Source organism: Eptesicus fuscus, chromosome 8 (assembly GCF_027574615.1).
Source record: "Eptesicus fuscus isolate TK198812 chromosome 8, DD_ASM_mEF_20220401, whole genome shotgun sequence".
Lineage (NCBI taxonomy): Eukaryota > Metazoa > Chordata > Mammalia > Chiroptera > Vespertilionidae > Eptesicus > Eptesicus fuscus.
In genome coordinates, this window is record NC_072480.1 from 27,640,518 (window position 1) to 27,712,606 (window position 72,089).

The window sequence follows — 72,089 nt, forward strand, 5'->3', positions numbered from 1 at the left end:
CTCTCTCTCTCTCTCCTCTTCCTCTCTGAAATAAATAAAAATATATTTTAAAAAATCTTAGACACATTTTATAGCTGTTTTAGTCACTTTACATATAATAGGGTGTGGTTTTTTGCACTTTTAAAAATTCCAAACCAATATTATATCAGTTCCAAAATGTCATATAGTTTATATATTTATTTATTTTAACCTCTTTATTGGATTTATTGGGGTAACACTGGTTAGCAGGATTATACAATACCACAACATGTCATCTGTACACTATATTGTGTACTCACCACCCCAAGTCAGGTCTCCTTAAGGGAATCCTCATGCACTGCTGATGGGAATGCAGACTGGTGTAGCCACTGTGGAAAGAAGTATGGAATTTCCTAAATAAATTAAAAATGGAACTGCCATATGATTCACTGATTCCACTTCTGGGGATATATCTGAAGAAACCTGAAACATTAATTTGAAAGAATACATTCACACCTATATTCATTGCAACTTTATTTACAATAACCAAAATCTGGCAACAGCCCAAGTGCCCCTCAGTAGATGAGTGGATAAAAAACAACAGTGGTACATTTATACAATGGAATACTACTCAGCTGTAAAAAAGAAGAAACTCTTACCACTTACAACAGCATGGATGGACCTAGAGAGCATTATGCCAAGTGAAATAAGCCAGTCAGAGAAATAAAAGTACCATAAGATTTCACTTATATGTGGAATCCAATGAACAAAATGAACTAACAAGCAATATAGAAACAGACTTATATAGTTTCCTTTTGTAATTTTTCAGATTAGGCTGTGAAACCTGCACCTGAGAAGTAGCATATGGTTGATTTATTCTTTCATTCTCACTTCATTACCTTCTAAATGCTGTTTTAGGCAATCATACATTTTCTAGATACTTTTTTAGGACCCATGAGTTTGGAACAAGGATAATCTGAAGAGGTAAATGAGAGTTTACATCATTCATATGAATGTAATATAACCATAGTGTCCATTGTGGAGAAATTCACAACTGATTCTTCCACTCCTGGTGTTTCTTTTGGTTCTTAGATCCTTATTCATTGAGATCTCCCAAGAACAAGTGAACATTTCTGAGATTTAAGATTTCTCTCTTAATTCTAGTTTCTGATGTATGTATCTCTGTTGAGATCATCCAACCTCTCCAGAAAGCCTCTCAGGTTTTGTTCCTCGCAAGGCAGTCATCAATGGCTAAGAGAACATTCCACATCCTTTATCCAACAAACCCTGGGCTTCACAACTATTTCAAAAGCAGCCACCTCCCATTTTGCCATCCAGAGCAACTAGTCATAACTTCTCACATGTAGACTTTTCAGGTAAAAATCAGATGACTCCTTGTGTTCTTCGGGAGTGTAAAGCTAAGTTCTTTGAGTATTTATTATCAAGTCCCCCTCATGTGCTTGAAGTTGAACTTGTGTGTGGTGAGAGATGCAGAATGTACAATACATCACCAACTTTCTCTTAAGAGAGGGGTAAGGGAAGGGACTATACCAACAGGACACATTTTGGTTTACCTCTGTGCAAATTCTTCATAAATATTTTGGCACATGGCTTTGGTAAATGAGAATAAGTATTACCTAAGTTTCAGTCATATAAACATCCTGTTCTTACACAACTAGAAAATCATATATATTGCTATTTTATATATTTGCTGTATATTTAAGTATATAAAATTAGACCACAAATAAAATATCAGTTGCCTACTCATCCCAGTAATATCCACAAAGACTGGTTGTCAATGATTAATTGATGTTAATCTTCCTAAATGGTCCTATCTAATAAAAGAGTAATATGCAGATTGACCATCACTCCAACACACAAGATGGCTGCCCACATGTGGTCAAAGATCCTGCCTCTATGTGGACACAAGATGGCCACCACAAGATGGCCAGCAGGGGAGGGCAGTTGGGAGGCACCAGGCCTGCAGGGGAGAGCAGCTGGGGGGACCAGGCCTGCAGGGGAGGGCAGTTATGGGTGACCAGGCCTGCAGGGGAGGGCAGTTGGGAGGGACCAAGCCTGAAGGGGATGGCAGTTAGGAGTGACCAGGCCTGAAGGGGAGGGCAGTTGGGGGCAAACATGCTGGCAGTGGAGCAGTTAGGCATCAATAAAGCTGACAGGGGAGTGGTTAGGGGGTGATCAGGCTGACAGGTGGAAGTGGTTAGGGGCAATCAGGAAGGCAGGCAGGGGAGCAGTTGGGAGCCAGCAGTCCTGGATTGTGAGAGCAATGTCCGACTGCCCGTTTAGATCGGGCCTAAATGGGCAGTCGGACATCCCTCAAGGGGTCCCAGATTGGAGAGGGTGCAGGCTGGGCTGAGGGACACCACCCCCCCCCATGCACAAATTTCTTGCACCGGGCCTCTAGTTTATTATATATTGGTATTATACATGTTTTAATTTAAAATGTCATTTTTATTGCTGAGAAAACTATTATATAATAACTTGTCATATTATAAAATATTATAATGCATTATTTTTGAAGTTCTACAAGATTTCACATTTATTTTATATCATAAGCATATGCATATGCAATAGTAGTATTAAATAAGAAAATGTTCCAGCAGCAACTGATGTAATTTTTTTAAGCAAACTTAACTTCACAAACTGATTATTAAGTCTGGGGATCAAAGCAGTAGGCTTCCCTATGGGCAACTCTATGTTGTAAGTAAGTAAAACAATAGTGTCCTTGATGCTTTTATTTTGGTCATGTTTAAGGTTAATGTGAATTGCTACATCATCCTGATCACTTATCTTGCTAACTGATAATATCTTGAATATATCAGCTATGTTTCTCTGAGTGGGAGTGTGTGTGTAGGAAAATATTAATAGGATTGTTCACAAAATCTCTTCCTCTGCCTGTTATAGAAAACCCAGTTTAGGCTAGTTAAATTCCTAGGTCTTTGTAGTGCACCACCAGGGTAACTGAAACTAGTGGGAGGATTTAGGGGCACCAGGCCACCTTGGTCTTCAATGAAGTGTAAGAGTTTTGGGTGGAAAATATTTTAAAAGTCAGAGAGAAAGAGGGAAAATCAAGAAAGTACTAGTATACACAATGAGCACCAACATAAAATTTGGAGAGTTTGAGTGGACATCAAAAACCTTGGCACATCTTGCCCTGGTTGATGTGGTTCAGTTGGAGCACCATCTCATACACCAGAAGGTGGCAGTTCAATTCCCAGTCAGGGCACATGCCCAGGTTTTGGGTTTGATCCCCAATCAGGGCAGGCTGGAGAGGCAACTGATCCATGTCTCTCTGTCTCTCTCTTCTCTTTCTCTCTCTCTCTCTCCTCCCTTCCTTCCTCTCTCAATTCAATTAAAAAAGAGAAAGTGAGAGAAACAACCCTGAAATATCTTTTGTGGATTGTGATAAAGAAACAAGAAAAAAAAAAAAGAATTATAATTCTGTGTTTGATGTAAAAAAAAAATCATATTATGCACTTCTAGGAGTCTTAAATAAAACAAAATTAAATTACATAAGTATTTTATATTACATAAATATTTCTCTATTGCTTTAGAGATGTCAGAATTTTTTAATGTGCTCTCTGTGCCCAGGTTAACCACATAGAAGCTACAGTTCAGATAGACTTGACTTTATATCTACCTCTTTGCTTCCCATTTCTCTATTTCTATAATTTTTCTATTTTGATGATAATTATATGCATGGGTCAGTATGGGATACACAGGTAGGTAGGTTGATGGAATTACTCTTTGTTTCCTTTCCTATAAATACTTTGTATTTTCTTCTGTGAAATCATATTTATCAGTATATGACCACTTTTTCTAAAATTAAATACTAATCTTTTTTTTTCCCCTTGTCAATAGGTGATAATTTTTAAAAGAAAATTTTGTGACTTCAACTGTCACTTAATGTTAGTCTTAGTTGATGAAGAGCATCTACAAATCACATTTTAAATTGCTTTAACTATTTCCCAGTGGAATCAATCGAACAGGGGACTGCTTCAATCTGCTTTTTGAAGAAAAGAAAAAAAAATATCTAAGGCTCTCACAATCTAGATTTTGAAAAGTAAATGCTGAAATAGAGTTTTAAAAGTTGTCAATTTTTTTCTTTGCCTAAAAGTGCAGAATCAGACCCCTCTTCAATTGATTGTACATCATCTCTGAAAATCTGTTCCAATTGTAAAGGCTTTTTTTCCCTTAAAGATACTCTACAAGCCAGTATATGCCTTATCTTCAAACCATAATCAAGAGTTAAGTAAAACATTACCTCAACCTGATTTCTGTTACATTATATCTTACTTAATTGCACCTTTTAGGCTTTAGTGTTTGGATCCAGACTAGAAAGATCACTCTGTTTATAGTAAACATAGGAATATGTTATAATAAATAGTGTAATTTCTTGTACATATCTAAATATAAATAAATGTATTTGCTCAATATCAACCCAGGTAATTAAATGATATATTTAAATTCATATAATATTTAAATTCATATAATATTTAAATAGCATATATTATTCAGTTGCATATTTTCCCATGTTTCTGGATGCATACTGCTTTTAATCATTTGCATTTTATGGTAAGATTTACATTCCATTTTAAAAGATTAAATCTAGTTTATTTTAATTCTTGATAAGTATAATATGAAATATTATGATTATATTAAGGAAAAGGTAATAAAAGCTAAGTTTTTCACTACCTTCTTCATATAAAATGATCTTTCCCTTTGTATGAATTATATTCCCATTGTCTTACATTACATGTACTCTATAAAACACCACTTTCTTAAAAACTGCTTTGTCTACAAAACCCCAAGATACCCAAGAACTTACAAAATTTCTGATAGAAGTTGTTGCAATTTTGAATTTGCTTATTTTAATCTGTTCTGCATTATCATTTCTATTTTTTTTATGTTTGTTTTATTGTCTATTAGTTTGAGCAGTAAGAGCCTGTGTTTATCCCTTCCATTGTATCTCACCACTGAAGCTTAGACATTTTTTATGGGTCCAGCTAAAAATTATTTTTTAGTCATCTCATTCTGAAAGGTAAAATTAAGCATTTATATTTCAATATTTTTATTATTTAGTATTGAAGAATAAAGTAAATGGGAATAAGAAAATAAATCACTTATGGTTATTATAGGATCAGGCATATAGTTTACACAGATGTTGATACAACTTTACTATTTATTATGAAATGACAAGCATAATATTGCTATGTAATTACTAAAAACAAAATCATTAGAACACATCCAAGACTTAGCACTATATAATACTAAGTGACCATCAACATGATAACTCTTGCAAACATTTTTGTTAATTTGAGGACCTAATTATTAGAAACAAACATATTTGAGACTTTTAAAATTCTGTTTTTGTGTCATAAAACCAGGCTTCCAATAATACGATATATGGGTTAATAATGAATATAGACTCAACAAGTACATGTTAAGTTATGCTTCTATTTTAGTAAATTACTAAATATTACTAGTTAATATTATCCTTCCATTTGTTGATATTTATGTCTATGTTTAGCTCTAATTCTATTTGACTTCTATCTGACCACCATTGCTACAGTATAAACAATATTAAAATATAGTAACAGCCATCCAGAAAATACAAGAAATCATATCCCCAAATTTTGAAGAAGAGCTGGTTTTAGAAGATCATAGGATGTTCTCAGACTCTAAAAATACACCATTGAGTTGACTGGTGGAAATAATCTACGGATCAATAATGAAATGCAAGTAAAGCTAGATATGTATTAAAATGTAAGTGTCTCCTTTGGATTTCTAAATTTGGTTAGCATAAGGTGATTTAAATAGTTTGAATGAAAAGGGGCCATTTGTTAAGTCTAGATTTACAAAACTATTTTCAATGTAAGATTATTTTAAATGTTTAAAGACATCTATAAATGGAAGGCCACGTTTGTAAAAAAACAACAACACAAAAACAAAATAGGCACATCATTTGAATATGCATTTCAAATGATTTATCTAAACTGATGGTTCAGAAGAATAGATTTGATTCAAGAGAGTTTCTTGTCAAACTTGGGATGCAGTGAAAGATTGATTCTGTAAGTAGTATTCAATTTAGTTAGTTGCAATCAGTGCTCGTAATGTTTTGTATGTTGCTGCCTTGTAGCTTTCCAATAGATAAAGATAAATGAGAGTGAATACATTTTCATTACATATATTTACCTCTACTTGCAAGGTATAAAAAGTTTGCTGTACTTTACATATAGCAATAATTTCTGGTGTTGACAGTGTTTTACTGATTTAATATTTATGCTCTTCCTACTTTAATTTAATTTTATACTCTGAGAGTCATTGTAAATTAATTCATATTCTCACCTTCTGAACTATGGCATATTAGAATAAGCCTTTACTAGTTCTATTTGCATATAGAGAAGTGATTAAGATACCTTTGGCCCAATAGAAGGATGCTGACATGCCAGGTGTAAGACTCTAAAACAAAATGATGACTTACAAAGTGTTCCTCCTCATCCATTTGTGGACTACTTCAGGTGGACTATGAGGTTAGTTTATTAAATTGTTGAAGAAAGTTGAGTTGCCTCTAAGACATTCAGAATTGATGCTGGGGAAAGGAGAGGGATTTCAATATAACAATTTGATGGCTACTCATATTTCTGTCTTGTCCTTGGGAGACTTGTCTCAAGGTCCTCAAAAGAAAAATCTTTAAGAAAACTTCATTAGTGAAGAACATTTCTTGGACACACAGATATTTTAACTTTCTTAGGGGTCAGCCATTTCCTCACCTCAGTTGCTACAAGGATTCGAAGTGCGCACTGGTGAAAGAAGGTACTGCTGACTAAAGTTTGGAATTCAGAGCACAGCACTGATGACAGAAACAAGAAATCACAACTGACTACCAAGCACATGTCACCCACATAAGAAGGGAAAGGTTGACAGACCTTAGGAGTAAACTGATTCCTCTGGATAGAAACTCAGTTAAAACAAGCAAACATGCCCTAACCGGTTTGGCTCAGTGGATAGAGCATCGGACTGCGGACTGAAAGGTCCCAGGTTCGATTCGTTCAAGGGCATGTACTATGGTTGCGGGCACATCTCCAGTAGGAGATGAGCAGGAGGCGGCTGATCCATGTTTCTCTCTCATTGATGTTTCTACCTCTCTATTCCTCTCCCTTCTTCTCTGTAAAAAAGCGAAACCGGCTAGGGCAGGATATGACACTTCTTAGCCCTCTAGCAGGGGACCTTTGTTTTTTTTCTCCAGGAGTGTGGTGGAAAAACCCTAAATTACCTTCTTGGATTCTTATTACCCAAGTTACCAAGAACACTGCAAGTGGCGGCGTACAGGGAGCTTAGCCAATGAGCGGTCAGAAAAACTCAAACTGGTTTGGCTCAGTGGATAGAGCGACGGCCTGCAGACTGAAGGGTCCCAGGTTTGATTCCTGTTAAGGACATGTACCTTGGTTGGGGGCACATCCCCAGTGGGGAGTGTGCAGGAGGCAGCTGATCAATGTTATTTTCTCATTGATGTTTCTGACAGTCTATCTCTCTCCCCTCTTCTCTGTAAAAAATTAATAAAATATATTTAAAAAAAAAAAGAAAAGGAAAGGTGTTTCCTCTGTAGCTCATGCACAGAAGATGCCCTGCGTTGTTTCCACTGGACTAGGTGTGTGTCCCCGGCCTCTGGGGCATGCCCCCAAACCCGGCAGCCATGCATTCGTTGTATCTGTGGGCTGAGGGATGTGGATCCCGCGGACATGGTGCACAGAGGCCACCGGGGGCATGTCTCCAAGCCCGGCGGCCCCACATTCACTGTGTCCACTGAGCTGGGGGGCATGAACCTGGGCTGCTTGGAGCAGGCGCACACACAAGTGGCCATGGGGTGGGAACTTTCACCAGGTCGCCATGGCAATGCGGCGGAAGTTCCCACCCCACCCCACAGCCACTTACGCTTGGCACCCCCTGCCGCTTGTCCCAGGACCCAGCCCTCTTGGAGCTGGCACCCATAGGCCACTCCTGGCCAGGGGCATTCTGGGACTCCAGCAACTCAAGGCCTATGCATGGGCCTACAGGCTCGGAGCAGCCTGGGTCCCGAGGACATATGCAAATTAAATCACCATCTTTGTTGGGTTAATTTGTATGCTCACTCCTGATTGGCTGGTGAGCATCGTGGAGGTACAGTCAATTTGCATTTTTCTCTTTTATTAGTGTAGATATCCTTGATGAGTATACTAATAGATGCAAAACTTTATATAATGGTATACTACTCAGCCATATAAAAGAAGGAATAATATATTCCTAGAAGTGGGATAACTGGGTCAAACGGGACTTCCATTTTTAGTTTTTTGAGGAAACTCTATACTGTCTTCCACAGTGGCTACACCAGTCTGAATTCCCACCAGCAGTGCAAGAGGGTTCATTTTTCTCCCCATCTTCGCCAGCACTTGTTGTTTGTTGATTTGTTGATGATAGCCATTCTGACAGGTGTGAGATAGTACCGCATTGTTGTTTAAAATTGCATCTCTCAGATAATTAGTGACTTTGAGCATGTTTTCATATGTCTCTTGGCCTTCCTTTTGTTTTCTTTCAAAAAGTATCTATTTAGGTCCATTGCCCATTTTTTTACTGGGTTGTTTATCTTCCTTTTGTTAAGTTGTATGAGTTCCCTGTAAATGTTGGAGATTAAACCCTTATCAGAGATAACATTGGCAAATATGTTCTCCCATGCAGTGGGCTTTCTTGTTGTTTTATTGATGGTTTCTTTTGCTGCGCAAAAGCTTTTTATTTTGATGTAGTCCCATTTGTTTATTTTCTCTTAAGTTTCTATTGCCCTAGGAGCTGTATTAGTAAAGATACTGCTACAACATATGTCTGCTAGTTTGCTGCCCATGGCTTCTTCTAGGATTTTTATGGTTTCCCATCTTATATTTAAGTCCTTTATCCATTTTGAGTTTATTTTTGTGTATGGTGTAATTTGGTTTTCTAGTTTCATTTTTTTTTGCATGTATCTATCCCTAGAAACTAGAAAAACCAATCAGAAAGGATATATGCACCCCTATGTTCATAGCAGCACAATTTACCATAGCTAAGATTTGGAAACATCCTAAGCGCCCATCAGCAGATGAGTGGATTAGAAAACAGTGGTACATCTACACAATGGAATACTACACTGTTTTAAAAAAGAAGGAATTCTTACCATTTGCAGCAGCATGGATGGTCCTGGAGTGCATTATGCTAAGTGAAATAAGCCAATCAGAGAAAGATAATATCACATGATCTCACTCATTTGTGGAATATAATGAACAACATAAACTGATGAACAAAAACAGATCCAGAAACAGAAGCATTAATCAGATGCTCAAACCTCAGAGGGAAGGTATGGGAGGGTGGGGGTAAAGGGGAGAGATCAACCAAAGGACTTGTATGCATGTAAGCATAGCCAATGGACACAGACACCAGAGGGGTGAAGGCATGAGCGGGGTTGAGGTAATGGGGGGATAAGGACACATATGTAATACCTAAATCAATAAAGAAAGAAAAAAAAATTTACCTTTTGTGACAGCATGGATGGGCCTGAAAAGTATCATGCTAAGTAAAATAAGTCAGTCAGAGAATGACAAGTACCATATTATTTCATTTATATATGGACTATAATGAACCAAATAAAAGAAAAAAAAATAGAACAGACTCAGATACAGAGAACATACTGACAGTTGTCAAAGGGGAGGTGGATTAGTGACTGGGTATAAAGGTGAAGGATTAAGCAAAGAAAAAAAATCTCATAGATACAGAAAACAGTGTGATGATTACAAGAGGAAAAGCGTTGTGGGGGAGGGTGGAGGAAAGTAAAGAGAGAATAAATGGTGACAGAAGAAAACTTGACTTGGAGTGGTAAACACATAATACAATATATACAGATGATGTGTTATTGAATGCTATACCTAAATCCTACATAATGTTATTAACCAATGTTACCCCAATAAATTCAATTTTAAAAACTCTTTTAAAAATGCTGCAATTTGTATTTTAATAAATAACCTTATTTTAGTACATTTTTAGATTTATAGAACTATTGTGAAGGAAGTTCAGAGTTGCCAAATATCTCACACCCAGTTTCTCCTATTATTAACATTTCACTTTATTATGGTACTAGTGGCCTGGTGCAAAGATTCATGCACATTGAAAGGAAATTAATTAGAAGAAAGACTAGTGCAGTAATTATGTTACTGCAAAAAATTACATATCAAAATAGTATCTATAGTATGGTATTATAAAATTAAAACACGTGTGCAATTGGCACCAGCTAGAGTTTTATATGTATCGCACATGCATGAGTCAACATTTATTTTTAAATTGCTAGTGCACGTCATATGTACCAGCCGGTAGGTCTGTCAGATAATCTATGAATAAATCACAATGTGGTTCATGTTGAATGTCAACAAAAACAACCAAATTCACAATCAAAAATGTCAGATCGAAACACACGCATGAGATTGGCGCCAGCAAAAGCTTTATATGTTTTGTGCATGAGCAAGTCAACGTTTATTTTTAAATTGCCAGTGTGCGTCATATATACTGACTGGTCAGACAGAGGGACAGTCGGTCACTTAGCCTTTTATATATATAAACTAGTGGCCCGGTGCATGAAATTCGTGCACTGAGGGGGATTGTCCCTCAGCCCAACCTGTACCATCTCCAATCTGGGAGCCCTCGGGGGATGTCCAACTGCCGGTTTAGGACCGATCTATGTGGGATCTGGCCTAAATAGGCAGTCGGACATCCCTTTCACAATCCAGGACTGCTGGCTCCCAACTACTCGCCTGCCTGCCTGATTGCCTCTAACCGCTTCTGCCTGCCAGTCTGATCACCCCCTAACCACTCCCCTGCCAGCCTGTTTGACACCTAACTGCTCCCCTGCTGCCCCAATCGTCCCCAACTGCTCTCCCCTGACAGCCTGGTCACCCCCAAATGTCCTCCCCTGCATATTCCCTCTTTATTAGATAGGGTTTTTTTCTTTAACATATTGGAGAGCTCTAACTGGTTTGGCTCAGTGGATGGAGCGTCAGCCTGCAGACTCAAGGGTCCCAGGTTCGATTCTGGTCAAGGGCATGTACCTTGGTTGGGGGTACATAGCCAGTGGGGAGTGTGCAGGAGGCAGCTGATCGATGTTTCTCTCTCACAGATGTTTCTAACTCTCTATCCTTCTCCCTTCCTCTCTGTAAAAATTAAATAAAATATATTTTTTTTAAAAACATATTGGACAGTGTATCTGCCGTGCTCTTGACAAATCAGTAAAAATGTAAATCCAAACTAAAAGTGTCATAAAATAATCTCCTTAAACAGGAATTTCATGAGACTTGGAAAGATGATATCATGTGGTTGTTTCTTCCTTTTTTTCCTTCTCTTTCTTTTTCTTGGATGTTTCATCTTTTGTCCTTTCTTTTCTCCTTTTATTCCTTTTCTGTCCTCTCTTTCTCTTAACTTTTCCAATGGTAGAATAGTCAGTACTTGAATCACTTTGTGGGGGCATGGGAGCCTCCCAGCCAGACAACCAGGGCTGCCACTACGAGGGGATGGAGGCATGGGGGCACCTCCCAGCCGGACACTTGGTGCTGCCCGGCTCTCAGTGGCAGCCCTCCCTAGGACTGGGGGACTCCGGCTAAGCTGAGAGGACTGGGTGTTGCCATCTTGTGGCTATGTGCACCGCCATTTTGTCATGAAGTGATGGTTAATTTGCATATTACTCTTTTATTAGATAGGATATTTGTCACAACTAATGATCCATAATTGATACATTGTTATTAATGAAAGTCTATACTTCATTCTTATTTCTTTAGTTTTCCCCTAATGTCCCTTGTCTGTTCCATGATCCCATCTAAGATACTTTATTACATTTATTTATCATGCCTCCTTAACCTCCTCTTGGTGGTGCAAGTTTCTCATACTTTCCTTGTTTTCAATGACATTACCAATTTTGAGGATTGCTGGTCAGGCATTTTGGAGAATGTCCCTCAATTGGAATTTAGTGTTTTTTCCTCATGATTAGACATTTCTGGTATGCTATGGTCAGTGACATAGAGCAGGAAATCTCAGACAGGACAACCTGAGTTGGAGTCCTGTGTCTGCCACTAAATAATTATTTGATCATGAACAAGTTACTATTATTTACTACTAACATGCGACTGTTTTGTAACCTGAAAAAAATATGTATATATGCATATGTTTATAATTAAAGTAACTATGGCATTTCATTTTATTTACTGTGAACTCTTCAGAATTGAGACAACTTTTTATTTCATTTCTGAATCACTGATCATTTACCAACTTGGTTTGTGAACTATCAAAAATTCTAAATTCTTATTGTGGAAAATTATTTTCATTTCATATATTCTTGAACCTAAAGGAATAAACTTAAGACCATACAGCAGAAGCTTCTGATAAACAGGTAAATATTACAAATAATTTCTCATAATATTATTTTTAACTAATGTAGAACGGATAACCTAAAAAGATTGTGTAAATTAATTAATGTAGTTGTCAAAAATAAGCTGCGTCAATGATTTGGTGATGACTTATGGCAGGCAAACTAAATGGAGGTCATACTCAATGACCTAAGATATCTTCTAACAGAGTTATTCTAATGAAAAAAAAGTGCATTGTACTAGATCAAACACATTATTTTCAAAGCTATATTCCTCATAAATTATGAGCTAGGAAGAACTATTATAAATCAGTTTCAATTGAATTTAGCTAATATATATTCAATACCTGTGATGTGCTTAGCAATTCCCTAAGCACCATAGAGAGTTAAAATGAGCAAAGATAAAAGATCTTTTTCAACTTTATTTAAAAAATAAAGAGCCCTGGCTGGGTTTCTCAGTGGGTTGGAGCATCATCTTATACACCAAAAAGGTTGCGGTTTCATTCCGGGTCAGGGCTCATACCTAGATGACTGGTTTGATCTCTCTCTAGTCAGGGCTCACACAGGAGGCAACCAAACAATATTTCTCTCTCACCTTAATGTTTCTCCCTCTCTATTTCCCTTCCTCTTCTCTAAAATCAATAAACATATCCTCAAGTGAGTATAAAAAATAAAGAGAGCCATATCAAACAGATAATCTTATCTAATAAAACAGTAATATGCAAATTGACCGCACCTCCGCTACACCCATAAGCCACGCCCACCAGCCACGCCCACCAGCCAATCAGAAGCAAATATACGTTAAACCAGCAAAGATGGCGGGGGGAGAGGGGAGCACCCATGCCAGTGAGATCCAAGCCATGATGGTGGACTGGGGCAGGTGGTTAGCGCTGGCAGCCGGCTGACCAGGTCCGCCATCACCAATCGCAGACCGGGGAAGGCGGCGTGGGTTGAAGCCCGCAGCCGGCTGCCCCAGTCCGCCATCACCGATCTCGGAAGGGGCAGTCGCCTGCACAGGTCCACCATCACCGATGGCAGCCCGCAGCCGCCTGCCCAGGTCCGCCATCACCAATCGCAGACGGGGCAGGCAGCAGGGGTTGAAGCCCGCAGCCGGCTGCCCCGGTCCGCCATGACCGATCGCAGACGGGGCAGGCGGCATGGGTTGAAGCCCGCAGCCGGCTGCCCCGGTCCGCCATGACCGATCGCGGACCCGGGCAGGCGGCGTGGGTTGAAGCCCGCAGCCGCCTGCCCAGGTCCGCCATGACCGATCGCAGACCGGGGCAGGCGGCGTGGGTTGAAGCCCGCAGCCGGCTGCCCCGGTCCGCCATGACCGATCGCAGACCGGGGCAGGCGGCGTGGGTTGAAGCCCGCAGCCGGCTGCCCCTGTCCGCCATCACCGATCGCGGACCCGGGCAGGCGGCGTGGGTTGAATCCCGCAGCCGCCTGCACAGGTCCGCCATGACCGATCGCAGACCGGGGCAGGCGGCGTGGGTTGAAGCCCGCAGCCGGCTGCCCAGGTCCGCCATGACCGATCGCAGACCGGGGCAGGCGGCGTGGGTTGAAGCCCGCAGCCGGCTGCCCAGGTCCGCCACCACCGATCGCGGACCCGGGCAGGCGGCGTGGGTTGAAGCCCGCAGCCGCCTGCCCAGGTCCGCCATGACCGATCGCAGACCGAGGCAGGCGGCGTGGGTTGAAGCCCGCAGCCGCCTGCACAGGTCCGCCATGACCAATCGCAGACCGGGGCAGGTGGCGTGGGTTGAAGCCCGCAGCCGGCTGCCCCAGTCCGCCATGACCGATCGCAGACCGGGGCAGCCGCCTGCACAGGTCCGCCATCACCGATCGCAGACCAGGGCAGCCGCCTGCACAGGTCCGCCATCACCGATCGCAGACCGGGGCAGGCGGCGTGGGTTGAAGCCCGCAGCCGCCTGCCCAGGTCCGCCATGACCGATCGCAACCGGGGCAGCCGCCTGCACAGGTCCGCCATGACCGATCGCAACCGGGGCAGCCGCCTGCACAGGTCCGCCATGACTGATCGCAGACCCGGGCAGGCGGCGTGGGTTGAAGCCCGCAGGTGGCTGCCCCAGTCCGCCATGACCGATCGCAGACCGGGGCAGCCGCCTGCACAGGTCCGCCATGACCAATCGCAGACCGGGGCAGGCGGCGTGGGTTGAAGCCCGCAGCCGGCTGCCCCTGTCCGCCATCACCGATCGCGGACCCGGGCAGGCGGCGTGGGTTGAAGCCCGCAGCCGCCTGCCCAGGTCCGCCATGACCGATCGCAGACCGGGGCAGGCGGCGTGGGTTGAAGCCCGCAGCCGGCTGCCCCGGTCCGCCATCACCAATCGCGGACCAGGGCAGGTGGTGTGGGTTAAGGCCTGCAGCGGCCTGCCCAGGTCCACGATCAGGGATCACGGACCAGGGCAGCTGCCTGCCCAGGTCCATCACCGATCATGGACCAGGGCAGGCAGCGTGGGTTAATGCTCGCAGCCGGCTGGCCAGGTCCGCCATCACCGATCTCGGACCAGGGCAGGCGGTGTGGGGTAGCGCCCGCAGCCGCCTGACCAGGTCCGGGATAAGGGCTTCAAGTCAGCCATCGCCAGTGGCAGCTGACTCAAAGCCCCTATCAGGGATCATGGACCAGGGCAGGCAGCGTGGGTTAATGCCTGCAGCAGGCTGCCCAGGTCCACGATCACGGATCCAGGTGGCGTGGGTTAGCACCCACAGCCATCTGACCAGGTCCCCGATAGGGACTTGGAGTCTAGCATAACGAAAAGAATGTTCAGCAAAAGCAGGAGACAAGGTTTCATAAGTTCTCCCCCAGGTCACCACTGTTCTCTTATACATTTTAATTATCCCAGACTTTGCATGATGGGATTTGAATTATGCCTGATAGAGATTACATGGCATGAATTGTAGGCTCATTCTTTCTTTTTGTGGTTGCCTGACTGAGAAAGGCCTTGGAATGAGAGAAGGCACTTTTATTCTCCTTTTTCATTCTTTAGAGGCTGAGGAATTACAGTTATATGAAGAACTTAGTGAGAGAATGAAAGTCTCATGCTGTATTTTTCTGTAAGTTTTATCATGTGGACTATCAAAAACTTGGTGGGATCCTTTTCAAGAGGTGTTACAAAAATTATGTTGGAATTAACATTCAAGAGTAAAAGGAGAGAAGTGAGTGGTGGGTAAAGGAAAGAACTTTGTCCTAGAAACCAAATAGAAGCCACATAAACCTTCAGATTCTTACTCATTGTGCTTTGGAGATATTAAAGGATAATTTTTTAAAAAGTTAAAATCATGACTTATAATCTGTATAGATAAAAGGCTAAGTGACCGACATTTGTCCATCCGTCCGACCAACTGGTACATATGACGCACTGGAAATATAAAAATAAACTTTGACTCGCACAGGTGCCATACATATAAAGCTCTCGCTGGCGCTAATTTGAATGTTGCATTTGGTGGGAAAGTTCTTTTCAGAGGGGATTTTTGTGTTGCCATGCTATACGATTGGCCATAGTACAAATAAGTTTTAAAGTACTGTAGTGTTTGGGGATATTTCAGACAGTTGTCTCTTAAAACAAATATGAGATCAGAGGATTCTGCTTATAGTGAATGGTTAGTAAAACTTGGAGATGGCAAACTTGATAGCAATTTTCATTTAGGAATGGATATTATTGAAATTCCCCATGAAATGATTTTTAATGGATCTATTATTTAAGCCATCTTTGGAAATAGTATATCTATAGATAATATTAAAAATATATCTAAACATGCAATTCTTTGTTCAAAAAATGAGCACGTTCAAAAATTAAATGAAGAAATTTTGGATATACTTGATGGAGATTTTCACGCCTATTTGAGTGATGATTCCATTGACTCAACAGATGATGCTGAAAAGGAAAATTTTCCTATTGAATTTCTTAATAGTATTACTCCTTCTGGAATGCCGTGTCATAAATTAAAATTGAAAGTGGGTGCAATCATCATGCTATTGAGAAATCTTAACAGTAAATGGGGTCTTTGTAATGGTACCAGATTTATTATCAAAAGATTGCAACCTAACATTATCAAAGCTGAAATATTAACAGGATCTGCAGAGGGAGAGATTGTTCTGATTCCAAGAATTGATTTGTCCCCATCTGACACTGGCCACCCATTTAAATTAATTCGAAGATATTTTCCTGTTATGCCAGCATTTGTGATGACTATTAATAAATCACAAGGACAAACTCTAGACAGAGTAGGGATATTCCTACCTGAACCCATTTTTGGACATGGTCAGTTATATGTTGCTTTCTCTCTCGCTTTTTTTTAAAGCATTTTTAAAAAATATTTTATTGATTTTTTTTACAGAGAAGAAGGGAGAGGGATAGATAGTTAGGAACATCGATGAGAGAGAAATATCGATCAGCTGCCTCCTGCACACCTCCTACGGGGGATGTGCCCGCAACCAAGGTACATGCCCTTGACCAAAATCGAATCTGGAATCTTTCAGTCCACAGGGCGATGCTCTATCCACTGAGCCAAACCAGTTATGGCTGTTGCTTTCTCTTGAGTTCAAAGAGCATGTTACGTTAAAGTTAAAGCTGTAAATACTTTATCTCAAGGGAAATTAGTCAAGCACTCTGAAAGTGTTTTTACTCTTAATGTGGTATACAGGAAGATATTAGAATAAGTTTAATCACTTTATCAATCATTATTTGCATCAATGTTGTTTTTATATTATGAGTTTGTTATTGTTATATCAGTTTGTTATTGTTTACTTATTAATAAATTTATGTATTATTTTCATATACATTGTACTCATTTCCTTTTATCTCTCACACTTTTATTATAGAGAAAGGGCAAATAGCAATATTAAAATATTTCATCTAATTAATTCCCTTTCAATGTGCACGAATTTCGTGCACCGGGCTACTAGTACTATATAATAAAAGCCTAATATGCAAATAGACTGAACAGCAGAATGACCAGTCAGCAGGTGGGGTGGAGCTGGTGAGTGGGTGGTGCTAGGCCAGCCAAGACAGTGCCAGCAGGCAGAGGGAGGGGACGGTGATTGGGGGCGGCAGTGATCAGAGGTGGTGGAGGGGCAATGGGGGGCAGGGCCAGCCGCTCACCGGCTGGTGCCATCCCCTGATTGGCCCAGCAGTCGCCTCCCAGGAAGCGGGCCTAAGCCATCAGTTGGACATCCCCTGAGGGCTCCCAGACTGCGAGGGGGCACAGGCTGGGCTGAGGAACACCTCCCGACTAAGTGCATGAATTTTTGTGCACCGGGCCTCTAATTTTACAATAAAATATTGTAAAATTACAATTCCAATGAGTAGTATACAAAAATGGAGCTACTCCTCCAGTGTGTTACCTTGAAGCCATTACTGTTCTAAATCCTAGTCAGCTGAAGATCAGCATTCCTAATTACTCATAATGAATACTCACTCAAATGAAATTCAAGGTGTTGAATGCTAGCCATTAGAAAAATTTATAGATAATTCAATAAATTATGGGTAGTTATATATTTTCTATTCTACTTACATATTCTTTTTTATTTATATAATATAAAACTAAAATGAGATATATGTTTTAGTTTTAGGATTTATTTTTTAAAAGAGGCACACACTAATTTATTTTAATTAATTATAAAACTTGCTATTATTTTTATAAAATCTGTAATATAATTAAAATATGATTTTAGATATAAATTTAAATAGTTAGAAGAAATTTTAATTTCTATCTATGAAGTGATAAAGTAATGATGGTTGGACAATGTTTCTGATTTCTCATACAGTGGAACTGCCATTTATAAAAAGGATGTTTCAATTATGTTTTTAAATTGAGAAGTTTTTGTGTTTTTTATTTATTTTTCTGAATTCTGATTAAAACTAAGAAGTGATACACCATCCATTCAAGATAATTACTAAGTAGAATTTTAAAGTTCAAATGTGTACATTTAATCATCTCTTCTGAATTTTTAATGAAGTAGTGAAAGTTGGACTACACATAAGTTTGAAACATATTTTCACAGAAGTAATTTGACATACTTCAATTGCATTTTCAAAGTGTGATTTATTTTGTTGCTTATTTCAAAATTTACACTAATCTCCCAACTATGGTATTTATAAGAAATGTGTCATTCTCTCACCAGCGGTGTCACTAAGTCAGTGCTTTTGTTGTTATGGCAGTGACGGATCATCAGTGATCATTGGAAGACCTGTAATTTGCCAAGTGAATGACAGGCAGCATTAAAAATGCACCACAGTATCCTTTCTTAGGTGAGTTGGAAGCTTGTGGTATGAGAGTTTTCTCTCTTTAAGTTGTGTTTTATTTTAGTCTTCACACCAGGTTTGACATTTAAATTCAGAGTGTATAAAGGAGATGTTCGGGTTTTGAACTAAAAAAATTCTTCAAGTAAAAGAGCAGTAAATATTTTACTTTTCAAAGGATGCTAAGACATTTAATCAGAATACAGTATTGTCCTCATCCATCTAGTGCAAGCCTTGGTCTCTCTCAGTAGAAATCTGTATCATTATCTCTTCTATTTGATGTATCTGGAAGATTGAACAAAAGAAGAAGAAAACCTCAGCATCTCATAAGAAGAAACATTTATTTTTGTCACTTCCCCCTATAGGCAATGTCAATTATTCTCTAACCTGGAATCGAGCTTTCCTCCCTTTTGTGACTATTCAATTTCCAAAATGCAGCAGAGGTTCAATGTCCTTACAGATCATCTACTGACCAAACAACCCTACCAATCTCTCCTCTTTAACGTTTCTACTGTTAAGTTATAACTTGATAAGCTGTTTTTGCTCAGTGTGGTGATTTCATAACAAGTACATGGCAGCCATTCATTAAACACATGTTGGATTATTAGAAAATTAAAAATAGCATTATGGTAACATTACAAAACTACTGGTTAAACTTAATCATGGACGTACTTGGCTATTTAATTTTCCCATGCATGTCTTTCCTAGATAGATGGTGAGCTCCCAAGAGTGAGGAGAGATGTTCACTACATCTCTGTACTACAAATAGCAAATTAAATATTTTATCCTTAATGCCTCTTGTAGAGCCTATACAGCACTATGCATACGTAGCAGAATACCTAGTAGTAGCTGATAAATGGTAAATATTTAATGAGAAAAACAGTCTCACACACTATTATTACAAAAAATAGCAAACAACTGAATGCATGTAACACAAAACATTAATTCTAAATCGCTACATTAATTTGCATTGGCAAAGCAGGATATACCCCCAAGCAGCTTCCCTGACTTGACAGATGTGTCCCTGATTTGAGTGGAACATTTCTATAATGTAGGACATGTGAGTACTATTTTAAATTGCTTTGCCATAGACCCTGGAGCAGTCATAATTTTTAGTTACTGTGGTTTTTCTGGCTCTAAACGTAAGTAGCAATTCCTGTCATCTGTACAACTTATAGTCATGTGATGAACTTAATATACTAAATCATTTTTGCGAAGATTTTAAATGTTGCCAAAAGTCATTCAGTATACAGAACAACATTCCTGTGTCATTTTCTGTTAGGGTCCTTGACTAAGATATTAAACTAGCTTACCTCTCATTCATTGATTCAGCTACTAAATAGTGAGCAGCACTGCATGACCTGCTATGCAAACAAATTACTCTAAGATAATTTGCATAGGTATTATATTATAGGCAAAAAACAGTGCAATAAGTGCACAGAGCAAGAAGCTATACAATTATTGTAGGGGAAATTAGTGGACAGACTTTTACTATTATCTATAGTTACAGAAAAGCATTCTAAATGCATTCATGACTGCTTGATTATAAACATGTGGAATATAAGTTGGGTAATGGCAGAAAAAGGGAAAATCACACCTGGTTTAATGTCCTCATGCAAACAGTTAGGCAATGGAAATCTCCAGTAAAATGCCACAAGGATTTATGTTTTTCTAGGGTTTATCATTTTTATCTTTGAAGTTAATGGCAAGAGATAAAGACTGATTATTAAATTTGTAGGTGACAGAAAACTGGAAAATATTACATATATTGTTGGGACAGAGTCACCTTAAAAGACTAAAAAATAGGCTGGAATTAATTAGATGAAATTTAATAGGGATAAAAGCCTCAACTAAAAAATAAATAAATATAAGATTAAAAGTACCTGACTGTCCTACATTTGTAACTAAACCACTGAGGATAAGTTAAAGAAAATTCATAATTTGGCCCTAAGCAGTAATGTTTCTGAAAAACAAAACAAAACAAAAACAAACAAACAAACAAAAAAACACAAAATGACTGTGAACACAAATTTTGGTTATACTGGTAGATTATAATGTCTTGGACAAGGAATATAAAATATTTACTCTCTATTGTATGTATGTATATTGTACACCTATCAAGTTTACTTTTGAGAAATGATTAAGTGTGTAAGAAGAAATACATTTTTGGTTTTTAAAGAACTTATTTGTTTCTTTATAAATTTACTTTTATTGACTTTTTGGGTGACATTGGTTAATAAAATTATATAGGTTTTAGGAATACAATTCTAATATACATCATGTGTATATTGTGTCATGTGTCCACCACCCCAAGTCAAGTCTCCTTCCATCATTCTTTTCTACTTTGCCCCTTTTGCCTCTGGTTATCACTATACTGTTATCTGTGACTCTGATTTTTTTTTTTCTTAATTCCTTCACCTTTACCATCCAGCCCATATACCTGCCTTTCCTTTGACAGCTGTTAAATTATTTTGTTCATTAGATTCCACATATGGGTGAAATTATATGGTACTTGTCTTTCTCTAACTGGCTTATTTCACTTAGGAGAATGCTCTCCAGGTCCATCCATGCTGTTGCAAAAACTAAGATTTCCTTTTTTTCCCCCAGCTAAATAGTATTCCAATGTGTAAATATTCTGCAGCTTTTTTATCCACTCATCTACTGATGGGCTCTTGGGCTGCTTCCAAATCTTGGCTATTGTAAATAACACTGCAATTAACATGGGCATGAATATATTCTTTCAAATTAGTGTTTCAGGGTTTTTAGGATATATTTCCACAAATGGGATTGCTGGGTTATAAGGCAGTTCTATTTATAATTTTTTGAGGTAACTCCAAACTGCTTCCCACAGTGGCTGCACCAATCTGCATTCCCACCAACAGTGCATGTGTGAGGTGATATCACATTATGGTATTAAATGAATTTCTCTGATGACTAGTGACATTGAACATCTTTTCATATGTCTCTTGGCTATCTTTATGTCCTCTTTGCAGAAGTGTTTATTAAAGTCCTTTGCCCATTTTTAAATTGGATTGCTTGTGTTTTTTTGAGTTTTATATGTTCTTTATAAATTTTGGATATTTAGCCCATGTTAGATGTATCATTGGTGTTTCTGTTCTCCCATTCAGTGGGTTGGGCTTACATTTTGTTGACGATTTCTTTTGCTGTGCCAAAGTTTTTTTAGTTTGATGTAGTCCCATTTGTTTACGTTTTTTTTGCTGGAGGCAATATATCAGAAAAAAAATATTGCTATGAGAAATGTCTGAGATTTTACTGCCTAGCTTTTCTTCTAGGATTTTTATAGTTTTGAGTCTAAGAATTAAGCCTTTAACTCATTTTGAGTTTATTTTTGTGTCCGGTGTTAGAAGGTGATTTAGTTCCCCCCCCCTTTTTTTTTTAACACATATCTGTCCAATTGTATGAACTCAATTTATTGAATAGACTTTCTCTAGTCCATTGCAGGTTTTTGCCTCCTTTGTTAAATGTTAATTGATCATAAAGGCATTGATTTACTATGGGCTCTGTCTTCTGTTTCATCGATCTACTAGTATATATCTTTTTTTAAAAAATTATCTTTATTGTTGAAAGTATTACAGTTGTACCCTTTGATTTTTTTTTTCCCCATTGACGACCTCCAACCTGACCTGCCCCTCCCAGGTCTTCACCATACTATTGTCTGTGTCCATGGCTATTCATATAAGTTCCTGTGGGGGAGAGGGGAATCTATGTATCTTTTTATTTTATTTTATACCAGTACCTTGCTGTTTTGATTACTATGACCTTGTATTATAGTTTTGTATGAGGTAGCATGATTCTTCCAACTTTGCTCTTCTTTTCAAAGATTGCTGTTGCTATTCAACATTTAGTTGTTTCATATAAAGTTTTGGAATATTTTTTTCTAGTTCTATAAAATATGCCATTGGTATCTTGGTAGAATTTGTGTTGAATCTATAGATTGCTTTGGGTAGTATGGATATTTTAATTATGTCAATCCTCTTATCCATGAACATGGTATATGCTTCCATTTATTTGTATCTTCTTCAATTTGTTTTACAGTGTCTTATAACTTTCTGAGTGCAGGTCTTTTATAGTCCCAGTTAAATTTATTTCTAGGTGTGTGTTTTTTAAGCAATTGTAAATGTGATTTTCTTAGTTTCTCTTTGTGATGGTTCATTATTAGTGTATAAAAATGAAACTGATTATCCTGCTACTTGACTGAATTAATTTATGGGTTCTAACAGTTTTTGAGGGAATATTTAAGGTTCTCTGTATACAGTATCATGTCACCTACAAATAATGACAGTTTTACTTCTTCCTTTCTAATTGGGATTACTTGTATTTCTTCTTTTTGACTTATTGCTGTGACTAGGGCTTCTAGTACTTTGTTGAATAGGAGTTGAGAAAGCAGACATTCCTGTCTTGTTCCTGACCTTAAGAAAAACATTTTTATTTGTTGTTCATTGAGTATGATGTTGGCTGTGAGTTTGTCTTATATGGTCTTTATTATATTGAGGCATGATCCTTCTATTCCTACTTTGCTGATATTTTTTATTATCAATGCATGCTGGATTATATCAAATATATTTTCTGAATCTATTGATATGATCATGTGATTTTTATCCTTCATTTTTTATATGGTGTATCATGTTTATTGATTTACAAATATTATACTAACCTTGCATCCCCAGAATAAATTTCACTTGATCATGTTATATGATCTTTTTAATATGTTGTTGGATCTAGTTTGTTAAAATTTTGTTGAGGATTTTAGCATCTACATTTATCGAGGATATTGGCCTATAATTTATTTTCTTTTGTAGAGTCTTCATCTGATTTTGGAATCAGGATTATGTTGGCCTCATAAAATGAGCTTGGGAGTCTTTCCTTCTCTTGAATTTTTCAGAATAATTTTGAGAAATATAGGTGTTAGTTTTTCCTTGAATGTTTGACAGAACTCACCTGTGAAGTCATCTGGTCCATGACTTTGTTTGTTGGGAGGTTTTTTTATTATTATTACTGCTGCAATTTTACTAGTTGTAATCTGTCCATTAATATTATCTGATTCTTCTTGATTCAGTTTTGAAAGATTGTGTATTTCTAGGAATTTATCTATATTTTCCAAATTGCTCAATTAGTTGGCATATAGCTTTCCATCAAATTTTCTTACAACTCTTTATCTTTATTTGGTGTCCGTTTTTATTTCTCCTCTTTCATTTCTGATTTTATTTATTGGGTCATTTATCCTTTTTTTCTTGATGAGTCTGGTTAAAGATTTGCCAATCTTGTTTATCTTTTCCATGAATCAGCTCTTGGTTTCATTAATATTTTGTATTGCTTTGTTAGGCTTTATTTATTTATTTCTGCTCTGATCTTTACTATTTCCTTTCTTCTACTCATTTTAGTATTTGTTGGTTGTTTTTTAAGTTCCTTTAAGTGTAAAGTTATAATTTTTGTGATATTTTTTTGTTTCTTGAAGTAGGCCTGTAATGTTATGAATTTCCCTCTGAGGACTGCTTTCTCTGTCCCAGAGATTTTGGGTTGCTGTGTTCTCATTTTTATTTGTTTCAAAGTATATTTTAATTTATTTCTTGATCTATTGTTAACCCATTCATTGTTAAGTAACATGTTGATTAGCCTCCATGTGTTTGTGTATTTTTCAGTTTTTTTTTCTTGTGATTGATTTCTGGTTTCATATCATTATGGTTAGAGAAGATGCTTAATATTATGTCAATCCTTTTAAACTTATTGAGGCTTGTTTTTCTAAGACATATGGTTTTAGAAATTGTTCCATGTGCATTTGAAAAGAATATATATTATGCTGCTTTGGGGTGAAATGCTCAGAAGGTATCAATTAAACCCATCTGGTCTAGTGTCATATAAAGTCACTGTTTCCTTATCAGTTTGCTTTACTATGCTGTATTATGTGTTTTACTATTTATTTTGATATGCTGATTCTGATATAGAGTTTATTAGCTAAACCTTTAAAACTTATGTCATTCAAAAATTTGAGCAAGTAGGACTAAAGACATAAATATAAAATCTACTTAAAATTTTCTCCACTAATTTATACCAATTTATATTTAGAAACACATAGTGTTTATGTTTTTGCTACTATTCTTATTGGTGTTTTACATATGGCAATACTATTAGTAGATGTAGCTTTTCTTTGTCAAATGCCTTTGCTTCAGACATCATGACTATTTCTAACAGCTACAACATTTATATAAGATGTTTAATGTTATCTTTAGGTTACAAATTAAGAAACTGAAAAGTTGAGAGTTAAGTAATAAAACAATATCTTCCAATGATAAAATACCAGAATAAGGATTCTAATTTGGTTATATTAGGTTTCAAACTTATGTTTCTTTCACTTTAGCATATCTCCCCTCTCAGCCTCTAATGCTAACTTTTTCCTTTACACTACACAGATTTTTAGAACTTACTATATTAGAACTAAACTAGTCGATCACGTCTATAAGGAAACTTGCTGCTACTATACACAGTTTCACTGTATGTTAAAATTAATATGTCTCTTTTGCTGAGTATCAAGACATTTCCATTTGAAAAAGACATGCCATTAAACATGTTATTTATTACTTTGGCAGTCATATCTTTAGCTAACTGCCTTTGCTGTCTTTTTGTTTAATTTATAGGATGACAGAAAGGACAATGGGGCACCTGGGCAAGCTCCCACATTTTGGGATTCTGTTCCGTGCACAGCTTTTCTGCTGCCATTTTGGAGAAAGAAAGGGACCTGTGACAATAGTTGTGACAGCAGATGTGCTTTTATGTGGTGCCAGCCCTTTTCTTTCTGTAGAGGTAAGTAATATCTAAGTTGATGCTAAAAATGCAAAGGGTACTGTGCAAATACAGAATATACCATTTCTAAAATTCCTTCCACTTTATTGTAAAGGAAGTTTTACAAAATTTGAATAAATTAATAAACACATTTAATTTAGAAAGCAATACTTCACTGATAATTAAGTAAAAATTCCATGTCAAAACAGGTAGAGAATCAGTAAACAAAATAATCCCCTAGAACCTCTTTTTCAGTGTATCCTTTTCTCATTGGAAGCCATGGAAATTGTTCTATTTCTTTCTTCATATAGGACTGCCACTATTTTGTTTTGGAAATGATAATTGAAAAATAAGGAGTTCTAGGATAGTAGGAAATAAATTGAAAAGCAAAAATGGACACTTGTTAAACACAACTAATATGAAAACAGGAAGAAATTATTGAGTCATGGTAATGTAATGTACAACATGGTAATATATTTACTAGTGCTGTATTATATATTAGCAAGTTGCTAAAAAAGTAAAGTTCTTATCACAAGAAAGAATATTGTAACTACATGTGCTGTATCCTAATGTGATGGTCATTTCTCAATATATTTGAATGATTATGTTGTATACCTGAAACATAATTTTATATCAATCATATCTCAATTTAAAAAACAAAAGAAACAAAATGAAAGGACAGAAGTAGTAAATTTAAAATGACATTTGTATTAAACGGTATTCATTTTGGACATTTGTGCAATGCTTTGACATTTTTTAAATATTTTATTGATTTTTTACAGAGAGGGATAGAGAGATTGATTTTTTAGGGAGAGGGATAGAGAGCTAGAAACATCGATGAGAGAGAAACATCGACCAGCTGCCTCCTGCACACCCCCCACCGGGGATGTGCCTGCAACCAATGTACATGCCCTTGACCGGAATCGAACCTGGGACCATTCAGTCCGCAGGCCGACGCTCTATCCACTGAGCCAAACCGGTTTCGGCATGCTTTGACATTTTTAATGTCAAATTATATACTTTATTGAATATGATCTTTACTAGAATACTAATAAATAGGCCATGTATATGGTCTAATTTGAGAGGATCCAGTAAATTATATCCTTTGTCCCTACAAATATTTGGAACAAAATGAGAGATGGACATAGAAATCAGAAAAATTCACTAATTTAACAAGTATTTGCTTAATTCTTACTCATACTTGTTACTTTTAAAGAAACTGGTGATGAACCAGTGAATAAAACAAAAATATATGCACTTGTGGAACTTGTATTGCACAGAGGGACTGATGTCAAATGCTGTGGAAGACACAGAGATGCACTTCTCAAAGCCTACTGCAAGACCGGACATGCTGTACTGCCCAGCTATGAGAACTGAGGTGCAACGCTAGTCCTAGGCATTGGCTGATGGAGGCCTGGGTATGCTTCAGCTTTAAAACCAAGTTCACATTCTGCAGAGCAGACACCAGCCCATGCATGAGCAATAGCCTAGCCATTCCTGCCCAATGTATGACTGACTCCCTTAACAGACTCACTTGGGATTTACAGAGAGCCTTAACTCTGCATCCGGGTAAGAGTGTTCCACCTGTTCAATCTTGCAACCACATTTCTTTCAGCAATATTGGCACCTCAAAAATCTATTGCACACCTAATTCAGTGACCATATCCTTTCCTGGAGAGTTATCATGGATGTTGGTAAACAAGGATAAAACGTGTTACTGTTGTAGGAAAGAAAGCCAATAGATAAATGTGGTTTCAGATATGTGGCCAAAGGGGCTTTTGTTCTCTTTACCTGTGAAGGACACAGTCTTACGCATACAGTCTCAGGCTGTATGGACAATTATAGGGACATCTCTTACTGACGTGTGGAGAATATACACTGAGCAACAGAAAGATAAATAAAATAAATATAACCCCAGATTCATCACCAGATAAGCTACTTCTTCCATAGGGATGTGTGAGTGAGGGTGGGCGAGATAAGCTGTGCTACTCCAGCTGAAATCTGTCTGCATGGAAATATGATGTCAGGGGGAATGAGACTGTCTGTTTACAAATCCATCAGGTATTATCTTTCCCACTTCAAAATAACAAAAAAAGTACAGAAATATAAAGTCACTTGTCAAAAATATATATACATAGTAAATTTGGGGGCCTGAATTTTTTTAATATAAGTAAATCCATTTGAGGATCTTCTATATATTTGAACATCTTCCATGTATCAACATCGAGTACAGGGTATAAAGAAGTAAGGCGTCACCTTTGCCTTTATGATATGTCAATCAAGTGAGGGAGTCAAACATTTTGGATGGTTTCAATGTAGTGTTATCTACATAATGTTTGATTGAGGATACCAATAGGACACTGAGACAAGCATACTTGTCAGCAATGGGTTGATGAAAGATTATGCATGGCTTCCCAGAAGAAGTGATAGTTGATTTGAATCCTGAACAAGGGTAAGACCTAGTCAGGTGAGTGCAGTAGGAAGTGTAAGATGTAAGGTGACTCTGAGTAAAACGAAATGAGGGTTAGAAATAGGAGAGACCACAGAATATTGAGGGATGACAAGTGTTTCCAAATGACCAGAGCATGTAGCACAAAGGAGGGAGTGTTAAAATATGGGATTATAGTGCAGATAGTGGCCCTTATTCAGTCAAGACCTACTATGTACCAGACAAGGTATTGTGTGAATATGTAATATCTATGAATACAGGAAATGTTTTCTAGGTCCACAAATGATACCACATGAAAGTGTTCTGAGTGGAGAAGGGTATGTTGCTCTTGGGGCATAGGAGGTGGCGTTTACTTTACCCTGAGATGGCAGAAGGAAAATACAACCTAAGAAATGAAATATGATTAGGGTTTCACCAAGAGAAAGGTAGAGGAAGAAAATGCCAAAGAGAGGATGTTCAAAAACCAAAATATGAAAATAACAGGGCATAACTCAAAACCTGAGGAAGAACTCTGGAGAACAGACTGTGAAGCAAAGATCCGTGCAAAAATGACATCCTAAGAGAAAACATATATAGTCTATTGACCCTGCAGTAAATATTAATTCTATATCAATACTTCTAAAATCTGTGACTATCTGAGAATTTTCCTTCCTATTTTACCAGGCCAAAAGAACACAAGAAGGGGCAATCACATGACTACTTATATAGTGGCGGGGAGGCTGCTGAATTAGCCCTAATTTGACAGTGATCATATAAACACCTCAAATTTCATGACTGTACTTTCATCCGACTTACTGTAGGCATTTTTTAAAGTTATCAAAAAATCAAATGCCTCTAGTAGTCTATAATATTTTAACTTGACTGATATTTATAGCAGAGAAGTAATAAACTATGCATATTAAATTGAATAGAGAGTGAACACATAAAACTTGACGTGGAGCACCTGTTCTAATTTGTCAGAGCTGCCTAAATTTCATTTTTCTTCAGAAAATAGGACCGGTAATAGGGACACGTATGTTGGGCTTGCAAATCATTTTATTAGCAAGGAGACCTCAAAACTACATTCTGAGATATGGACGTTTTCGGGTGTTCGCAGTCTTTTCTTACAGATCTATGAAAATTTTGTTTCAACCTTTAAACTAAATCTTACCCGATTTTCTTAATACCTCAGAATCTAAATTTGAAGTTTTGTGCAAACATTTATTATGTACATAAGTATTTTTAATACAACTATATGTAATATCTAATCGATATTTTAAATAGAAAATAATGTTAGCTTTTGTATTTCATAAAGGATTCTATGCTATGTTTTAATGTAATACACTTAAAGGAAATCTCAAATCTCATAGATAAAGTAGTATGTGAGAAAAAACTAAAATGTAGCAATAGGACAAAAGAAATAAAATACTGCTTTAAAATGTAGTTTTAAAATGACTCTAGTTTTAAAGGAAAACCATTACAAAATAGGGAATTGTCAGCATTAACGTTTTTGCTCTAAATCAGCCATACTTAATTTTTAATGATGCTAAGAATAGCAGCAACACAGCCTCTTGTTTTGTTTTGTTTATGTGTTGTTATTTCACCATTACTTTGACAAGTGGAGTTCAGAGGGAGTTCACTCGGAGTTAACCACGTCTTTTAGAGGATGCAAGGCTCGCACAGGAAACCACTGGGGACTGTATGCCTCAGTCTAGATATGAACACGCTTAGAGCAATTTGGAATTTTCTATTTCCTGTCCTTCCTCTGGCTCTCCTATTTGTTGGAAACTGTGATCAGATTGCAGAAAGATTACACTTTAACCTACATTTAATCTAAACTAAATAGATATCAGAAGCCATGTTAAGAAATTCAATTTTGTTGTTCTTAAGAGCCAGGTGAGGGGTGGGGTTGTATTCTGGTATATTAAATGTTGCTGAGCAACATAAAATTGTTTTCAATGTAGTTTATATCTGTGAAGGGCAAAAGTAAGTAGTTCCTTCATTTCAAGGGGATACTTTCTATGAAATTTCCTCTGCAGATACCAGCATCTCGGTGGGTAAGAGGTCAAGAAGAATTATAACAAAATGTGTGTTGGAGAAAAATCTTAGGGGAAAAGATATTACTCCTAAAGACATTTCAAAGTCTTAGAATTTCAACCCTGTCCTTTTTAATACAGTGGTTACTTTTTTTTTTTTTTGTAAGAGTTAAGTACAACTTGTTCTTTCCTTTTCAATTGTTCTGATTTCTATTTGAGGCCAGTAACTTTACAATCCATTCTAAGCTGATTGTTAATAAGCATTTCCAGTTGAAAAGACCTGGGTTATACTCTGTTTCTTATTTCCAAGCTTCTTAAAGGTCTAGGCATTTTCATATGACTTTCCTTATTCACCGTAATGAAGTCACACAGACTTTGTGATTTTTTGTGATTATGTGCATGAGTCACTTTTTTTGTATAGCTCACAATGCCACCTTTAATTTGATTTTTATGTCATTTAGGAATTACTTAGAGCAATATATCTGCAGTTAGTGAAAACTGCAAAATGTGTTACGGAGTCCTAGAGATCCAACTTGTCACTTATGCTGAATAGTTTCAGGTCTTACAAGAAAACATGCAAGTTGCAGGGGCTGGTTTTGTCTTGTTTTGTTGTTTACACACTGCTGTAAGAAAAATCAAATAACACATGTTGCAAATAAAAACAATGATAGGAAATATTAGGAAAACATGTAATTACAAAAAGACTGCCACAACTGTAAAGTGAAAATTTTTCCCATTTTAACTTGGCATTTCCCCCCCTCCTTCTTTGAACAAGTACTTGAAGTGAAATGTTAATAAAATGTAATTAACTGCACAATGAACTGTCTTTATCATCTACTTTTGAATAGTTTGTTTTTCACATATTTTTCCCTTTGTTTCAAACAAGGAAAGCAATTAATCTTCCCTTTAAAATTAAAAAAGAGGTGTACAAAAGCTTTGAAGTACTGTATGGTAGAGGGTTGGAGGGATTACTGGCTTCTTGTGGTTGTTAAGCGGAATAACCCTCCTCTACACTGACACTTGCAAGAGGCTCCTGTTTGGGCCATTGGAAGCCAATTCATGGCTGCATTTCTGGAGAGTGCATAAAACTAACATTGTTATGTAGTTTCACTGACAGAGGCGCACTCATGCAAAGCAAGATGGATGGGATGTCAGCTTTCTCTATCATGGGATCTCCATTTAGTGACCCAGATGAGGACTGAGAGAACTTGTCACACAAGCATGACAGGGCCAGATAGGGCTTTAAATGGAGCTCCAAATCTCATATAGATCTGAAGTTGCTGCTAGAGCACAAAATTTGTCATAAAAGACTTGTCAGAGCAGAGTTCATTAAGGTAAAGGATGATAGTACTTTATCTGGACACAAGTGAGCTCTCCTCCTGCGGCCTGAGCTTCTGTCACAAGAGAGTCCAGTTTTGTTTTGTTTCTCTTCTTGATGGCCTTTTAAAATGATTTCATTAAGTTTCTCCTTGTTCTTTAATCCTAACTCAAACATTTCTTACAGCATTTGCTCCCAATTTTGCTCCTTTGTTAAATTTGGAGGTGTGTTTGTGATGTCAATTCACAGCCACTTGGGACTTGACTGAGCCTGGAGGTGAGGTGTTAAAGCTCCCAGGGCAGAATTGTAGTGCTTAAGGTGAAAGACAAGGTTCTTAATCACTTGTACTGTGACTGCCAGGCTAGGAATTTCATGGCCACCACTGAATTTTCTTTTACTCAGTGCAGAGATCAATAAAGGTATTCAGCAACACCAAGCTGTCTGGGCTTTAACTGAAATCCCAATGTGACAAAGTCAAGAAGGATACAATGCCCAATTGCAAGTAGGTTTATAAGAAGTTAAGTATGTTGCTTAAATATATATCATTTGATAGCAATCCATTACTGTTCATTTCAGCATAATTCAGATTTATTGTATCTTCTTCAAAGGCCATTATAATTTTTTGGTTTGTTAGCATTTTTCTTTCTTTTTAAAGTCCAGGAACCTACTGTGAAGTCCTAAAGAGCACAGCTCCTATTATTCTTACTTTACAGATGGGGACAACAAAGTAAACACTAGTTATTTTTTCTTATTTTAGAATGTAAGAAAATGGTGACTGATTTACTTTGTACTCCCAATTCCCAGCTTAATGTATTTACTTTATCTATCTATCTATCTATCTATCTATCTATCTATCTATCTATCATCTATCTATCTATCTATATAAAAGCTTAAGTGACCGAACAACTGGTTGACCAGTCGCTATGATGAGCACTGACCACCAGGGGGCAGAGACTCAATGCAGGAGCTGCCCCCAGTGGTCAGTGAGCTCCCACAGACAACCTTCTGTGGCAGGCCAACCTCCCGCGGTCCCTCCCTCCAGTTGGCCAACCTCCTGTAATCCCTCCCCCAGGATGATCGGCCCCAATCGGGACTGGGCAAGATGGCTCTCATCAGCCCCAATCACTGGCCAGGCCAAGGGACCCCACCTGTGCATGAATTCATGCACCAGGCCTCTAGTAATATGATAAAATATTAAATGATAAATCATGAGCGTGGTTTTTCTTCTTCAGCTACTATAAGTGATACCAGATGTCAGCCCTCAGCAATGGCCTTCTCCAGGAATTGGCCCTTCCCCGTGTAGCCAGCATCCAATGAATGGATGCAGGGGACAGAGTGACCCTAGTTCAGGACATCTTTAAAGTGTCACTTTAGCTTTAGAGTTTACCATGGACCAGCTGACATTTTTGTTGATATTTATATAGCAGTGTGACTTCTTGCTCTGCCCCATTCTGATTCCTTCATCCTCTGATACCTTCCCTCCTGCACCCACATTTGCTTTCCAGTAAAACTGACTTGTGACATCAAATATACAGCTTGTGCAAATGGGGGTTGGAGTTCACCAATACTTAACCCTTCCACTTTCCTTCTCAATATTTCTGATGTACATTATTTTCTTTCTTTTAGAATATTGAATTTAAATATCTTTTGAAAGAAATAGTATGAAGATGATAATGAAAATAATACAATCAATGTGCAAGTAGGCAAATTATTTGTTTTCCTTATGTCATTTTGAGTATTAATTAACAATGACCTTTTAAGGTAATCATATTAAGTGCATATTTGAAAGGATCAAGTAGCCTCACTCCTTAGATAGAAACTCCCATTTAGATTTTATGCTAAAGACATAAACTTGGGTCTCTCTTCATGTGTCTGGTCACCTAGTGAGATGGTTTCTTCTATCAGATGTCCATTATTAAATGTTTATTGACTCACAATCTAGTGCAATGTATCAGCTTTCTATTTTTGTGTAAAAAATTATCACAAATTGAGAGGCTTAAAACATACACTTTTTTTTTTTTTACTCAGCCAAGCTAGGTCCTATGCTCAGGCCCTCAGCAGGTGAGGTAACATTTGGAGGCTCAGCTGGGAATGGATTTCTCTCTAACACCCTTCTTGTTGTTGGCAGAATTCATTTCTTTGCAGAGGTAGAATTCATTGCAGGTTTCTTCCATAAAGTCAGAGAGAGAGAGATAAGGGAGAGAGAGAGAGAGAGCGATGTCCCACTTCCAGACTCTGACCCTTAGATTCTCTAAAAAAAAATAGCTCTCCTGATTAGGGAAGACCCATTTAGGATAATCTTTCTTTTGATTAATTTAAAGCAAGTTGGACAGATGGACAGATACTTAAATTACATCATTGAAATCCCTTTACTGTTGCTATTTTCTGTTGGTTAGAAGCAAGTTACAGATCCTATCACTCTCAAGGTAAGAGGATTAAAAGTAAGTGAGGATCATTGATAGTCATCTTAGAATTTTGCCTACCATATGAAATAAAAGTATACTTATTATAAAGCCAGGAGCAGTAATTTTTCTTTTTCATTTTTCTTTTCCTAGTTTTTTTTTTTTTTTTTTTAATCCTCTCCCTAGGATACTTTTTTCCATTTATTTTTAGAGAGAGTAAAAGGGAGGGAGGGAGAAGGAGAGAGAGAGAAAGAAACACTGATGTAAGAGAAGCACATTGATTGGTTACCTCCCTCACTGGCCCTGACTGGGGCCAATGATTAAACCTGTAACCCAGGTATGTTCAGAGAATTGACAGAGAATTGAACCCATGACCTTTCAGTGCATGGGCCAACACTAACCTCAAAGTCACACTTGCCAGGGATAGGAGCAGTAATTTTTGACATTACAAATTATTATGAGGTTTTTAAATTAGATTTTTTTTTATTATAGGTAACTACAATTTAATAAAAGGAATGCACATTTCAGCTAAGAAAGAGTCTCAAGATTTGAATTTTATTACTCTGCCATTGGAGCCCAACTAATTATTAGCCCAGGTTTTCATTACTTGACTCTTTGACTTCCTGTTCCAACTCTTATGTGATTCTACTCCTAAAGAAGGCAGTGACCCAAATATGCTTCCTAGAGTAACACATTCAGCTTGTTTCTGGGTCTCATACTTCTCTAACCTTCTATTTTCTCTTACCTAGCTGACTAACAGCTTTGGATATTGCTAGCTCAGAGTCTATCATTCCTTCCTAGAGAAGACTAATAAAGTTTCTTTCTTTTTCCTTCTTTGAAATGGCAATATATGTGTACTTGTAGATCTTAGACTAAAGTGCATGCTTCTTGTGTTGCCCTAGAGAGGGTGAGGGACATTTTAATAAATGTACCATTGTTCTTGGGTTTGAACACATGACTGATTTTGGCCAAAGGAAAGTTATTGGATGTAATAGAAGCAGAGGCCTTTGGATTGGCCTCTTGACTTCCTGCCATTCATCATGAGAAGAATTTGCGTTGAGTAGACACTGAGCTAAGATGGATGAGAGCCAGTCTAAACTCAACCCGTACCATAAAGCCAGGTCAATGTGGTTGGCACACACCTTGAGTAGAGCCACCAGGCAGAATGAAGGCTAGATTGGCTTAACCATAACTAACCTATAGTCAGGTCAAGTGAGCATGAGAATAAAGATGTGTAATTAAAGCCACTGAATTTTGCAGTTGTTTGTTAGGCAGTATTATTGCAGCATGGTTGAGTAAAACTTAATCAGCTATGTATGAATTGACATATATCTACATTAAGTGTATTTAATATATTAAGTAGATTATAATATAGAAAAAAGGGATATTCATGGCTTAATGAATAGAGAATCTTGCCCCTCAGTCAATTTTATTAACCTATCAAATCTGCATTCAGGTCTTGCTTTTTCTGTGACTATTCCTCTAGTTTTTTGCTAGACACTTCTTTGGACCCATGAAAGATTTATTAATTTACTACTTCTTTTAGATTTACATATATTATGTGTATTCAGTTAGGCTGGATTTCCTTCTGTGCTTGTGGTTAAACATGATAGAGGGGCTAATATTGTCATTTCCTACCATTGTTCTCTAGTAGGGCACTATTGAAATAAGTGCTAATTATGCATTAGTTCATTAAATATTTCAGAGCCTAACATGGACAAGGTTCCATGCCCAATTCTGTATTATCACTTACTCTTCTCTGACAATAGAACTTCTCAACTCAAACTTATTATTAGTGATCATAGACCCACCTATAGTGTAAAGTAGATTTTGTTAATGCCTATAAGACATTTTCAAATACTATACATATGTACAAAATAATTTAATATAATAAAGACAAAATATTTAAAAGTTGTTGTTAGCATAATTTTATATAATAAAGAGATAATATTCAAATTGACCCTCACACCCTTGTGTCACAAGATGGCCACCCCCAAGTCATCACAAGATAGCCACCACAAGATGGCCACTCCCACATTGTCACAAGATGGCCCTCAGGGGAGGGCAGTTGGGGGAAACCAGGTCTGCAGGGGAGGGCAGTTGGGAGTGATCAGGCAAGCAGGGGAGGGAAGTTGGGGGCAATCAGGCTGGCAGGGGAGCAATTAGGTGTCAATCATGCCAGCAGGGGAGTGGTTAGACCTCAATCAGGCTGGCAGGGGAGTGGTTTGGGGGCTATCAGGCTGTCAGGCAGAAGTGGTTAGGGGCAATCAGGCAGGTGAGTTGTTAGAAGTGGTTAGGGGCAATCAGGCAGGTGAGTTGTTAGGAGCCAGCAGTTGTTAGGAGCCGGATTGTGAGAGGGATCCCAGATTGGAGAGGGTGCAGGCTGGGCTGAGGGACACCCCCCACCAGTGCACAAATTTTGTGCACCAGGACTCTAGTCAATAATAAAGTTAAATTAAAATGATAAAATGACTGAGTGAAAGTTAAAACATAACAAAGATAACATGTATTATGTATTTTTCTAGTCCAAGTACTTTTCAAAACACTTTACATGCTTTGGGTCACTTAATTCTTAGAGTCCTCTGTGATGTTATTAATATCACTATCTTCATGAAGCCCAATAAAATTGCTTGAAAACACAAAATTAATGTTATGGAGCCAGTTAAAATCCTATTCTACAACAGGAAACAAAAAATGCATATGTAGAATGTATGTGTCATAAAGGTGTCATATAACATACTGAAGAATTCAGATTTTAAAACCAGGCTGCTGAGTTACAAATTTTATTTTTTACTTATTTGTTGAGTGACATGAGCAATTTAAATCAATTAACCTCAGTAAAATCGAGAAGAATTGCATTATTTTTATGAAAATTAAATAAGATGTAAACACTTTTAGAAGAATGTCTAGCAAACAAAGAAAGGTTGAATAATTCCAGAAATTACTATTATTTCATGGTCTACCCAAAATTAATTGAGTGAATCAATAGTTTTTATAGACACTGCATGCAGGAAATAAATAGACATGCTTATCTGAGAAATTAACCAATTACAGAGCAGTGCTTGCCAAGAACAGCTCTTGCAAATTTCAATGTAGGGTGTACCCCTGAAACCAGGATTACACTCTCTGGCCATAGAATTTCACACCTAAGACATGTTTCTCCTAATTATCATATCACTCTCTTGTTCTTCAGTTTCAGTTGTTCTCATGGATGATGGTTGTACAGAAAAAAATGAACTTACTTCATACAAACACTATTCTCGTTGTAATCAATAACTTTATGTGGTAGGTGGGAAAATGATGAAATGACTTACCCAAAGGTAGAAGAAATGGATCTGGATCATACAATCTGTTGTGCTTATCTTCTTAAGAAGTTCATTCCTAATTCAGATTCCTCAAAGTAAATTTTAAAATTAGTTGATTTTATTTTTACAACAGTTTTAAGTTTATAGACAAATTTAGCAGAAACTACAGTTTTCAAATAGCCCTCCCTATTCACCCTCTACTTGATACCCCAACTCACTCCTATACATATGTCTCTTTTTTCACCCCATTGACCTCTCCCCGGTCTCCCCCACCTCCTGGCACATGTCCTCAAACCCCCCTACCCCCGCCAGTGTCTGAGTCCATTGGTTATGCTTATATGCATGCATACAAGTCCTTTGGTTGATCTCTTACCCCTGCCCCTCCAACCCTCCCCTGCCTTCCTGCTGAAGTTTGACAGTCTGTTTGATGCTTCTTTGTCTCTATATCTACTTTTGTTCATCAGTTTATGTTCATTATATTCCACAAATGAGTGAGATAATGTGATATTTATCTTTCTCTGACTGGCTTATTTCACTTAACATAATGCTCTCCAGTTCCATCCATGCTGTGTCAAATGGTAAGAATTCCTTCTTTTTTTACAGCAGCATAGTATTCCATTGTGTAGATGTACCACAGTTTTCTAATCCATTCATCTGCTCATGGGCACTTAGGCTGTCTCCAAACCTTAGCTATTGTAAATTGTGCTGCTATGAACATAGGGGTGCATATATCCTTTCTGATTGGTGTTTCTGTTTTCTTGGGATATATAATATTGATATATTATTATTAAAGTTCATATTTATAAATGGGTTTGCTTTTTGTGTTGTGCATTATAAGGATTTTGCCAACTGTATAATGGTATGTGTCTAACATTACAGTGTCATAAAGAATAGTATCATCACTATAAAAATCCTCTGGTCTTTACTTATTCATACTTCCCTCACTCTCCCCAAACAGGGCAAATACTGATCTTCTTATTGTCTCTAAATAGTTTTTTTTTTCTTTTTCAGAAGTCTTACAGTTGGAATCACGTAGCATGTAGCCTTTCAGATTTGCTTGTTTACCTTAGTAAAATATATGTCTTTTTATGGCTTGGTATCTTAATTCTTTATCACTGTAAAATATCCCATTTTATGGTTATACTACAGTTTATCCATTCACCTTACTAAGGACATTTAGATTGTTTCCAAGTTTGGGCAAGTATGAATAAATCTGCTATACATATTTGAGTATAGGATTTTGTCTGGACATACATTTTCAGCTCATTTGAGTAACTACTTAGGAATGTGATTGGCAGATTGTATGTTAAGATGTTTAGCTTTGTAAATAACTAACAAACTGTTTTCTAAAGTGGCTGTACCATTTTGCATTCCCACCAAAATTGAATGTGTGATCTTGCTGTTCCGCTTCTTCACAAGCATTTGGTGTTGTCAGTGTTTTGGAGTTAGCCTTTCTAATGGGTGTCTAGTGATATCTCATTGCATTAATTTGCACTTCTCTAATGATGTATGTTAAGTATTTTTTTCATATGTTTATTTGCCATCTGTATATATTCTTTGGTAAATTATCTGTTCAGATCTTTTATCTAATCTTAGCTGGTAATTTTGCTTTCTTATTGTTGAGTTTTAAGAGTTCTTTGAATATTTTGGGTAATGGTCCTTTATTAGATGTATCTTTTGTGAAAGTTGTCTCCCAGTCTGTAATTTGACTTTCATTCTCTTAGCAATGCCTTTTTAATTTTGATGAAATCCAACTTATTCTTTTCTATATAGATCATGTTTTGTGTGTGTGTGTTGTATTTCAAAAAGTCATCATTAAACCTCAATTCATCTAGATTTTTTTCTGGTACTATCTTCTAGATTTATAATTTTACATTGTTTAGGTCTATGAACCATCTGAGTTAATATATGGAAACTCTAATATCTATGACTAGGGGTCTGGTGCATGAAATTCATGCACTGGGGGGGGGATGTCCCTCAGCCCAGCCTGCACCCTTTCCAGTCTGGGACCCTTTGGGGGATGTCTGACTGCCAGTTTAGGCCTGATCCATGTGTGATATCCCTCTCACAATCCGGGACTGCTGGCTCCCAACTGCTCACCTGCCTGCCTGCATGATTGCCCCCTAAACATTCCCCTGCCAGTCTGATCGATGCCTAACTGCTCCCCTGCTGGCCAGATTGCCCACAACTGCCCGCCCCTGCTGGCCTGATCACCCACAACTACCCTCCCTTGCCAGCCATCTTGTGGTAGCCATCTTTGACCACATGTGGGGGTGGCCATCTTTGACCACATGGGGGTGGCCATCTTGTGCAAGGGCATGAGGGTCAATTTGCATATTACCTCTTTATTATATAGAATTAGATCCTTATTTTTGCAAGTGAATATTCAGTTATTCTAGCACCTTTTGTTGCAAATGACTAACTTTCTACATTAAATTTCCTTGATATTTTCAAACTGAATTTTTAATCCTAAGTATATACTACCATTTAAGTTAACCCTTATAAAATATTCTTTAAATGTGGTGAATGTCCATATAGCTATTTTGTATAATGTCAAACAGATATAACATAATTTAATTTCTATAATTTTTTTTAAATGTGGGAAAAGCATGGATGCTTCAATATACAGTATGGTGACAATTACTAGCCTTGTGAGAAAAAAGTAAGGTACATCTCTATATCAAACATACACCAAAATAAATTCTGAAAATATTAGTTCTGTGTGAATTTTAAATAATGAGAATAATCTCCAATCAACTTAGATTAATTATGGAAAATATGTTATATTGCATTTTTATAAATTGTACCCCATAATTATGACTTAAGTATTCAATATTTATTAAAATGTTATGGTGTATGATTTGTTGTATTAAAAAGGCCAGTGAAAATTAATAATATTTAAGAAAAGAGAAAATAGAGTATGCTTTCTAATAAAATTTATAAGCTATTGAGGGAAACAATCATTAATTTAAAACCTCAGAAATATATTTTTGAGATAAATTAAATTTCAAAAACATTCACAGAGAATGAACAAATACAGCTGTATTTTGTTTGTTTGTTTGTTTGTTTTCATTTTTATACAATTAAATTCTCTATCAAGTCTCTATTATTTCCAATGCAGGAAAATGAACTACTTATATCAGGGTAAATCCAATTATTTTTTTGTTTTGTTTTGTTTTTCTTGAATTATTTTCAAGGGTTGTAGTTTTACATTCTCCTTCCTTTGAAGAATATTTTTAGATGGGAGCACGGGGGAGCTTCACTCTTATCCTTTGGGAATCAACCATTACCTATAATCCTTTACTTGTCCCATCAGCCCTGGTACCTGCTGAGCTGTACCCATGTCTCAATTTGATCCCCATATTGACATTCTTTCCACCATCCTCTATTGACATCCTTGAAGGTCAGTCAGCTGACTTACAAGCTTTATAAAACATTGAGATGAAACAAAGGAGGCTAGCAAAAAAAGAAAATATATATTAAGAAGGAGGCTAGAAGCATGTAACAGAGGAACCTCTTCTTCACTGAGGAAACAAGAAAAATTTCCCTGGAAAATTTGTGCTAGAAGTGCCATCTGAAGAATGAGCATCCTCTACTCCAAGGAGGAGAGGGAAAGGAGATATGTAGCATTCTAAATGGGAAGAAACCATGGCACATGCAAAGGAAAGAAGAGTCCTTGGGTTTGGAATTGAGTTTGCAGTATGAGGGTGGGGTTACATTTGAGTAACCTGAGAATATACGTTTCCACATTTCCTTTATTTTTTTAATATATTTTTATTGATTTCAGAGAGGAAGGGAGAGAGAGAGAGAGAAGAAAGAGAGAGAGAGATCAGAACATCAATGATGAGAGAGAATCATTGATTGGCTGCCTCCTGCATGTCCCATACTTGATGGAGCCCACAACCTGGGCATGTGCCCTTGGCCAGAATCAAACCTGGGACCCTCCAGACCGCAGGCCGACGCTCTATCCACTGAGCCAAACTAGCTACGGCTACATTTCCTTTAGAGATCTTCTAAAGGAGATAGACACTTTTAGATCAAATTAATCTTTTGTCTTTCTTGTCTGTTCAACAATAACTGTATATTATTTATGAATAATTGGTTCCAACTTTCAGATGTTGACAAATACATGTTGGTAATGCTCTCTCATGGAAGGTTAATACAGGTCTTTTCCAAAGCACAATATTTAGTTTTCAAATTATCAGTGGTTTTTCTAAAAGTGTGATTCAAAGACATCAATTTATGAGGTTCCCAAATACATACCTTGTAAACCAGAAAAACCAACACTTGAGCATCACTTAATGATGCTTTTCTACATTAATGACATAAACTTAGCCCTAAAGGCCCCATAATTATGACACTAGCAAATCATCAACATCAGAATGCATTAGGTCGCTGGCCAAAAAAAGGAGAAAAAAATCATCCTTTGAGTACTATTGCATAATAGTGACCAATATACAACATCCTCAGTGATTGTGCTTTCCTATGACTAACAAAATATTTTGAAAATGATAACTAATATTTCCCTAGAAACATGTTAACTATATTGTCTTTCAGTTGAAAATAGTAAAAAACAAACAAAAAAAGCCAAAAATATATATTTTTTGTCTTTTCAAGTATCCTTATGGTCAGTTTTTAGGAAATTGATGCTTTGCCATGCTGTGTAAGCAATCATGACTAGAAAGAGTTAAGACAATAAAATATAAAATTTTATTCCAAGAAGAATTCTGTGCATTGGAAAACTGTACCTTTTAAAAAGTGTGAAAATAAAAAATCCTTTGTAACTCTTAATTACCTTAGTTTGAATTTAACACTTTCCTTGGTTTCCTTATTCCTGCTAAAGTCTCTTAGAAGCTGAAATACTAGTATATCATAATTAATAGTCTTATTCATGCATTTCATATGTTTTCATTTTGTGAATAAAGCCCTAAAATTCCTAATTAGATGAATACAGTCTTTCTAAGTAGTGAATTTGGAATGGATCTTCTATTTGAGATGGCATTATAATTCCTAATAATAATATTAGCAATAATCACCATATTACTCAATACCACCATGTGACTCTTTTTAGTAACATCAAATAGCCTAACTTTTCCAATTTTTTTCTACTTAAAAACATTTATATTTTTACTGCCAACCATAATAGACCATGAATTTGAAACATCTCATTTCTAGGACTGATGCCTGCATGTCATTATCATCTCCTGTCCTTGTCCCTAATAAATGTTTTCCTGTGGGAGCCACATGGCACTCAAAGCTGCCTGCAGTCTTTCCAGGAGGCAAATAATTAGCCACAAAAATAATTCATTTCCAGAGGGAATTTAAATTAGCTACATTTCTCATGCATCTCTCTATGAGAATATAAGTTAAGTAACACTGCTTCAGTTTGGACTTAATTCTGAGCCTTCATTTACTGCTTTAGGCATGAAGAATGGTTTTACCGTGGGGTCAGATGGATTCATCCACATTCACTGATTTTGTTTTTAAAATATATTAAAGTAAGTTACTTACACTAGACTTTTAAAGACAAAAAGCTTATAAGATTAATGGAACATTATTATATAATTATATTTAACAAGTAGTCAAATTAAAGATATAAATATGAATCATGGATATAGGTAAACTCTCAAATGAGTTGATTTCCCCCTCTCCTATTTGTGGACTAATTTGGTATCTAACTCTGTTTCTTTTTACCACTTTATGAGGTTCTATATTTTTCTTATCTCATCTACTAACTAAATTGATCTTACTTTTTGTAGAGCCTCTACCAAGGAAAGGATGTATGCAGACCTCTTATAAACTTACTCTGCAGGTGATTCATTAGGTTTTTTTGTTTTGTTTTCTGCTGTGATTACCAGGTTTGCAATGTTTGGCCAAATCTTCAAGAACTCATTGGTCTCCTATTTTTTTCTTTCTTCCTCTTAAACTATTCCTTCTCTACTTCTCAGACCTAATTTTCCCACCCTTTACTATCTGTACACCATGCACTCTTTTACTACCTTGATTTCTGTTGCCATTGAGTTCTTATATTCCCCTCAGCTGCTTTAGGCCCTATATCATGAATGTGACTACTTTTTTATTGCATCACTAGCTTCTTTGTTGGGGAAATACTCCCTTTATGATGCATTTGGATACCTTATGTCTTCCCAAAGCTTTCTCTCTGTCCTTCACTATTGTAGGAAAAATTATTTATCAAGGCCACTAGAAAAATCTATTTTTGGGGGGTAGAAAACAGCTAGCTTCTATGCAGTTCCACAAGAAGACAGTTCTCATCAAGAAACTAAGAAAAACCTGTACTTATACACTTTCTGTTTCTTTAAATCAAAGTAGCCATATATCAAAGGCCGCAGGCTGGCAGAGTAAAGGAAAACACTCTCTCAGCACTTTTATCTTTAACTCGCTACTGTCCATCAAATATGAGTTATATAATTATAATGGAAGCCATAACAAAATGGAAAATCACAAGTATATAAGAATAAGATATATTAAACTAAACTTTATTTTTAAAATTCCATATTTTCTGTTATACTTTCATTAACTTTCTTTTGGTTTGATTTCATTGAGTGTGTGTGCGTTTGTTTGTTTTTTGTTTTTTGTTTTTTTAATCTTAGATGAACCTGCAGGCAAGATAGTGCCAAATGTCTCAATAACCACCACAGGATGTTGAAATAATTAAAAGACAAATTTCAGGGAGAGAGCTGCAATTACCACACAAGGAATATATTACTGTCAGTAAAGAAAATATAATAAAAAAATCTTATTGCCTGCCTGCCTTCCTCTCTCACCCTTCCTTTTCTTTTCCTTTTTTTTTTTTTTTCTTTGCTTATAAGTGTGGAAATCATTAATTTTGTTCATAATACCTCCCTCCAGTGCTGGTTCTCTTAGGCACATGCCGGGGAGAGTGGCTCAGCTCCATCTCTGCTGAATTTAGCACTGGTTCTGAGACCTGCCTTGACCATGCTTAACTTCTGGATGTAACTTGAAGAGCCAATGGGATGATTGTCCATGTAATTTTCTCTCTATTAATGCAGCAGGGAACAGAACTATCAAAAATGGTAGCTTTTCCATGAGTCCAGGCCAGGGAGTGATGAAGATGACTTGGAGCAAAGGCTCCAATTGACTTAAGAGTCAAGGTAAATGTTAAAAGAAGAAAATTAGAATAACCCATAATGCAAACACCACAGATAATCATTACCATATATATCCCATACAAAGAATAACAACAAAATGACTTACTCTTTTACTTAATAGAAACATCTCTCCAAGGAATTAAATATTCTTCTACAATATAATATTAATAAAGGTCTTACCTCATATGAATATATTCTTTTATATTTTAATTATTTAGTCTTTGTTTTTATTTAAACCTATTTGATTTTTTTCAAACATTTGTAATAAACAACTTTTGATAAGCATCCTACTTTCAAAATATTTACATAAAAATAATTATTTTCTCTGAGGTTAAATTTCTACATGTAGAATTTCTGTGTCAATGCATATGCAAAATAATGTTTTCTTTTATATAAACACATTTTCAAAAATAAAAAAAAATTTCCCTTATGCTAACTACATTAAGTTCTAAGTTTTTCTATACTTTGCTAAAACCAAAAATTACTTTTCCTTAACTATCACCAGTTTTACTAGTAAATAGTTTTAGATTGTTAAATTTATTTGCATTTTTAAAAATAATGGTTAATATATGCATTTTTACATTTTTACTTCTCACTTATTTTGTATTCTCTAGAAGGTATTGTTGCAGAAAACCAGAAAAAATCAAACAACGCTTAGAGAGTTTGGAATTACACTTTTTTTAATATTCACCGGTGGGCTTAGAGAAAAATGAATTCAAATTCTAAGCAGAGCTACAAGCAGAACTTTCCCTTTTATTAAAGAGCCAGCCCTATGTGTGTTTAGTGGCTATCTCACTGGTGGCCTTGAAAACAACACAGTTCTATCCAATTAAAAAATACATCTGGCATGGCATGAGAGTATGGGCATATCTAGTCTCTGCCTACAAGGTCAGACAGCTAAGTTTATCTTCCTTATTATTCAAGCAGGCTAGAAAGCAAAGGTATTTTTTCAGAATAAGGGGCTGTTTAAAAAATAGCAGAGTTGATTTTACAGAATAAGGGACTATCTAAACAGCAGAGAATTTCAAACAGTAGTTTTACAAAATACGGGTTAGCCTTCTCAGTATGATAAAACCATAAACATTGTGTTATGTTTTGGCAAGTATAATAATACTAGAGGTCTGGTGCACGGATTCATGCACCAGTAGGGTCCCTCAGCCTGGCCTGAGCCCTCTTGCAATCTGGGACCCCTCAGGGGATGTCAGATAGCCAGTTTCGGCCTGATCCCTGCAGGCCTGATGCAGACAGAAGGGAGCCTGATCCTGTGTGTTAAGCGTCTGTCCTCTGGTGATCAGTGCACATTATAGCGACTGGTTGTTCGGTCGGTCGCTTTAGGCTTTTATATATATAGATGTAACAATATTTTCCTAAGGAGAGACAGTAAGAGGAAACTTTCTTCCTTTTGGAAAGAAAATGTTGAACTACTCTGGAAACGAAGATACTTAATCATATAATATATATGCTAATGTAATATAGACAGTCAACTTCTCCCTTAGGCTATAAAAATAAGATATAATATAAATTGTATTTTCACTAACATATCTTTTCATTATCTTTGAGAGATTTTCTAAATATAAAGACAAAAGTGGTTTCTATTTTTATGCTTGCTGATAGTGTCATATTTTTATTTGATCAAAACTAGTATTAAATTTATCAAAGCAAAATAAATTTGTTTAATTTATTCACAATAAATTTGTTTTAATATTTCATTATTGAATTTTAGTAATGTGGAACTACTTTCTCTCCAGAGAGCAGAATCACCACCATAAAACCACAAGTGTCATTTAATAAAATTCAAAGTAGCTCATTTTCATAATACCATTAGTCATAGGATCAAACCAGTCATCAGAAAAACTAAATTCTAACAGAGATTTTTAGAAATCTAGGTGATAATTATATGATTCCTTTTTTGGTAAGAATATAATTGAAATAGAAAATGTAAGTTTGAGAAAATAAAAAGAAAATTGAGGTAAATTTGGGTAAGTTGCAATGTATTTGCTAAGCTGCTTTGAGCAAGATAAATGAAACAAAGGCACAGGTCATCAAAAATTTTGTTTGAACCATGAATAGAAGAAAAAAGAGCAAGAGACTATTACATATTATGAAACATAGCCACATCTCAAATCTGTATCTTCATCTAAAGATCACAACCCCCAAAACAAAATCAAATTCTTAGTAGCTATTTATTTGAGATAATCAAATTCCATGAGTGGGAGCTAGACATGCCAAAATGTTTATATAGAGATATAAATATTTATACAATCTTTTCTTTCTCAATCACTTTCTTTTATTTCATGCAGTAGAGCTATGCTAACACTTGTCATACTTTACATCCCTAAAAATCAATTCCCAAGCCCTGGTCTAGCAAATCTCTTGTTTCTTCCATCTTTATCTCTGCTGATTCTGTGCTAAAATGCTAGAAATAAGTTGTTTCTCAAGAAAGGATTTGCCTCAAATTTAAGTAGGGGAAGAAAATGATTTGGCCAAGCCAAAATCCTCTTTTGCAGGAGGATCACAGAGGCCATTAGTAATGGCTGTTCTGTATAAGCACATATTCCTTTAACTGGGGAAGGGGACAATTACAATTTCATATTCAAGGAGATCTCTAAATATTGTCATATAAAAAGGCAAAATTAATCATTTATATCCTACCTACAGAGTCCAACATGTGCTTCATACCAAGAACCATAAATCAGAATTGGGAATATAAAAGCTAATAACTTCTCTAGAATAGGAACAAAATGTTACACAAACCAGAAAAAAGTATTTCAGAAAACTACTAGTAGGTCTCATCATTTGTCTTCATTATCTTATTAACATTTAGAGTTTAACACACCTATGAGAGAATGATATGTGAGAATTAAAATAATTATGTATAAAAATAACTAAAAATTTGGATAAATGTCATCATGGGTATATTAGTTTTTAAAAAATGGGTATATAAGCTAAAATAACCAGTAACCTGTATCTACACAAATAAAAGAGAAACATGCAAATTAACCATCACTCCGCTACACCCACAAGCCACGCCCACCAGCCAATCAGGAGTGAGTATGCAAATTAACCCAACCGAGATGGCGGCTGGCCACAGAGCTGGAGCAAGCAGGAGGCTAGGGTTGCCCTGGCAATGGAGGAAGCCAAGCTTCCCGCCCTGGCCAGCCTTGGCCTCTGCTCAAGGCTATTTAAGTTTCAATTATTGAAGATAAATAAATCCTAGATACTTGCTTCTAGCCGGCCCTGGCCTCTGTTCAATGAGGCACTGAAAAAAAAAAAAAGCAAAAAAGGAGGGGCTGGGACCTTGGGTCACTGGAGGGTGATCAGGCCAGGATGGGACAGCAGGGGCCATAGGGGATAAGCAGACCAGCAGGGGGGGCCAGTTGGGGGTGAGCAGTCCATCAGTGAGGGTTAGTTGGAGGTGAGCAGGACAGTGGGGAAGGAAGGTGGGGGCGAGCAGGCCAGCAGGGGTGAGTTGGGGGTGAGCAGGCTGGCAGGGGGGGCAGTTGGGGGTGATCTGGCTGGCGGGGCGGCATTTGGGGGCAAGCAGGCTGGCGGCGGGGGGCAGTTGGGGGCGAGCAGGCTGGCAGGCAGGCAGGTGAGCGGCTGGAGCCAGCAGTCCCAGATTGTGAGAGGGATGTCCGACTGCCAGTTTAGGCCCGATCCCTGTAAACCAGCAGTAGGACATCCTTCGAGGGGTCCCAGATTGAAGAGGATACAGGCCGGGCTGAGGAACACCCCCCACCCTCCGTGCATGAATTTCGTGCACCAGGCCAATAGTGTATTTATAAAATAAAATCAAGTTTATTTCTCACAGAATCTACCACAGCCTGGGCAATCTGGAATTCATGTGCTAATTCAGAGAGTCAGGACTCTTCTATTGTGGAGCCATTACCTTCACAAAGCACAAAAGAGGAGAATTTGAAGAGCATTTCTTTTATTTATCATGGACATGTAGTGCATTTATCCTGCTCACATTTCATTGGCCAGAGCTAATCTCTTGGCCTTATCTAAATTCAAGAAGGCAATAAAGTGTTTTTTAAATATATTTTTATTGATTTCAGAGAGGAAGGGAGAGGGAGAGATAGAAACATCAATGATGAGAGAGAGAATCATTGATCAGCTGCCTCCTACACGCCCCCCACTGAAGATCAAGATCACAACCCCACATGTGCTCTTGACCAGAATCGAACCCAGGACCCCTCAGTATGCAAGCTGACACACTATCCACTGAGACAAACTGGCTAGGGTAAGTATAGTTTTCTATGTGTAAACAATGAATAAATAAAGAACAATTTGTGGTAAATATCCAGCATAAGTTCAGCTAAAATGGAAATATATTGTTTAATTATAATGAGAATTTATGCATTTATAAAAATAACAAATTTTCATAAAATACATAGAATTATACATACTATTGGAATTATATGCCAATATATCAACAGTGACTTACAGATGAAGGAATTGTTTTTGACTTGTTTTATCATTTTGAGTTATTTTTGCACAGTATTTTATAATTTTCAATTATAAACAAGTATAATATATACACATATAATTACAATGTATATGTAATTATTTATATATTTGTATTTGTGTACATATATGTATATATAGAGAGTGAAAACATGACTTTGTTTTTCTCTCTCAACTTAATTTATTAAATATGAATTTGAACAAATGCTTTTATGTAGCTTACTTTGATTTATTTTGGAAAATTGCCCTTTCAAATACTTAATAGTCTACAAAAATTATAATTTTTGCTATCAATGACCTGATTAATTCATTGATTTTTTTTTCAGTTGATATTTATAAATGTTTTCTTTGTGCCGGGAAATATCCCAATACTGAGGATTTTACAGTGAAAAAAATTATGTCCCCATGGAATTAATTTCCAGTGAGAAAAAGACATAACATAGATACATAGATGAGAAAAATAGGTAAAATATATAGAATGCTAAAGGTGAATTTTGATCTCTGTTATCGTAAAACAGGTAACAAGAGATAGATGTTCAAAGGTGGTAGAGGGAGGGAATTCAATGTTAAATAGTCTGGTGAGTAAAGGTCTTTTTATTAAACTGATTTCTGAGTAAAGAATTTAAGATTATGAGGAAGTCAGGCCACATGAGTGTCTTTAGAGAGAGTATTCCTGACAAAGAGACCAGTGAAAAAAGTTCCCTGAATCAGAACACAGATGAGTGTTCCAGAGCAATGAAACTGGTGAGGCCAAAGGAGAAAGACCTAGAGTCGGAGAAGTCAGGCATGTGGCAATGTGTTCTCTGGGTCTTGAGCATAGCTTTTTTAGTTGAAAAGTTCTAAGAGTGTTGTAAGCAGAAGAGAGCATATGTGTTCTGGATCACTCTGGCTTCTGTGTGGAAACATATAAAGAGGGCCAGGAGCAGAAGCAGGGAGATCAGTTAGAAGCAAAAATCCAGATAAGCAATGATGATCCTTCCAAATAGAGTAGTGGCATTGAAGTTGGTAGGAAATGGTCAGATTATTCATTCATTTTGAAGGCACTTTCCAAGGGATTTGCTGACATATCAGACATAGAATTTGAGAAAAAGACTTGTTCCCTTGAAAGAATAGAATTCCCTTTTACTTAGAAGGAAAGACTATGAAGACAGGCTTGAGGCAATAAATCAAGAGGTGTTTTGCATATGTTAAGTTTGGAGTCCATACAAAATAACAAAGCAAAGGTGATCAAACAGCAACTGAATACACTAGTCTGTAATTTCAGGAAGAGAGAATTGCCATGAAATTACAATAATAGTATGAATTAATGCATATGTTGTACTTGTTATATGCCAGGAAAAGGTTTTTTTCTATTATGTGTGTGAGTGATTTATTGCATACAAAATTTCCATGAAATGTAGGCAACATTATTATCAACATTGTACAATGAGGCAATTGAAGAACAAGGAAGTTAAGTATTTGTTTCAAGGACAAAGAGCTAGTAATGAATATTGAGAGTCTGTGTTCTATTAGCCCCACTATCTGCCTCTCTTGGTAACTAATCATCATATTGCTAGTATTTAAAGCCATAAAACTGAATGAGATCCCAAGAAAGTCAGGCAAGAATGGAATACATCAAAGACTGAGCTCTAGAGCACTCTAGAATTAAGAGTTAAGGATGTTGAGGAAATATAGCCCTGATGGTGGGAAAAAGAGACCTTATATGAAAACAAGTTGTATTAACTTAGAAGCAAAGATAATGTTTCAAGGAGAAGTATGTGAGCAATGATTTCAAAAGATGCTGATAGGTCAAATAAGAAAAATTCTGAACTGATTTTTTGACTTAGTAGTATGGAAGACATTGGGAACCTTGACAAGATTATATCCAATGAAGGGACAAGAGTGAACTTCAGAGGAAGAGGAAGTGAAGACAAGGAATATAGACAATTTTTTTCTAAATATATTTTATTGATTTTTCACAGAGAGGAAGGGAGAGAGATAGAGAGCTAGAAACATTGATGAGAGAGAAACATCGATCAGCTGCCTCCTGCACACTCCCCACTGGGGATGTGCCTGCAACCAAGGTACGTGCCCTTGACCGGAATCGAACCTGGGACCTCTCAGTCCGCAGGCCAATGCTCTATCCACTGAGCCAAACCGGTCTTGGCTAGACAATTTTTTGAATAGTTATTTTGTAAAGCAGAAAAATAGATAGCAGATAGAAGGGATGTTAGGGTCAAGAAAGGAATTTTTGTTTGTTTGCTTGCTTTTTAAGTTAAAATAATAAGCCACTGTTTTGGTATCTTCCTAAGATGGAATATATAGGTACAGATACAAGGAGGTGTTAGGAATGGAGGAAGTTATCCTATTTTATCTATTACTAGAGGCCTGGTGCATGAAATTCATGCATGGGGTGGGGGTGTCCCTCAGTCCAGCCTGTACCCTCTCCAATCTGGGACCCGTTGAGGGATGTCCGACTGCCCGTTTAGGCCCGATCCTAAGATTGGGCCTAAACGGGCAGTCGGACATCCCTCTCACAATCCAGGACTGCTGGCTCCCAACTGCTTGCCTGCCTGCCTTCCTGATTGCCCCTAACCGCTTCTGCCTGCCAGCCTGATCACCCCCTATCCACTCCCCTGCCAGCCTGATTGATGCCTAACTGCTCCCCTGCCAGCCCGATTGCCCCTAACTGCCCTCCCCTGCAGGCCTGGTCACCCTTAACTGCCTTGTCCTGCAGGCCTCGGTCCCCTCCCCCCCTAACTGCTCTCCCCTGCAGGCCTGGGTCCCCACAAACTGCCCTCCCCTGCAGGCCTGGGTCCCCCCAACTGTCCTTCCCTGGAGGCTTGATTGATCCCAACTGCCCTCCCTTGCAGGCCTAGTCCCTCCCAATTGCCCTCCCCTGCTGGCCATCTTGTGTCCACATGGGGGCAGCCATCTTTGACCACATGAGGGCAGCCTTCTTGTGTGTTGGAGTGACAGTCAATTTGCATATTACTCTTTTATTATTATTATTATTAGATAGGATTTCCATGAATAAGAATTGTTGTAGTAGTATATAGAAATGTTTAAAAATGCTTTTAAAATGTCTAAAATGTTAAAAAGATTTTAAAATGTTTGAGTTAACTTTCTTGAAACTTAAAGTGTGATATTAAATACACATTTTCCATTGCCTTGAAGCATATGTACCCCATAGATAAGGATTTAAACTTCAGTTACTAACTCAGAGTGACTTGTTAAGATAACGATTTGTGTGAGTGTTATACTCTCTCTAGATAACCACATGTAGCCCCACACCCTGTTTGAGATTTACATGTGTGCATTGAAGTAATTCATTGATAGCCACCTGAACTGCTACGGGTATGAAACAGGCTTTAAAAATGGGTCCTGGCCAGCTAACGGTGCTCACCTGTCGAGACAGCCACAAAGGCACGTCCTTTTGTCAGTCTGGCAAGCGACGCTGCTCCACACTCCTCTCCCTGCCAAAGGACAGAAGAACGGCTAGTACCTCCCAATCGAGATGCGACCGAGCTCTCCGGTGAGGAAGGCTGGACCCCTGCAACTGGACCAGACCAGGCCAGCTGCCAGACCCCAGAGAACAGCACCACCGGGATCCCATTATCCTGTACCCGCAGCATCAGGAACTTAGATAAGTAATAAAATGCTATATGATCCGAAGCCGGTTTGGCTCAGTGGATAGAGCGTCGGTCTGTGGACTGAAAGGTCCCAGGTTCGATTCCAGTCAAGGGCATGTACGTTGGTTGAGGGCACATCCCCGGTGGGGGGTGTGCAGGAGGCAGCTGGTCGATGTTTCTCTCTCATCGATGTTTCCGGCTCTCTAGTCCCTCTCCCTTCCTCTCTGTGAAAAATCAATAAAAATATATTTTAAAAAAATGCTATATGATTTACTACTGCATATATTTCATGTGATATAATTCCTCTGACAATTAGTTGAATCATTTTGTGTACGCTTAAACTTAAAATTATAACTTCTTATCTTGGTCCTGCTTGTGTAAAGTAGCCTCTTAGCTAGCAATTACTTGAATATCCCAACACCTGCATGGTTAAAGTTTATCAAAAGGGACGCCTTAGATAAACACCCCAGATCCTTTCCCGGGATCTACTTGGGACCGAATGACTCAAAAATCTAAGAATAATTCAGAGTTGAAGATATGCGGAAAGGAATGAGTGGGTGAAAGAATAGACTGGGGATGTCTACTCTGAAATCTAGGCAGCATTTGGGGTCAACTTTACCCCTAAAGGAGGCTATATAAATTATTCTATGCAGAGATACAACTCATCATCTAACAGATGGCCCAAAACTCAAAAGTTTGATCTTAAATTATTTGAGGGTGGCATGAAGAAGACAAATTCACCCATGCTTTGTCAATAGAACTTTTTTTAAAAAAAGGTACAATACTAATGAAGAGTAATTTACCAGTACTTAGAAAAATCATATATGAATTTTGACCCAGCAAGCCAACTTTTATGAAATATTACCAAATATATAAAAAGGTCTATGCATATGGTTATTTATTGTTGTATGATTTGTAATTGTGAATGTTCGGAAACAATCCAAATATCTATATGAATGCAGGATTAGTTGAACAATCCATGGTTCATCCACACACTGAAACATTCTGTCAGCTTAAAAAATGAAGGGGAAATCTTTATACATTGACTTGGAATAAGATGCAGGTAGAATTGTAAAGTGAAAAGGCAGAGTACATAGCAATAAATATTGCATGCTATTTTTTTCTGTAAGAAAGAGGGAGGGGAGTGTATATATGTAAATTCACTCATATACATATATATTTGATTTTAAAAATATTAGAAGGGTAAATAGAATAAATGCAAATGCCATTTTATAGAGGTAGAAAAGAAAAGATAGAGGAGAAAGATAAAATTGAGGACCCACATAACAATCTTTGATATTTAGTATTGACTATTATAATTTATGCACATTTTATATATGCAAAAAATAAAATTTTATCAAAAGAAATGCTGACACTAAGATAAATGAATATCTACATGGTAAAAAATGCAAAGTTTAAATTTAAAAAAAATTCTAATAAGTATGCAACAATATATTTTAATGGAATTATTATATTTTTGAGTTTGAATGATTATTTTTTAAATACCCTTGAAATGATATTATATTAGTTTTAGATTTACCACTCAGTGATTAGACATACAACTTACTAAGTGACCACCCCAATAAATCTAGCACACATCTGACACCAGACATAGTTATTATAATACTAGCGGCCCAGTGCATGGATTCATGCACCGGTGGGGTTCCTCAGCCTGGCCTGCAGGGATCAGGCTGAAACTGGCTCTCTGACATACCCTGAGGGGTTTCAGATTGTGAGAGGGTGCAGGCCAGTTGGAGGGACCCCACTGGTGCACGATCAGGGCCGGGGAGGGACAGCAGGAGGGCTCCAGGGCATGTCGGGCCTGTCTCGCCCAGTCCCAATCAGCCGGACCCTGGCAGCAAGCTAACCTACCAATCGGAGCATCTGCCCCCTGGTGGTCAGTGTGCGTCAATGGTTGAATGGTCTATTCCCTATGCTATACTTTACAACCCTGTGACAATTCTGTAACTAGCAATCTGTACTTCTCAATCCCTTCACCTTTTTCACCCTTCCCCTCTCATCTGGCAACTGGCAAAACATTCTCGGTATCTATAAGTCTGCTTCTGTTCTACTTTTTTCATTTATTTTGTTTTTTTAGATTCCACATATAAGTGAAATCATATAACATTTGTCTTTCTCTGTCTGATTTGTCACTCAGCATAATACCCTCTAGGTCCATCTATATTTTTGCTGATGACAAAATTTCATTATTTTTTATGGCTGAGTCATATTCCACTGTATGCATGCACCACTTCTTTCCCCATTCATTTACTGATGGACACTTAGGTTACTTCCATGTTTGGGCTATGGTACATAGCGCTGCACTGAACATATGGTGCATATATCTTTTCAATTTAGTGTGTTGGGTTTCTTTCGATAAATTGCTGTATCCTTTTTTTGTCTCTTGTTATATACTCTTTGTTTTAAAGTTTATTTTTCTGGTGTAAGTGTTGCTACCCTAGCTTTTATGTTTGTTTATTTCAATTTTCATGAAATATATTTTCCTATCACTTTACTTTTAGTCTCTGTCTTTCAATATAAATGGAGTTTGTTGTAGGTAGCACAAGGAAGAATTTTGTTTTGTTATCCATTAAGCCTCCATATGTCTTTTGATTGGAGCATTTAATCCATTTTCTTTAAAAGTAATTGTTGAAAGATATGTAATTATTGCTATTTTTATCTTTCTTTTTTTTTTATTTTTTTTAATTTTATTGTTGACAGTATTACAGATGTCTCCCATTTTCCCCCTTTTTCCCACTCCATCCAACCCCCACCCTACCCCAGGCCTTCCCTACACTATTGTCTATGCCCATGACTTATGAATATATGCCTATATGTTCATTGGTTAATCTCTTTCAATCTCCTCCACCAGTATCCCCACTGACATCTGTTATTTTGTTCCAGGCATCCATGCCTCTGGATCTGTTTTGTTTGTCAGTTTATTTCGTTCATTAGATTCCACAAATATGTGAGAACCTGTGATATTTGTCTTTCTCTAACTGGCTTATTTCATTCAGCATAATAGTATTTTTACAGCACCATGGCACTCCATTGTATAAATGCACTACCGCTTCTTTATCCACTCATTTGCTGATGGGTACTTGGGCTGTTTCCATATCTTAACTATTATAACCATTATAAATAACACTGTTATGAACATAGGGTGCATATATTCTTTCTGATTGGTGTTTCAGGATTCTTAGGATATATTTCCAGAAGTAGGATCACTGGGTCAAAAATTCCTTGTAATATGTTTTTGTTTCTTTGTTTTTTGTCTCCTCATTTTGACAGCATTGCTTTTTGTTTGTTTGTTTCTATGTATTAGATAGAGCTGCTATGTCTCACAGGCTTGGTAGAGTGGCCTTATGTAAGATGTGTCCTATAAGGTCCAGTGGCACAGCCTCCTCGATCACCCTAGTGGTGCCCATTGAATCCACGATTTCAGTGTGTTGCTTGTGGAGATGATTGGGTGGTTCTGAATTGGCCTGAACCTGTCTAACAGGTGAGCTCAATCTAGAGCCATCTGGGAGGTGCAAGTCAATGTCTGCCACTACCTGTGCTCTGCCTGGGGACACCTGCCATGAGCTATAAAACAATCTGCAGATGGTTGCTACTTGTGATGGGATTAGAAGTGACCTGGAGAGTCCAAGCTGTAAACCAAGATCAGCTATCACTAGTGCTGAGCCTGGGACCACATAGCAAGAGGTAGAGGCTGTGCTGAGGCCAGACATTGCTTCTTTGAGAGTCCAAAGCATGAGCTAAGACAGGACATATGTATGGAAAATCCACTGGAAATGGCTTGGCTGGGCCCAAAGATTGGGTGGGGCAGAGTCTCATAGGTTCACCAGGGCAGGGAGAATAGTGTGAAGCAAATTGATGGAGACTTAGATCTAGCACCAGCACTGGCTCTGTTGAGGGTAGGGCTCATCAAAAATAAAATAGTCTCCACCAATACTTCTTTCTGAAAGAAAGCTTTTCTCCAGCTCTCATCCTGATGTACAACAATTCAGTTTCTCCCCATATGTCCCCACTGCCTTTCGAGCTGCTGCCCCAGAAATCTATGTGTGGCCCTTTAACCTTTTGCACTCAGATGTTGAGTGTGACTTGACATGGTTAGCGTCGAGATTAAAATTACTCTTTGAATGTATCAATAATTTGAAATATAAAAAAATCCAAATAAATAAGTTGGTATGAAAAGAAACTCCAGTTTTTTATTCTACTGCCGCGCTTTGTAAAATCTGGGGTATTTAAAAAATTAAATCCTGAGTAGAATAAAGGAATTGAGAAAAAAGCAAGCGAATGCAAAGGGTTAAGAGGAATGCCTGAATCTCTAACAGCCCTGTCCCTCACTCAGCCAAAATCCCTTATGTTTTTGTTTTTTTTAATTGAGAATATTTTTTATTGTCTAAAGTTTTACATATGTCTCCTTTTTCCCCAATTGACATCCCCCTTAGCCATTCCCACCCCAGGCAAGCCCCAACCGTCTCAGTGTCTGTGTCCATTGGTTATGCTAATATGCATGCATACAACTCCCCTTATGGTTTTTATAGCCAGAAGTTATGGGGACTTCTCTTTCTGGCACTGGAATCTTGAGATGGGGGGGAGGGGGACTGATGAACCAGTGGGACCCCTTGATCTTCAGAGGGAACCTCCACAACTGAGACACGCTTCCTGATTTTTATCCTCCAAATGTAGCTGTGGCACCAGCCTGTTCAGTATCTCTGCCCATCCTACCAGTCTGATATGGCTTCTTCTTAACATCCTTGGTTATAGGACTGTTTCAGCTAGATTTCAGATGGTTCTGAATGATGGTTGTTCTGTAGTATAGTCACAATTTTGATGTGGTTGTGGTAAGGTTTAAGTACCACATTTACCTACACTGCCATCTTGACTGGAACTTCCTATTTATTTTTCTTAAGGGAACTTTAGTTTGCATTTCTGTTATTATAGCAAAGTGCATATTTTCTTATACATACAAATCCTTTTACATATTTTTTAATGTGGTGCAATTATTTGTTCCTTGAGAAAATTTTCTGTCATGTAGTAGTCTTGATTTTTAGGATGTTTTCCTTATATTAGAGATAATTGCCTTCTGTCTGTGACATACAGTGCAATTTTCCCCACCAGTTTATTTGCTTTGTAAATTTGTTTATATTTATTTGTTTGTTTAAACTATTTTTTTCACTACTGCAGATTTTTCAGTCATACTTAGGAAGCTTTTTCCCATGCTTAAATTTTGAAGTAGTTAACTTGTTTCTCTTATAGTCTCTTTATGATCTCTCTCTCTCTCTCTCTCACTCTTGCTCTAGCTCTTTGCTCTTGCTCTCACTCCTTGCTCTCTTTCTCTTTTCTTTACTCCTTCTTCCTTCCTTTCACTGCCAAAGCAAATATTGCACCTGCCATAGTTATATATACAATTCAAACTTTTTTCAAGGCAGTTTGACAGGGAAGAGAAGCTCCACTAAAACAAACAGCTGGAAAGTGTTTAAGAATTTAAGAGCTGGGGCATAAAAATCATAGGCCACGTGTATTTGCTAATTGGCCTTGCCAACACAGAAAATGGAGATATGTATTAATAAGGCTATTCCAAATATACAAAATTTTAAATAATTAGATGATTGTATGAGCTTAATTTTTTTTAAGTTTTACGATATGCTTTCTCTCCTAAAAGCTATTTCTGGCTTTGCCTCTAATGATAATTATTAACAGATATATAAAAACATCATTTTCCTATATATAGGAGTGTTTTTATAAAGGTCAGTAAAAATAACCATTAATTTAAGTGCAAAATTTGTTTTTATGTTGCTGAGGAATACAACTGATAAATAGTCATGATACTATTTATCTGTCCAAACACTTTTTTAATTCTTTAAGGATCACTCAAGAAAATTAGAAAAGTCATAGCTTTTCTGCTTCATATTGTCATAGATTTACCTGAACAAAAGGGGTGAGCCCTTATCTTTCTGTATAGCTGATCTGAAGGGAGGATGCAAAGAATAATAATCAGATATGTAATGGATGTGACTCTCTAATATTTGCTGTCCTTAAAATGTAATCCTATATAATAAAGAGCTAATATGCAAATGGTTGCCATGCCCTCATGTTCTCCCTCCATAATGGCTCAGACAATCAACACTGGGAGAAAGAAATGGGGACTAACCAGGCACAAATGAGCTCATGAGAGAGGAATAGGGACCAGCCAGACTGCGGCCCAGGAGAGGGACAAGCCACAAGCCCCATGGTCCCGGACTCCAGTGGCTGTGCCTGCACCTGCATCCAAGCCTGGGAGAGGGATAAGCCACACTCCCTGTGGTCCCCTGTGGCTGCAGCCAGCTAGGGAGAATCCGGCCCTACTCCTGGGTGCCTGTGGCTGGCCAGAGGGAAGGAAGCCCGGGTTCTGGGTACCTGCGACTGGCTGGAGGAGGGAATCCTGGGTCCCGGGTGAAGGGCAAGGCAGAGGCCAGCAAGGGAGCAGTTAGGGGCGATCAGGCAGGCAGGCAGAGTTGGTTAGGGGCAATTAGGCAGGCAGGCAGAAGAGTTACAGGCGATCAGGCAGGTAGGCAGAGGTGGTTAGGGGCAATCAGGCAGGCAGGCAGAGGGGTTAGGGGTTAGCAGGCTGGTAGGCAGGTGAGCAGTTAGGAGCCAGAGGTCCCGGATTGTAGAGGATTCAGGCTGGGCTGAGGGACCCCTCCCCCTCGTACACAAATATCATGCACCAGGCCTCTAGTGAATCTATAAAAATTAAATCGCTGACATGCTATTAATTTTTTCTGTAGAATAAATAATGATAAGAGGTAATAACCATATATTTTAAAACTATGGCATTGTTTTTTCCTGTCTACAAATAAACCAAGAAAATATTCACATGTTGTTAAAAGCTGATGTGGTTGTGTGACTAATGCATTTAAAAAGAAAAGAAAAGAAACCCCACTGAAGAACATGTGCAGAATACAATTTTTAGTGTTTAGAATCTATATTTATGTAATGGACACAGAAGTCAATTTAAGGGAATACCTATTGGCCAATGATGAGATGATATAAGCATTAAAAATATAATAATGAATACATTGATTGAAACACATTGAGGAAAATTGAAATAAAAAAGAACACAGCTGTTGTAAATTAAAGTTGGATATAGAAACCTGCAACTTAAGGCAATATGTGACCCTTGATGTAATAGAATTAAATGGCCATACCTTATTTGCCTCTTCTTTCATCAAGTAGTGTTTTTCTCTTTCCCTTGAACCTAGGTTGACCTTATAAATTGCTTTGAACAATAACCTGCAACAGAAGTAGGACAATATCTGTTCTCAGGCAAGGCTTTTGGCTTGAATTTTAGTTCCTCAGCCAAGAAACTTCTGCTTGTGTTCTTATATCCCAACTGTCTATTATAAGAAACTCCCAAATGATTAATGACCACATGAAAGAAGTTCCTATGAGGTGAGAAACCACTTGGGATATTTCAGTCTCAGCTAATTTCCCAACTGAATGTAGCCATATGAGTGAACTCAGCCTGCATCATGTACAGAAAATGGACCAAAAAGCTGAGCCTTGGCCAAACTCCAAAAATACAGAATCATGTAAAACAGTAAATTATTGCTTTTAGCAGCAACACATTAAAATGGTTTAATGTATCCAAAGATAATAAAACATCTTATTATCTCCTATACCAACAAACAAACCAAAAAAAAAAAAAAAAAAAAAAAACAGTTACAAACAATATTGTGCCCGACTGATGTGGCTCAGTGGTTGAGCATTGACCCATGAACCAGGAGGTCACTGGTTTGATTCCCAGTCAGGTCACATGCCTGATTGTGGACTTAATTCCCAGTAGAGTGCATGCAGGAGGCAGCTGATCAATGTTTCTATCTCTCTATCCCTCTCCCTTCCTCTCTCTCTCTAAAAAAAAAAAATTATATTAAAAAAAAACAAAAAATACCAATATCGTCCTGACACTGAGTTAACATGAATATTGACTGAATGTATGAAAATCATATTCAAAATTTAAAATTTGAGTGCATTTTTTGGTACTGTACATATGTAGAGGAATATTATTATCCTTATAAAATATTTGCTTGAAGATCAAGAATATAAATGTCCTACTCTCTGTATCGTATTTCCAAATAGTTCAGTCCAAGAGAAAGAGACCGAAAATGTGCCAAAATGTGAAATTTCGAGGATTCTATATCAAAATTGTGAGGATATTCATTGTGTTATTTTTTTTAACTATTCTGAACTTGTAATTTTTTTTCAAAAAAGAAGTAGAAAAATATGAGTTAACAAATGAATAAGTGAATATACTGCAATGTTAGAAAACATCTATCAATGGATTCTTTTATATCTCATTTAAAATTGTGTATATTGGTTTTTTTTTGTTTTTTTTTAAATATATTTTATTGATTTTTCACAGAGAGGAAGAGAGAGGGATAGAGAGCCAGAAACATCGATGAGAGAGAGACATCGACCAGCTGCCTCCTGCACACCCCCTACCGGGGATGTGCCCGCAACCAATGTACATGCCCTTGACCGGAATCGAACCTGGGACCTTCCAGTCCACAGACCGACGCTCTATCCACTGAGCCAAACCGGTTTTGGCATAATTGTGTATATTGTTTTTACCAAGCACTCTATATTCCCCTTTTCTGATTTACTTTTTCTTACAAAACATTGTAATGTGACAACCTACATGTTTTTATATATTCATACATTAAGCACAGATTTATTTATCATTCATTTACATATTGTCTTCATTCTTGACTCCTGCCAGACCATGAGCTCTAAGAAAGTATAATTTAGCACCTGGTAAATAGAAATTACTCAGTAAATTTTTATTAAGTTAATTCATCTTGATTTTAGATATTCTATTTAATAGTACCAGTCTATTAGAGTAATAAATTATACTAATATATACTAGGATTATAGAATAAACAATACTGATTTTTTAAAATCTATTGTGTCAGGATTATCTAAGTTATTTTACATATAATTGTTAACATCACTCAAAGGAAAGCATCAAGACCATTTTACAATGAAGAAACTGAGACTGGGAATGTTAACTGGCCCAAAGTCACATAGAAAATAGAAAATGTTGAAACACTAGCCTTCATTCCTCCAAGAAGAAGACTTTCTAATTTATTGTTTAGAGTTTGTTTTGTCTAAATAGAATCCTTCTGCTTTTATTATCAGACTAGGGGCCCAGTGCATGAAATTTGTACACTGGGAAGGGGTCCCTCAGCCCAGCCTGCCACTTCTCACATACTGGGAGCCCTCAGGTGATGTCCTATGGATGGCTTAAGCCCACTCCCCATTGGGAGCAGACCTAAGCTGCAGTCTGGCCTCCCTTTGCTTGAGGCGACCGGGCTGATCAGGGGAAGGTGCCTGCTGCAGCCACTGCCAGTCACCGCAGCTGCCAAGTTATTTTCATCAACACAGACTACAGTCCCTTCACCATGAAAAAATGACAACTTTCTTTAAGCATTTTCAAGATGTGTCTTCCATAGGATATGACATTTCTTTCTTTATTTTTCTTTTTATCCTCACCTGAGGATATGTTTCCATTGATATTTTCCCCTTCCCTCCAATCCCAAACTCAGCCCCTTCCCAAGATAAAAACCTCCACGCCAGGCTTAGGCTTGGGAAGGGGTTCCCCCCACACACCTCTGATCACAGGCTCAGCCCCTTCCTAAGCCTAAAGCCTCCACCCCAGGCTTTAGGCTTGGGGAGGGGATCCCCACCCCTTCCCAAGCCTAAAGCCTCTGCCTGATGGCCGGCTGGGAGTGGCCTGGGTGCCGAGGAGGTTCCCCGGACCCAGGTATGTATGCAAATTACCACCATCTTTGTTGGGTTAATTTGCATACTCACTCTAATTGGCTGTGGGTGTAGCGAAGGTATGGTCAATTTACATGTTTCTCTATTATTAGGTAAGATTCCAAATGCCATATTATTAGAAAGGCCAGACTAGATTCCCAAATTTTTTCTCTGGATGACTGAGTGTTGGGTGAAATTCATTAAGATAGGTAATGGAAAGTATCAGGCTGATTGTATAAAATCCAATTTATAAAATTACAACACATGTAAGGATTGGAAATATATGATTAATCATTACACATTTCTACTTGCCCCTTCAATTTATTAAAATATTCTGATTTAATAAAGGAGTTTTAGACCAAAATGATATTGAAACAGGAATTTTGGGGGTAAAATAGGACAGGTTTAGGAAATATTAGAAATTTTGGAAATTGGGGGGGCCATGGAGGAAAGCACCGGGCTACAGAGCAGCAGAAGGTATATTTCCATAGAATGAGGAAGCTGGGAATAACAAAAGGTCTATATTTAGAGAATAAAGAGAAGGAAGCCCTTCATTCAGAAGGAGAAGAAGAAAGCCCAAAGGGAATAGGAAAACAATAATTAAGTGGGGAGATCTTCACAGTCCCAAGTGAGGTTCAACCTTTGAGCTCAGGAGTTACTATAGTAACCAATCCAAGGGAATAGTGACCAATCAGAGGGGATATCAAGGCACCAGGATCTGCAGCCTTTATAAGCCATGGGGAAAAGGAACTCAGTGGGACCCTTTCCTCCTCCCCACGTGGGAGTCCACTCTGTGGGACTCTTTCCCTCTTCCCATGTGGAGCCTGTACTGGTTCTTCAATAAATCTCCACCTTTGCTATCTCAGCTTCTGTCTGTGGATTAATTCTACGACTCTGGCGGACAAAGAATTCAGGTTTCAGTTCAAAAATTCCATTTCAATATTAATAATAGGTAAACTAGGTTTGGGGTGTATGGAAACTTTTTGTATTGCAAAACTCTGTAATGTTTTGAAATACAAATATATTCTAAAAAAAATCGTTTGTTAAAATGAAAACAAACAAAAATGCAATATTTTTATTGATAATTAATCAAATGTGTATGTGCTTAGTTTTTGCTACCTGTGATGTGTTTTTACTTACCAAGGATGAGATCTGTATCTTAAGAAAACCTAAAAATTTTTTGAGAAAAATGTAAATTTTAATACATGATTAATGACTATTAAAAGATTTTGATGCTTAGGGAAGATATACAATTTCTCTGTTGCCATGTAAAAAAGAAAATAGCACTTTTTCCTAATATAGTTATAAAATAGATCTAGCTAACTGTTGAAGATAAATTGAAGAGCATATTTTCACACAGTATTGAAAAAAGAGGCATTTTTTTGTTGTGGAAGACCAAGAAGACCAAGGACGCTTCTGAGGAAGTAGGAGGGACACTGTTTAATAACGCCAGCGGACTCAGGGAACAGCCTTCCAAATCTGAGTGAAGGAACACGCATGGGGCCCTCCCTTATATCTCCCTCCCTGTGCTCTTTGTCCCACAAGCATGGATCATGCTTCCGGTCCTTTTCTCGGGCCTTGCAAGAAGGCCCCCAGGTGTTGGGGGTCTCCAGGCCATATCTGGTGGTCTGGCCTGGCGTCAGAGTTAGGAGCCCTCCCTCTGGGCAGTGCACTGTCCACAGTCCAATGGCCTCTGTAACCGGTTCTGCAAGACCAGTATCTGGGAAGGAGGTAGTGACTTACTCTTTGCACTTGCTTGCTTTTTTCTCGATTCCTTTATTCTAATGCTAACCGTGTCGAGTCACACTCGACATCTGAGTGCAAAAGGTTAATTATTGGTTATCAGGAATGTACACTGAGCTTACTGGCCTGGATTCAGATCACTAGCCCCAAATATCAGGGCTACATTGGGATTAGCCCATTTTGTCTCCTCACTTTGCCATCTCACAAATTTTTGCTTCAGATCTGTAAAAGAGAAAATGGGGTGTAGTTATAGTCTATGATTTGGTTTTTATAAAGTAATTATAAAATATTATCACTGAAATTGCAATTATATTAATCTGAAGTATGGTCATACTTTTCTTTAATTTTTTTTCTGTTGTAGAAGAGTTGAGGTATACAATATGACATTATTTTGCTTAAAATAGTTATAGCTCATATGTTTTGTAAATGTGTAAGAAACTGTGTACTTTTACATTTAAGTCAAAATATTTTGTCATTAAACTCTTGTATTTTCAGTAATGTCAGCAATATGTATAACAAAATAATAATTGAGGCCAAAGATGTTGTTCACACTATTCTAACACATTATTACTATTTATATATCTTTAGATAATTTACAATTTCCAAAATATGCTTTTCTCATCTGCTAATGGCAATAACATCTGCTTTCTCAAACACATAGAATGTTTTGAAGTTAAATACGATCATATAGATGTATGTGAAATATGAACTGAAAAACATCAACCTGATAATTTTTCTGTTTGGGGACTGCTTTTACTCTTAATAGTAAAAAGGGAAATTTAAAATTCATAAACATAAATGATTATTATAATAAATATATTTCATAATTATATCCTGGAATTTTAAATAGTTTCTGTTGTAGCTTTGCTCAGACCTGCCACATTTTTTTCATTGTTTGATTTAGTTGAATGACAGAGATTTTTTTCCAGTGTAATACCTTCTATCCTTTCATAACCAAGCAAAAATCATGTCTGACTTATTTCAAATGATATCAAATTCTTGATATCTAAAAATTAACATTTTACATTAAAAGCACACATTAGTATTTACTAGACATTGACATACAGTATCTGCAATATAATATTGTACATGCAGTAAATATAGAAGAAATATGTAGAAAGAAGGAAGTAAAAGGAAAAAAGGAAAAGAAAAAAGAAAGAATCATACTGTATATATTGTCTTGCACATGTACATTCTATCTCTGTGTGAATTTCTTTATATTTATGTACTAGGGATAAATAAGCAAGTTACTCTATTTGTGAGCTTTATCCCTGAATTGTATTATTGATGAAAGTAAGCCTTTGGGGGGAAATCATTTTGACATTTTAGATTTCTATTGGGAGGATGGGGATTAAAGAAGATATATACAGAAAAGGAGGAGGTAAAAACTAATTAGTAATTATAGCTTATGAACATTTACAAATTAACACTTCTTCACTTAAGGACTTATAAAAAATGTTTACTATGAAGATGTTCCTTTGGGGGAAAAATGTTAAACAGGAATCATCTGGACCATGTTCAGAATCCAATTATTTAAAATTAATTTAAGACCAGTCTGTCATAAGATTTCCTTCTAGAGACTTTTGACAGTTAACCAAATGATTTGCTATCCTTTTCTATTTTATAAAGTGTTAGCCCTAGTGCGGGTAATCATTAAGATAGCTTCTCCTAGTGTATAAATGATTCATTTGAAGGAAGTTAAGTGCTTTGGGGAAACTTCGTTAACTTTTCCAGGAGCCAAGGGTTTCATTTAACAAATGGCTGTAGACTCCTTCCATCAAAGTGACCCATCACAACCAAGTAACGTATCATAGGTCAGGTAAATGTAGTTTTTATTTTGTTGATTGAGCTGGAAAGATTAAGAATCTTTCCGAAAGAGCATAAAATGAAGCAGCAAAGAACTGGAACCAAAAAATAAGTCTACTGCCCCCCTCCCCCCCTGTAGTACTTAGTAAGTCATTAGCTCACACTCTCTCACATTAGCCAATTTCACTTCAGCATACTACCGTATTTCACAGCATTTATCCATCCACAAAGAGAGTCAAAGCAGTAAGAAAGTTGCTCTTCATTGTTAATCAGAGGAGCCAATTACAACCTCTAGTAAATCCCCATCTAAATTTTGAAGAACAAGGCAAACAAAAGAGTATTTCTCCAGGCTGTGCCTTTTCAACAATATTTGACAACTTGCAAAGACTTATCTGGAATGGATAATTTTGATAATTGTGTCTATCATATAAGTGCTAAATGGATGTGTACCACATACATCCTGAAAGAATGGGAAGACATTTTAATGATACTGGATTAAAATTATTACAGTGGCTTTGTAACATTATAAACAGACTAGAGGCCTGGTGCACAAAGTTTGTGCATGCAGAGGGGTGGGTATGTGTCCCTCAGCCCAGCCTGCACCCTCTCCAATATGGTACCCCTCAGGATTGGGCCTAAATGGGCAGTCAGACATCCCTCTCACAATCCAAGACTGCTGGCTCCCAACCATTCGCCTGCCTGCCTGCTTAATTGCCCCTATTGCCTGCCAGCCTGATCACCCCCTAACCAATCCCCTTCCAGCCTGATCGACACTTAACTGCTCCCCTGCTGGCCCAATTGTCCCCAACTACCCTCCCCTGCAGGCCTGGTCACCCCTAACTGTCTTCCCCTACAGGCCCAATAGCCCCCAACTGCCCTCCCCTGCAGGCCTGGTCCCTCTCAACTGCCCTCCCCTGCTGGCCATCTGGTGGCGGCCACCTTGTGTCCACATGGGGGTGACCATCTTGTGTGTTGGAGTGACGGTCAATTTGCATATTACCCTTTTATTAGATAGGATATTCCAGACAATCCAGTCTTTTCACTGAACCTATGCAAAAATGGTGTAGCTTAGGAATTAATATTTTTAACTTGTGTTATACTCACCTATATTGAACAAAAATGTATTTTTATTTTAAAACTCATACAATTGAAGCTGTTCAGAAACTATACAATTCCATAATTTCTGGTACAAAAGATATAGTCCTTGACTTAAAATCTAATAACTATATTTATCATATAAATTATGAAACAAATTAGGTGGTTTAAATTAAACAATAACCATTTTAAGGTATATTTTTACAGGTACCATCAGAAGCATTATTTTTATTACAAGTTTCTGATTCAAACAGTTTTTTATTTGTTTGTTTTTGGTAGATAGAACTTACTTCTCAAAAATGTGAATGTCAATGAAAACAAGGAAAATTTGAGAAATTGTTATAGTAAAGAGACATGACAACTAAGTGTAATGTGATATCTTAGATGTGATTTTAGGACTGAAAAATGACATTAGGTAAAAAGTAAAGGACTATGAATAAAGTATAGTTTGTTGTTAATAATGATGAATCAATATCAGTTTATTAATTATACCAAAATATACTGAAGTAAGATGCAATAATAGAGGAAACTGGATTCAGGGCATACGGGTACTCTGCACCTTCTTCTCACTTTTTCTGTAAATCTAGAACTGAGTTTTAAAGAATGAGTATTAAAAGTAGAAAAAAAAGAGTGTATGAAAATATTCAGCTTATTTGCTTCATAAATAAATGTTAAAGAGACTAGAGAATTTTTATGTTCTGCCTCTAGTGATTTCAGTGGATAGTCTTAAGTAACAATTACCATAAATTTTCGATTGTTGAGTTGTATAAATTCTTTATATACTTTGGATATTAACCCCTTACTGAGGAATTGTTTTCAAATATCTTCTCGCATTCAGTCAGATGCCTTTTTATTTTGCTGATCATTTATTTTGCTAAAAAGAAACTTTTTAGTTTGATAAAATAGTATTCACTTATTTTTGCTAATTCCTTTGCCTTTCAGGTCAAATTCATAAAAGCATTGCTAAGATCAAGGTCCATGAGTTTATACCTATGTTTTCTTCTATGTAATTTATCATTTCAGGTCTTTGACCCATTTTGAATTATTTATTTATTTTTTTACATGAGGAAAAACAGCAGTCTAGGTTCATTCCTTTGCATGTGGCTTTCCAATTTTCCCAACACCATTTATTTTAAAGAGGCTTTCTTTTCTCCATTGTGTGTGTGTGTGTGTGTGTGTAATTTTGGGGCTCTCAGGCTTTTGTTTTTGTTTTTTCTCCCATTTACCTGTGTGCCTGTTTTTCTACCATTGCCATACTGCTTTGTTTATTGTTGCTTTGTAGTATACGGTATTTGAAGTCAGGGAGGGTTGATACCTCTGGCTGATATTTTCCCCCTCAGGATTCTATGGGCTATTCAGGGTCTTTTTGTGGTTACATACAAGTTTGATGATTTTTTATTCTATTTTTTTTTAATGCCAATGAGATTTTGATGGGGATTACATTAAATCTGCATATTGCACTGGGAAAAATGGCCATTTTAACATGAAATATATTTCCATTGCTTTGTGTCTTCTTCAATTTATTTTAATGATGTCTTGCCATTTTCAGTGTATAGTCCTTCACATTATTTGTTAATTCCTAGGCATTTTATTCTTTTTGTTGCAATTACAAAATGATTCTTTTTAATTTCTGTTTCTGAAATTTCAGTGTTAGTATATAGGAACAAAATTGATTTAGTACATTGATTTTATTCTGAAGCTTTACTGTATTTGTTTTTTATTTCTAATAGTTTTTTATAAAGTTTTTAGGATTTTTTATATAAAAGTTATGTCATCCACTTTCAGTAACTTAACCAAAGTATTAATTTTTTTTTATTTTCAATTACAGTTGACACCATGTTACAAGTTTACTAAGTGATTATTCAGATAAATCTCATACCTATCTGACACCATATATAGTTATTAGAATATTTTTGCCTATATTCCCTATGCTGTTCTTTACATCAACATGACTATTTTGTAACTACAATTTTGTACTTAATCCTTTCACTTTTTTCACCCAATCCCCCAACCCTCCTCCCATCTGGCAAACACCAAAATGTTCTCTGTATCTATAAGTCTGTTTCTCTTCTGCTTGTTTGTTTCATATTTTAGAGTAAATTGCACATAGATATGTACTTTTTGCCATTTTATTGTTTTTTCTTCTTCTTCTTCTTCTTCTTCTTCTTCTTCTTCTTCTTCTTCTTCTTCTACTTTTCTTCTGGAAGACCCTTTAAAATTTCATGTGATACTATTTGCTAGTGATTAACTCCTTTAGCTCTTTATATGTCTTTTGATTCTCAATTATAGCTTTGCTGAGTAACCTTGGTTATAGATCTTTGCTCTTTATCACTTTGAATATTTCTTGCCAATCCTTTCTGGCATGCAAAGTTTCTGTTGAGAAATCAGCTGACAGTCTTATGGGAGTTACCTTGTAGATAACAAACTGCTTTTCTCTTGCTGCTTTTAAGATTATTTATCTTTAACATTTTGCATTTTAATTATGATTTGTCTTGGTGTGGGCCTTTTTGAGTTCATCTTGTTTGAGACTCTGAACTTTTTGGACTTGTTTGTGTATTTCCTTCACCACATTAAGGAAGTTTCCATCATTATTTTTTTCAAATAGTTGTGTTTTTGTTTTGTTTTGTTTTGTTTTTGCACTCTTTCTACTACTTTCAGCACCCCCATAATGCAAATCTTGATATTCTTGAAGTTGTCTCAGAGGCTCCTTACATTATCCAAATTTGGGGGGATTTTGTTTTGTTTTGTTTTGTTGTTTTTTTGCTCTACTTTCTGATTGGTTGTTTTTTGCTTCCATATATTTCAAATCTCTGTTTTGATTATCAGTTTCATCTACTCTACTATTGATTTTCTATAAGTTCCTCCTCATTTAAGTTCATGTATTCCTCACTTCTGACTGATTCATTTTTTTCCATGTCCTTTTTTTTGCTGTTTTACTATCTAAGTTCATCTACTCTACCCCTCACTTTATTGAGCATCCTTATATCCAGTGTTTTGAACTCTGCATCTAGTAAATTGCTGTCTCTGTTTTGTCTCTTTTTCTGGAGTTTGTTCTATTCTTTCATTTGGGACACATTTTTGGTCTCCTTATTTTGGCATCCTCTTTGTGTTTGTTTCTATGTATTAGGTAGAGCTGCCACATCTCCCAGGCTTGGTAAAGTTGCCTAATGTAGTATGTATTCTATAGAGGTCAATGGCACAGCCTCCTCATTCATTGGAGTTGAGCACTGCAGGTGCATCCTGGCATCTGTGTGGGCTGTGTACACCCTCCTGTTGAATTTGAGCTTGATTGCTATTGGCACATCAATGGGAGAAATTTATCCCCCCTGAGAGTACTGGCTGAGACCACCAGGGGGATCTGCTTGCAGGGGCCCACCTTACAGAACTTAATTCAGTGCCCATTGTGTCTACCCCTTGAGTGTGTGTCGCTTGTGGAGTTGGTTGGGTTGTGCTTCAACGTGGCCTGAAGCTGTCCACATGGTGTGCTGGCTCTTGGGTCTCCTGGGAATTCAGGTCCAAGGTCACTCTCTACCTGTGTTCTTCCCAGGGCCATCCGGCATGAGCTACAAAGTGATCTGGGAATGGCTGCTACTTATTCTTGGCTGTGCCTAGGAGAGGCCAAGATACAAATAAAGGCTGGTTGCTGCTAGTGCCAAAACTAGGTCCACTTAGCAAGAGGTATGCAACATGCCAAGACTAGGTGCTGATTGTTTGAGAGATTTTAGGAAAGTCTGAATCATGAGCCAAGTCAGGCCATTTGTATGGAAAAGCCACTGGAAACAGCTTTGTTGGGCCTGAAAGTTTTGTGGGGGGAGGGACTCAGGGAACCACCATGGCAGGTCTACCAGTTTAAGTCAGGTTTATGAAGACTCAGATATGGCACCTACCTGCCGCTTCTTCAGGGAAAGAGCTCAGAAAAAGAATAATGGCCTCTGTCAAGCACCTCCAGCTAGTCCTGATGCCAGATAGTTCAGTTATTCCTCATATATCCCTGGTGCCTTTTGAGTTGCTGTCCTTGTGCTGAAGCTCAGAGCTAGTGCATTTGTATAAGTCTGTGCCTGGGCTCTTTATGAGGAAGTGCCTTGGACTCCAGCATCTCTCCTTCTCATTAAGCCACAATTCCCTCTGGTTTGTTACAGCCAGAAAGTTTGGGACCTTCTCTTCCTGACATTGTAACTCTGGACTGGGGGTCCTGGTGTGGGGCTGGGACCCCTCACTATTCAAGGGAAACCTCTGCAGATGAGATATCCCATATCCCTTTCAATTTTTTATTTTATTTTATTTATTATTTTTACTTACCACAAATTGGTGTGGGTGTGGGGATGGTTTGTTCCTTGTCTCTGCCCTCCTACCAGTCTGGATGTGGCTTCTTCTTTATATCCTTGGTTGTAGACTTCCAGTCTGCTAGAGTGCAGGTGTTTCTGAATGATCGTTGTTCTGTAGTTTAGTTATAATTTTGATTTGGTTGTGAGAGGATGTGAATACTGCATGTACCTATGCTGCCATTTTGACTAGAAGCCAAAGTATTTTCAGTTCCCCACTGCATGAAATAATGAGGAGTCCAGCTCTTTATTAAAAATTGTGTATTATTTTTAAGGCCTGATCATAGACATTTAGAAAGGCTTTCCCGGGCAGTCCTCCTGGGGAAAGCTGCCCTTCCCACAGCACACTTAGTGCACTGCCACAGCACTGCAGTCTCTGAAGAGAGTTGCAGTCAAGGACTCAGGCCTCCCTGCTCATGCTCTTCACATAATACATTCTTAGCCTAGGTGCCTTCATTCTTAGGTCTCTTTATTTGAGGATTTCAATAGAAATCTTCAGGCTTCTTTTTTTGGAGCTCCTTATCAGAGGGGTGGAGAAAAAAGCTTGAAGACATTTTCCCCTATTCTAACTCAGTACTCAGTAATTTTCCACTCCTAAATCTGCCTCTGCACTCCTCTTCCTCTGCAGGATCTATAAAACTGTCAGACCATTCTACCCTCAAGAGTGACATGAACCTCACTTCTCTGCTGATCCACTTGATCCTCCACCAGTATGTCTCCCCATAGGGGAAATGGAACACGCATTTTCTTTGGTTTTAGCCTCCTGCTTATACCATCTTAGTAAGTGGTTAAAGGCTTTACTCTTTGATTTGGACTTGCTGCTTTAATTGGCAACTCTAATACCTGGCAGTTCTCTCTCTCCCAGCTCACCTGAATTTCTGACACACCAGATGTTGATGATAGAGGGGCCAGGAGAGGGAACTCTACTATCCCTATCTATCTATCTATCTATCTATCTATCTATCTATCTATCTATACCTATCTATCTATCATCTATCTATCTATCTATCTATCTATCTATCTATCTATCTATCATCTATCTATCATTTATCTATCATCTATCTATCATCTATCTATCTATCTATCTATCTATCTATCTATCTATCTATCTATCTATCTATCTATATTGATTTCAGAGAGGAAGGAAGAGGGAGAAAGAAATAAAAACATAAATGATGAAAGAGA

The 72,089-nt window shown here is 37.4% G+C and overlaps 1 long non-coding RNA gene across 1 annotated transcript; it reads right to left on the bottom strand.

Annotated features, from left to right (window-relative positions):
* Nucleotides 1-18,849: 18,849 nt before the first annotated feature.
* LOC129150090 (uncharacterized) lies at nucleotides 18,850-37,012 on the bottom strand. Its single transcript, XR_008556831.1, has 3 exons — nucleotides 36,933-37,012; nucleotides 19,950-20,000; nucleotides 18,850-18,921 (listed from the first exon to the last, which is right to left on the bottom strand). It is a non-coding gene; the product is annotated as an uncharacterized LOC129150090 (long non-coding RNA).
* Nucleotides 37,013-72,089: the final 35,077 nt, after the last annotated feature.